Raw genomic sequence first — 62,078 nt, 5'->3', positions numbered from 1 at the left:
CTTTGAGTTCCATCTCTAAATTATAAGAAAACATACCTAGATGGGCCATATTGAAACTGGTCTATAAAACAGCAAATTCCCTATTTCTAAAAATTGTCCAAGCTGGTTTTCAGAACACAGGTGCAGAACCCTACAACTTGGCTTAAAATGACTTTGAGAACCTGGCCATACCCAAAGTCTTCATTGAGTGGAACACAAATAATCAGAACAGGACCTTACAGAGCAGAGCAGACCAGAACAAAGAGACTGGAAACTTCCCAGTTACAAAGTATCCACAATTTTCCCTGGTCCCTTTTACTGGGCACAATTCCTTACCCCAAGCTGCTTAAATTCCTTTGATACAGCTCAGAGAGGAGACAGATTTGAGAATGCTTTCTGTCTCCTTGACATGAAAACCCTTTCTTTTCACAAAAACGGGGTGCCGTGGTATTGGCTTCTATGTGCTTTGGGCAGCAAGCCTTTTCTCTGTATAAGTATTATCTGGGTTTCTAGAGAAATGACACCTTTAAATTATGATTGAATGCCATTGTTACATTGAGTTAAAGCAAAAGAAGCTTTAACTATTTAAAAATATTTATGGATCTTCTATCAAGCAATAGTACATTGTTTATTAAGTTACTCATATAAGAATACATACTAAACTTTCCTAGGCTAAGAAGCCAGAAAAACGCAAATACTGCCCTTTATTGGAACATATATTATCTTTTGTTCTGATTTCTAGAAAGTTCAGAATCAAATTATACCTCCACTCTGGAATCTTGAATTTAAGTATTCAGCAAACCCACCCAAGTTTCCTTTAAGTCAGTTCAATAACATCTTTCCCCATCAGTGATTCTTAAGAGGAGGGAGCTTTTTGGACTACATCCCCCTCCACCTGGGAGTCACTAATAAGGAGAAATGTATTGATGGAAACTAGTTGTAGATGTGGTCAGTGTCCTTTCAACCGTTTTATTTGGTATGTATTTGACATCACTGTAGTTCGGTGTAAATGCTCTCTCATTGTTTCTGCTTTTGTTTTGGAGAGGAAAAACAGTGCTATAGGTGCTGCTTGGTTTAAGGCAGCTCCTTTTCTATTCTGTTAATTAGTCACTCTCTGGAACTAAAGTCTGATTTCACTGCCGCAGTCCGGCTGCGGCAAAATAAAGGGGTGGGGGTGGGGGGTGTGATGAACAACTAATGTACATTGATACAGCAGGAGTGGGAGCCATTTATTGTAGGACAGGAGTGGTATATATACATTCCACACAGCTTATCTTAATTAACATAAACTAGATACAGCAGTCAACCAATAAGAAATCTCCACACTTAATGGCTCACTGGGGCCACCTCACAAACCACTCCCCCTGGCAAAATACCAGGAGCCATCCTGACTTGTTTAGAGACTCTAACATTTCACACTTATTGTTTCCTTGGAAGAGTATTCCTTCCTTCCTCAGTAGTAGCATCCTCACCCACTTTGCTTTCCCTTACCTTCTTAATTCTAAATACTATAAGGGAGAGATAGGAAAAGGCACATGAGGACTGGAACTGGATTCACTCTTGCTTTAGAATTTCAAGCTGCCTCTTAACTTTGTTGGGAGTACATAGTATAAATGAATACAGCGCTCCCTATAATCATCATGTTTCACCTGGAGAAAGGATATTTCAAGGGATACTCTAAAACATATAGGCAAGCAAGGTCGAGCACAATTTCATGAGATGGAGAGCTGGTTTGTTAGGAATTCGCCCAGTAGGGTAGAACAAGGGAGGAAGGACTCCGATGTTTATTGTTTTAAAAAGCTAATTAGCGGGGGTAAGGAAGATGGCGGCGAGGGGAGTGCATTGCCCCCATGTGCTGCTTCACTGTGTGGGAGTATGACAAGTCAGGACGGCTAAAGGATATCTTGTTAGGAATTTCCAGCAATAGTGGGGTGCTACGGAACCTGGAGGAAGGATTTCCATCGCACGAGGATCGGCTACGGGGACTCAAACGCGAGAGGTTTGTCGCACGGAGGGTAACACTGCTTATTCAGCAAATCGCCCCGCGGCTAGAGTCTGCAGCGCACGCTGGGAAACGAGGAGATAGCGACGCAGGGATACAGCGCTGCAGTTTCTGCCAGCCGTGCAAGCACCGTACTCAGGGCTGAATTCTGGGTTTGAGACGGGGGAAGGAAGCAGTCCATCTCGGTTCTCCACACCGGTCAGACCACAGAGGAGGCCAGCAGCCACCATGTTGGAAAGCTGACGTCACCATCCCTGTTTTCGACTGACCGCAGCTCATTCAGCCATAGAACAGGTAATTTCAGGCTGCAATTCGCCTGCAGCTTGCAGACAGATTGCTAGGGTTCAGTGCCTGGGTGCTTCTTAGAACCTGATCTTATCGGAGCGAACACCAAGCGCGGGGCGGCCGAGTTCCGGCTCCCGGAACCGTCCCAGAACTGCCCTGGCCCAGGGCTGCAGAGCCTGCGGAGGCTGCTTCTTGGACCCTGCTCCTATCAGAGCATACACCAAGCACTATGCGGCCGAATTCCGGCTCCCGGAACTGAGCCCGCGGGGACTGCTTCTTGGAGCCTACACTTATAGGAGCTTACACCGAGCACGGAGCGGCCGAGTTCCGGCTCCCGGAACTTCCCTGGCCCAGGGCTAGGAGCCCGGAAACTGCTTCTCTGTCCGGGTCCTGCTGAGGGCCGGTCAGGACTCACCCGTTGCTTTGGTTGCCCGACAAGGGGAACGAAATGCTGCCATTCGCATAGGATACCAACATGGCAGAGATCTGATGTCATCAGAAAGCGGCGGAGGAGAGAACTTCATCAATACCAGCGGCAACATAAACAGTTGGTCTCCTGGTAGGGGGGGTGAGGCACAGACACCCAAGTCTCCTCAATTTGTCGTCGAGCCAGAGGGGAGGAGACGGGCTGCCGCCAGCGCTCGGAGCAGGCCCAGCGGCTCGCCAGCGTGGTGACCACATGACCCCAATTGGAGAGGGGGCGGAGCGGAGCCGCCACCCGCACCCGCAAGGTGGGCAGACCCGCGACCCAGTGGTACATGGGCGTGGTAGGAGGGGCAGGGCAGAGCCTCCGTTCGCGCTTGCAAGGTAAACAGACCTGTGACAGCCTGGCGGGTCAGGCCCAGTGGCCTGCCAGTGTGGTACACACGTCACCCCAACTTGAGTAGGGGGAGAGCAGATCCTTCTCCCACGCCCGGATCAGGCCCTGCCGGTGTGGTGGTCACGTGACCCCAATTGGAGTGGGGGCGGAGCGGAACCGCCACCCGTGCCCGCAGGGTGAGCAGACCTGTGACCAACCTGCAGATCAGGCCCAGGGGTCCGCAGGCGTGGCAGGAGGGGCAGGGCAGATCCGCCGCCCGTGCCTCCAAGGTAGGCAGACCTGCGACAGACCGGCGGATCAGGCCCAGGAGCCTGCCAGAGTGGTACACACACCACCCTAATTGGAGTAGGGGCAGAGCAGAGTCGCCGCCCGTGCCAGGAACAGGCCCAGCGTCCTGCAGGCGGGGTAGTCACGACACCCCAATTGGAGTAGGGGCAGAGCAGAGCCTCCACCCGTGCCCGAAAGGTGGGCAGATCTGCAACCGACCAGCAGGACAGGCCCAGTGGCCTGCCGGTACGACAGACACGTCACCCCATTTGGAGTAGGGGGCAGAGTAGAGCAGCCGCCCGCGCCTGCAGGGTAGGCAAACCTGCAACCAACCGGCGGATCAGGCCCGGTGGCCTGCCGGCATGGTACACTTGTCACCCCAATTGGAGTAGCGGCAGAACACAGCCGCCGCCAGCACCCAGAACAGGCCCGGTGACCTGCCGGCGTGGTAGCCACGACACCCCAATTGGAATAAGGAGAGAGCACAGCCGCCGCCCGCACCTGCAGGAAAGATACGCAAGCAGTATGAAAAGACAAGGAAAGAAAGGACCACAAGCAATGCAGGTCAAGGCAACTTTAGAAGAGGTAACAGCTGCAGCAGATGGAATGTCAGATAAAGAATTCAGGATATACATGCTTCAGATGATCTGGAGTATCAAGGAAGACATTAAACAGCAAAATCAGACAATGAAAGATCACTTCGACAATGCATTACGCAAACAAATCCAGGAAGCAAAGGATCAACTATACAGGGAGATAGAGGTTATAAAAAACAAACAAACAGAAATCCTAGAAATGCAGGAAGCAATAAACCAACTTAAAAACTCAATGGAGAATACTACCAGCAGAGTAGAACACTTAGAAGATAGAACATCAGACAATGAAGACAAAGTATTTCAAGTGGAAAAGAACATATACAGCTCAGCAAGACTGTTAAGAAACCATGAGCAGAACATCCAAGAAATATGGGATAACATTAAGAGACCAAACTTAAGAGTCATTGGGATACAGGAAGGTACAGAGCTCCAAACCAAAGGAATGAGCAGTCTATTCAATGAAATAATACGAGAAAACTTCCCAGACTTGAAGAATGAGACAGAATCCCAAATCCTAGAAGCCTACAGGACGCCAAATGTGCAAAATCATAAGAGATCCACACCTAGACACATTATAATGAAGATGCCCAACATACAGAATAAGGAGAGAATTTTAAAAGCTACAAGAGAAAGGAAGCAGATTACATTTAGGGGTAAGCCAATCAGGATGACAGCTGATCTTTCAACACAGACTCTGAAAGCTAGAAGATCCTGGAATAACATATTTCAAACACTGAAAGAAAATGGGTTCCAACCAAGAATTGTGTATCCAGCAAAATTAAGCTTCAGGATGGAAGATGAAATTAAAACCTTCCACGATAAACAAAAGTTTAAAGAATTCGCAGCTAGAAAACCATCTCTTCAAAACATCCTCGCCAAAACATTACAGGAAGAGGAAATGGAAAATAACAATGAAAACCAACAGTGGGAGGTAGGACAGTAAAGGGGGGGGAAATAATCAAAGAGGAAAACAAACCACGTTTAGTAACAGAAATAAACAAATATGGCTGGAAGAACAACCCATATCTCAATAATAACCCTAAATGTTAATGGCTTAAACTCACCAATTAAGAGACACAGGCTACTAGAATGGATCACAAAACAAGACCCAACAATATGCTGCCTACAGGAGGCGCATTTGATAGGAAAATATATACATAGGCTGAAGGTGAAAGGTTGGGAAAAATCATATCACTCATATGGACTTCGGAAACAAGCAGGAGTGTCCATACTCATATCAAATAAAATAGATTTCAAGCCAAAGTTAATCAAAAGGGATAAAGAGGGACACTACATACTGCTTAAGGGAACCATACACCAACAAGACATAACAATCATAAATATTTATGCCCCAAACAATGGTGCAGCTATGTTCGTCAAACAAACTCTTCTCAAGTTCAAGAGTCTAATAGACCACCATACCATTATCATGGGAGACTTCAACACACCTCTCTCGCCACTGGACAGATCTTCCAAACAAAAGTTGAATAAGGAAACTATAGAACTCAATAACACTATTAATAACCTAGACCTAATTGACATATATAGAGTATACCACCCAACATCAAGCAGTTACACTTTTTTCTCAGCAGCACATGGATCCTTCTCAAAAATAGATCATATATTATGTCACAGGGCAACTCTTAGACAATATAAAGGAGTAGAGATAATACCATGCATCTTATCTGATCATAATGGAATGAAACTGAAAATCAACGATAAAAGAAGGAAGGAAAAAGCATACATCACTTGGAGAATGAACAATAGGTTACTGAATGATCAATGGGTTATAGAAGACATCAAGGAGGAAATTAAAAAATTCTTAGAGATAAATGAAAACACAGACACAACATATGGGAATCTATGGGACACATTGAAAGCAGTTCTAAGAGGAAAATTCATTGCTTGGAGTTCATTCCTTAAAAAAAGAAAAAACCAACAAATAAATGATCTCATACTTCATCTCAAAATCCTTGAAAAAGAAGAGCAAAACAACAGCAAAAGAAGTAGAAGGCAAGAAATAATTAAAATCAGAGCTGAAATTAATGAAATCGAAACAAAAGAAACAATTGAAAAAATTGACAAAACTAAAAGTTGGTTCTTTGAAAAAATAAACAAAATCGACAGACCCTTAGCGATGCTAGCGAAGAGAAGAAGAGAGAGAACTCAAATTACTAGCATACGGGATGAAAAAGGCAATATCACAACAGACACTTCAGAAATACAGAAGATAATCAAAAACTATTTTGAATCCTTATACTCCAATAAATTAGAAGATAGTGAAGGCATAGATAAATTTCTTAAGTCATATGATCTGCCCAGATTGAGTCAGGAGGATATAGAAAACCTAAACAGACCAATATCAATTGAGGAAATAGAAGAAACCATAAAAAGACTACCAACTAAGAAAAGCCCAGGACCGGATGGGTATACAGCAGAATTTTACAAAACCTTTAAAGAAGAACTAATACCAATACTTTTCAAGCTACTTCAGGAAATAGAAAAGGAGGGAGAACTTCCAAATTCATTCTACGAGGCCAACATCACCCTGATACCTAAACCAGACAAAGACACTTCAAAGAAAGAAAACTACAGACCAATATCTCTAATGAACCTAGATGCAAAAATCCTCAATAAAATTCTGGCGAATCGGATACAAAAACATATCAAAAAAATTGTACACCATGATCAAGTAGGATTCATCCCTGGGATGCAAGGCTGGTTCAATATACGGAAATCAATAAATGTTATTCACCACATCAATAGACTTAAAAATAAGAACCATATGATCATCTCGATAGATGCGGAAAAAGCATTCGACAAAGTACAGCATCCCTTTATGTTCAAAACTCTAGAAAAACTAGGGATAACAGGAACATACCTCAATATTGTAAAAGCAATCTATGCTAAGCCTCAGGCTAGCATCATTCTGAATGGAGAAAAACTGAAGGCATTCCCTCTAAAATCTGGAACAAGACAGGGATGCCCTCTCTCTCCACTTCTGTTCAACATAGTTCTCGAAACACTGGCCAGAGCAATTAGACAGACGAAAGAAATTAAAGGCATAAAAATAGGAAAAGAAGAACTTAAATCATCACTATTTGCAGATGATATGATTCTATACCTAGCAGACCCAAAGGCTCTACAAAGAAACTATTAGAGCTAATAAATGAATTCAGCAAAGTGGCAGGATATAAAATCAACACACATAAATCAAAGGCATTCCTGTATATCAGCGACAAATCCTCTGAAATGGAAGTGAGGACAACCACTCCATTCAAAATATCTTCAAAAAAAATAAAATACTTGGGAATCAACCTAACAAAAGAGGTGAAAGACTTATACAATGAAAACTACAGAACCCTAAAGAGAGAAATAGAAGAAGATCTTAGAAGATGGAAAAATATACCCTGTTCATGGATAGGCAGAACTAACATCATCAAAATGGCGATATTACCAAAAGTTCTCTATAGGTTTAATGCAATGCCAATCAAAATCCCAACGGCATTTCTTGTAGAAATAGAGAAAGCAATCATGAAATTCATATGGAAAAATAAAAGACCCAGAATAGCAAAAACAATGCTAAGCAGGAAGTGTGAATCAGGCGGTATAGCGATACCAGACTTCAAACTATACTGCAGAGCAATAGTAACAAAAACAGCATGGTACTGGTACCAAAACAGGCGGGTGGACCAATGGTACAGAATAGAGGACACAGAAACCAATCCACAAAACTACAACTATCTTATATTTGATAAAGGGGCTAAAAGCATGCAATGGAGGAAGGATAGCATCTTCAACAAATGGTGCTGGGAAAACTGGAAATCCATATGCAACAAAATGAAACTGAATCCCTTTCTCTCGCCATGCACAAAAGTGAATTCAAAATGGATCAAGGAGCTTGCTATCAAATCAGAGACGTGCCGTCTGATAGAAGAAAAAGTTGGCTACGATCTACATACTGTGGGGTCGGGCTCCAAATTCCTCAATAGGACACCCATAGCACAAAAGTTAATAACTAGAATCAACAAATGGGACTTACTCAAACTAAAAAGTTTTTTCTCAGCAAAAGATACAATAAGAGAGGTAAATAGGGAGCCTACACCCTGGGAACAAATCTTTACTCCTCACACTTCAGATAAAGCCCTAATATCCAGAGTATACAAAGAACTCCAAAATTAAACAATAAGAGAACAAACAATCCAATCAACAAATGGGCCAAGGACCTGAACAGACACTTCTCAGAGGAGGACATACAGTCAATGAACAAGTACATGAAAAAATGCTCACCATCTCTAGCTGTCAGAGAAATGCAAATCAAAACCACCCTAAGATACCATCTCACTCCAGTAAGATTGGCAGCCATTATGAAGTCAAACAACAACAAGTGCTGGCGAGGATGTGGGGAAAAGGGTACACTTGTTCATTGCTGGTGGGACTGCAAATTGGTGCAGCCAATTTGGAAAGCAGTATGGAGATTTCTTGGAAAGCTGGGAATGGAGCCACCATTTGACCCAGCTATTCCCCTTCTTGGTCTATTCCCTAAAGACCTAAAAAGAGCATGCTACAGGGACACTGCCACATCGATGTTCATAGCAGCACAGTTCACAATAGCAAGACTGTGGAACCAACCTAGATGCCCTTCAATAGACGAATGGATAAAAAAAATGTGGCATTTATACACAATGGAGTATTACTCTGCATTAAAAAATGACAAAATCATAGAATTTGCAGGGAAATGGATGGCATTAGAGCAGATTATGCTAAGTGAAGCTAGCCAATCCCTAAAAAACAAATGCCAAATGTCTTCTTTGATATAAGGAGAGTAACTAAGAACAGAGTAGGGACGAAGAGCATGAGAAGAAGATTAACATTAAACAGGGATGAGAGGTGGGAGGGAAAGGGAGAGAGAAGGGAAAATGCATGGAAATGGAAGGAGACCCTCAGAGTTATACAAAAGTACATACAAGAGGAAGTGAGGGGAAGGGGAAAAATAATATAAGGGGGACAAACGAATGTCAGTAGAGGGAGCAGAGAGAGAAGAGGGGAGGGGAGGTGAGGGGAGGGGAGGGGGGGATAGTAGAGGATAGGAAAGGCAGCAGAATACAACAGACACTAGTATGGCAATATGTAAATCAATGGATGTGTAACTGATGTGATTCTGCAATCTGTATATGGGGTAAAAATGGGAGCTCATAACCCACTTGAATCAAATTGTGAAATATGATATATCAAGAACTATGTAATGTTTTGAACAGCCAACAATAAAAAATTAAAAAAAAAAAATAAGTGGCCTGTTTTCACCTTTCGCATTTTCCTCCACTTTCTCACCCGCAAGGAGTCTCAAATAGTTCCACAGTCCTCTACAAGTCCCCTCCATCTCCTTCGCTTCGGTCTATGGCAACTCTCAAACAGAAGATCTTGTCCTTTTCCTACCTTGTTTCCCTCCTACACTCAAAAAAGCCCCACATCCTGACCGTAGTAGTACTTTGTAATATCACTGGGTTCTGTCCCCTCTTGCCGCCTTCGGTGAAACCAGAGCGGTAAGACTCCCACCTTAGCCAGTCTCTCTTGGGTTGCTGGAGCTGCCTGTGACTAGGTTTCCCGTCTAGGTCCAGTCAAATCCATCCTCCATCATCAGCGTCTTGCGATCTGAGGGCTCTGGGGGTCCCTGTCCCTTAACAGTTGATGCTCCAGCTCCATCACAGTTGTGCTCCTTGGAAGATGCGACTGCTTCTCAACTGCTTGAACTGATCCGGGTACACCCAAAGTACCTGCGCCTCTGCAACACACACTAAGCAGTTGTGCCCTCTGACAGGTTACCTCTTGACTAGTTTGGTTGTCACCTCCTCCAGAAAGTCCTCCTGGATGGTCCCGCCCCTCCACAAAACCCTTTATGTTCCCATACCGCCACGTCCTTAACGCGTGCTGGTGCTACCATCAGTTTCCAGAGCTTGGCATCCGCAGACCTGTGCACCCTTTGCGGGTGACGGCTGTGTCATAATCGTCTCTCTAGCCCCAGCCCCTAGCCCTATATCCACCCAAATCCCGGGAACTCCTCCCTGCAAAGGAGCCGGGGAGCCCTCCTTCAGTGTGCCTTTCAGCCCCGGCGGGGTAGCCGAGGAGCCTCAGAATCTGCTTCTCCGCGTGCCCAGCACGGCCTCAAGGCCCACGCGCGCGGAGCAAGGAGCGCGCAACACGCTGGATCCGGCGCTTGGGGTCTGCGCCGTGGCTCCGCCCTATTCTTTCCCTGAGGCACCGCCCCTGGGCGGGCAATGGCGCGGCGCGGCTCGGCGAGCAGTTGCCAAGGCAATATCGCCGCCGCAGCGTTTAGAAGAGCACAGGATGTCGAGTAGCCTGCAGGAGAACGTCGCCCAGGCGGTGGAGGCCGATGATACCCCAACTCCTACTCTCACCCCTAACCCCAACCCAGACTCGGCCTCCGCGAGCGAGAACGGTAAGAAGGAGGGTGCCGTTGTGCTCCCACCTGGCCCGGACGCAACGCGCGAGGGGCGGCGGTGTCGCACCGGCTGATTCCTCGAGCAAGCTGCCTGCCCAAAGCGGCGCTGCTGGAGGATGCCCTTGGGCAACCCAACTCTGGACCAGACTTTGCGGAGTCTCCAAACGCGGGCAGGAGAGAAGCCCAGACCGCCCGCGGTGTGCCCTGTGCGCTCCAGTCGCGTAGCTGCTTTCCGGGGTCTGAAGGAAGGTGTGTTTGGGAGCTCGTCGCCGCATTGGTTAGACACCAGTGGAGCAAGAGAAATCTGGAGACCATTCTGACTTTGCACTTTTGGACTGCCTTAGTTTAACGAAAAAAGCTTAGCCTGAATGACACCTGTCCCCTATTTCAAATTTGGATTCTGATTTATTTATTTATTTGAAACTAGAGACTGAACCCAGGGATGCTTTACCTACATCTCCAGCCCCTTTTATTTTTTATTCTGAGACAGGGTTTCAATAAGTTGCAGAGGTCTGGCCTCAAACTCAAGATCTTCCTGCCTCGGCCTCTCCAGTCACTAGGCTTGTTTTAAAGTGTGTGTTGATAGATGTGAAACGAGGTGGATAAAGAACCTTAATCCTCATTGCACCGGAACAAAGCATTATTATGCTCTGCCTTTAGCATAAAAGGAAATTTAAGCCCTGAGAATTTAATTTGCTTAAAGTTACGTACCACAGAGTATGGATAGGGCGACAAAATCTGATTCCAACTCTTGGATTTTCCAGTATGTGGCTGTTCCGCCATAAAAGATCATCTGGAGGGAGCTGCCTCCAAAATAAGTAGGCCCGTTCTCTAGAAATTTTTAAATGTCTGCCAGAGGTGTAGATAAAAAACGAAATTTGGGTTAGATTCTTGACATTTTCCCGTGTAGCTATTGTTTCCTAGTTTTGCCTTTCAATTTGCTTTACAATTTGAAGACTGATTTAATATTTTTATGCTAATAAGAATATAGTATAGAAAGCCAATTATTGGCACCATAAAATCTCCATATATAAAACACAGGTGAATTTTAAATCAAAAGAGTAACAGGGAAATATAGCAAAGCTTTAAAATATGGCTAGCTAATTAAATAAAAATATTCTTGCAACTTTCTTAAACTAATGTTTAGGCTCTAATCAAAGATTCCTTTATGCCCTCACAAAAACCACTCCTAAATCTGATACATTTCTGGTATCCTGGTCCATGGTGCAGCCAACACACACACACACACACACACACACACACACACACATACATACACACTTGTGAAATCTGTTGTACTTGCTTCATTTATATTTACAGTTCATATGGCACAATGGGAAGAGTCTGAAATCGGTTTGATTTTGCACATTCCATTATTATTACATGACTTTACATAAAATATTTCTCTGGACAGCATTTTCCTCAGCTACCAAAGGAAAGAGGTTAGTTCTCCCTTTATGTCATTTCCACTGTCATCAGCCAGTGTCTGCCCAGCCTTGGTGGGTGCATCAATGGCCCTCATAGAAATTATTCTTTATAAGGAAAATCAGCATTTTTATTCGGTCTCCCATTGCTTTTATTTCTCTTCTCTTTTATCCTTAGTTCTCTCTCCTTTTCTTTTACACATTCTCTCCCTCTCCCTCTCCCTCTCTCTCTCTCTCTCTCTCTCTCTCTCTCACACACACACACACACACACACACTTTTGAAGGACGTATATTGAGAAAAAAACTTTTAGAATAATTTGTGATGATAGATGCATTTATTTTTCCAAAAGTTCCAGAATCTATTGCTGGGCTCCAGGAATATTATTGTAATCTGTGTTTGGAAAACTCCAAGAAAATAAATCCTTATATATTGCATGTACTCCAAGAAGTGGATGAAGATATTAAAAAGGGGTAAGAAAAATAAGTATTTGACTACATTAGTAGTTTTACTAATTCTTAGATGTGTGAAAGTCCTGGGCTACTCACTGATTTTATAGCCATGAAAAAGCTGGGTAAAAATGGATGAATGTTTTGATTCAGATGAATAAGTAGATGAGTGACACTGTTGGTAGATCTTAGAGATGGTATAGGATACTGGGAAGAGCACTAGACCAAGAGCCCTCAAGTCAGGGCTCCAGATTCCTTTTAGCTCTTGTGAGCTGACAAATTTAGGCAAATCATCAATATTGTCTATGTTGTTAATATAAAGAGGGAATACTTTGCGTATGTGTGTGTAAGAGAGAAATTAATTCATACAGAATACACTAAAGCGCTTTGCAAAGTCTATAGAATGTCCAGTAGTTTTTAGTTACCTGGTAAAAATCTACTATATACTTGTAAGTCATTCTACTACATGGTTCCAGTATCTGTCATCTTTGTATTTCAGAATCTTTTCTCCATTTTTTTCTTTCTTTCTTTCTTTTTTTTTTTTTTTTGTATTTTAACAGATTGGAAAAAAGAATCACCTTAAACATCGCGGGTAACAATAGATTAATCCCAGTAGAAAGAGTAACAGATGAAGATTTTGGGATTCTTTCCCAAATTTTAGAGACTTGCCCATATATTAATGGTATGTTTGATTAAGAATAAGTACCTCCTGCTCTTCAGTGTTCTATTTTATAAGGAATGTAAAGTTTCATCTGTGTTTTTCAGGTTTGGATGTGAGATATAACGTTCTAAGTGATGCTGGTGCATACTATGCTGCAAACCTGCTTGAGGTATTATTTGACTACAGAATATTCTTAGTTCTGTTTACAGTGAAACTACTTAGTCTAATGGCACGTACACAAACACTACTTATGCAAAATGTCAAGGTCCTGACTCTGTGCTATATTTATAATACTTGAAATACATGGAAATTCATATTTGGTCTCAGTAGAGCTGATACCCAGATTTCCTGAGTTATCTTTTGCAAACTTGTATATCATTGTTAAATACATAAAGTATGTCCACACTTTTTAATAATTTTAAATATTTTAAAATTTGTTCTAATTAGTTATTCATGAAAGTAGAATGCCTTTTGACACATCATACATAATTGGAGTATAACTTCGCATTTGTTTGGTTGTACATGATGTAGAGTTACCCAGGTCATATAATCATATATGCACATAGGGTAATAATGTCCAATTTATTCTACAATCATTTCTACACCCATGCCCTGTGGGAAGCCATTCTCGCCCGTGATTTGAGTCACCTCCCTGGCTGGGTGAGAGGAGCTTTGACAACTGTGTCAGAGCCTTCCCCACCCTGTCCCAGGGGCGAGGGCTTGTCCGTGTGGAGGTGTGCCTGACCACTGACCTGAAGACCAGTCACTGACCCTGACCTTGGAATGCTGCCCTCCTCGACCTTCATTGGATGGGATTTTCCCTTGAATTTTTTGTTCCCCAATAAAAGCTCACTCCCTGGCGTGCTCTCCCTCTCTTGCTCACCGCATTAGGTGGCTGGAGGCGGGAGCTAGGAGAAGCCATCTCCGGAGCTGGGCATTAAAGGTAACGAGAGTATGTCTCTTTAATTTTAAAACTCACTAGTTAATTTCTATGCTTCGAACCTCTTTTATGAAGCTCACGCGCTGGTTGCGCGGCAGAATGCCCCCTCCTTCACTCCTCTCTCTAGTCCAAAATACCTCTATTCTTCCCCCACCATTATGAATTACCATAGCATGTCCACACTTTTTGAGTTGTTGGTAAAAGTGAATACAGTAATTTTCTTTCACTTATATTGAAAATTCATTATTTTTCCTTAATGGTAGTTGCTTTTGCTGGAATTCAGTTTTTCTGGATCATAAAAATTTTCTTTGATCAGTGTTTTTAATTAAATAAATGTGTATATGATTGATTTCCATAATACATGCATAATTGCTTCTTTTTTATCTCTCATAGACACAGAGGTATCTCATTTACTTAAATCTTATGTTTAATGATATTGGACCTGAAGGTGGAGAATTGATTGCTAAAGCACTTCATGTAAGCATTTATGTACTTCAAACTAACATATTACTTGGGAATTTTAAGTTTTGATTGCTTGGTAACAACATAATTAAATGTTAATGTAAAATTATACTATTTCTTTATTTCACTTTTAGTCTATTAAAGTATGGACATTACATGAGCACTTTTGAATTCATTTAAAAATAGTTTTATCAAGATTATAATACATAATAAATTTATCCTTTTAAAGTCTTTAATTCAGTGAGAGTTTTTAATAAAAAGTATATTTAGAGAGCTGTGCAGCCATCACCACTATCAATATTTTTAGAACATTTTCATCACCCCCATCCTATAGAAACTCCAAACCTATAGCAATCCCCCCTCCATTATTCCCTCCCAGTACTCTCCAGTCTTTGGAGGTTACTAATCTACTTACTATATGTACACTTACCTATTTCTGAACATTTCATATAGATGAATCCTATGATACAAGGCCTTTTGTTTGCTGCCTTAATGTGTAAAGTTTCATCCATATTGTAACACGTTCCATCTATTTTTATTAGCAAGTAATATTCCACTGTATGGATATATCATATTGTGTTCATCTATCTGTTGATGGACATTTGGGTTTCTACTTTTTGGCTATTATGAATAATGCTACTATGGATAGTCACATGTTTTTTATGGACTTGTTTTCAGTTTGTAGGATACATACCTAGGAGTGGAGTTGCTGGGTCATGTGATGTCTATTTAACATTTTGAAGAACTGACAATTGTTTTCCACAGTGGCTGCAGCTACCAACAATTCTACCAGCAATGTTTGAGTGTTCCAATTTCTCCACATGCTCACCAGCACTTGTTATTGCCTAATTTTAACCTTCTTAGGGAGTGTGAAACAGTTTGTAGTTTTTTGATTTACTTTTCTCTAATGAATAATGAGGTAGAGAATCTTTTCATGCGCTTATGGTTCATCTGTATATATCCTTTGGAGAAATCTCTGTTCAAATCTTTTGCCCTTTGGAGATTGGGTTTTATTTTGAGACAAGGTCTTATCATATTATTCAGGTTGGTCATTTTATTTTTTCTCCTTCTTTGAAGCACTGAGGATTGAACCCAGAGTTTACATATGTAAATGCTAGGCAACTGCTCTAACCCTGAGCTCTATCTCCAGCCCCTCAGATTGGTCTTGAACTTTTGGGCTAAAGAGATCCTCCTGCCTCCGCCTCCTGAGTGGCTGGGACTACAGGGGTATGCCCTGCAACTGGTGGGTTGTCCTTTTGGGTTGTAAGAATTCTTTATATATTCTATATATAAGTTTCTTATCAAATATGTGATCTGCAAGTCATTTTCTCTCATTCTGTACGTTGTGTTTTCACTTCTTTGATGTTCTTTGAAGTATAAAACCTTTTAGATTTGATCAACCCAATTTTTAATTTTGTTGCTTTTCTTTTGATGTTAAATATCTAGAGCGCTTTGCCCAACCCAAGGTCACAAAGATTTACATGTATATTTTCTAAGAGTTTTGTAGTTTTAGCTCTTTTCATTTAGTTCTTTCATCCATTTTGAATTAATTTTTATATATGGTATGAGGTAGGCATCAAACTTCATTCTTAACTTCATTCTTTTATATAATGGCTATCCACTTGTCCCTACCACATTTGTTAAGAAAACTGTTCTTTACCTCCATTCCATTGAATTACCTTGACCCCTTTGTCCAAAAAAAAAAAAAAGCTGATGTAAATGTGAGGGTTTATTTCTGCAGTACTCTGAATTCCATTAATCCATTTTCTGTCCTTATGCCAGTACTATACTATCTTGATTTTTATAGTTTTGTAGTAAGTTTTGAAATTAATAAGTGTGAGTCTTCAAACTTTACTAATTTTTCAAGATTATATTGGATCTTCTGGGTCCCTTTATTTCCATACACATTTTAGGAGTTTATCAATTTCTATAAGAAAAAGCAGCCAAGGAGTTTGATAGGAATTTTGTTAAATCTATAGATAAATTTGTAGAGTATTGCCATTTTAACAATATTAAGTCTTCCAAACGAAGAACATGGAATGTGTTCCATGTAATTTCTTTCAACTGTGTTTTGTAGGTTGCAATGTGCAGGTCTGCTATTCTTTTGTTAAATTTATTAATATTTTATTTTTTTCTGATGGTACTGAAAGTGAAATTGTTTTTATAACTTCATTTTTAGGTTGTTCATTGCTAGAGTATAGAAATACAATTGATTTTTGTATTTTGATACTGTATCCTATGCTGAATTTGTTTATTAGTTCTAACAGCATTTCTTTAGTGGATTCCTTAGGGGTTTTCATATTCAGTACAAGATCATGTCATATCCAAGCATTTTTTCTAATTTGGATTTTTTTTTCTTTTTCTTGCCAAATTTCCCTAGCTCTAACTTTCCATACAGTGTTACATAGAAGTGACCAGAACAGACACACTTCTCTTCTTCCTGATCTTAAAGGAGTTTGAATTCATTTTAAACAGATAATTATTTACATTATTATATATCCTAACATGTATTCATTAGAATAATGAAATATCTATAATTTTGTTATTTAATCAAGAGTGGAATAAGAAATGGAATTAAATCTTGCAAGTGTCTGAGAAATTATATTGCTTTAAAATGGGAGTTAGGAATTTAACACTGCAACAACAAAAAAGTGATGGCATAATGGAAAATGACTGCTGAATGGGTACAGGACTACTTTTAGGAATAATGAAAATGTTTTGGAACTAGCTACAAATGATAGCTACACAACATTGGGAATGTAGTAAATGCCACTGAGCTGTATACTTTAAAATGGTTAATTTTACATTATGTGGATTTCACCTCTATAAAAAAAGTGGTATAATTTCTTAGAAAATAAATTTATATTTTCAATGAAAGGAAAGTTTATTAAAATGTGTTTTATTTACTGGTTATTGACTGGACTTCTGTTTCTTGGTCATTCGTTTTACTAAACTAGTAGATTTTTATCTATTGTTGGAAATTGAGTATTACCTTTAAGGAATATCCTAGTCTATCTCCTTGAAGATTACATGTGTTTATAAATGGTAATATTCCCTCTCCTAACTCATTTAGAGAATTCCATGGATTAAAAAGTTAAATAACAGCTGGGCGCAGCAGTGCACACATGTAATCCCAGTGTCTCGGGAGACTGAGGCAGGAGGATCGTGAGTTCAAAGCCAGCCTCAGAAAAAGCAAGGCACTAAGCAACTCAGTGAGACCCTGTCTCTAAATAAAAAAGAAAATAGGGCTGGGAATATGGCTCAGTGATTGAGTGCCCCTGGGTTCAATGCCCGGTACCCCCCAAAAAGAGTTAAATAAGTTTTGATTCTTTTCTTTTTTAGAAGAATACAACTTTGAAATATCTGCAAATGACTGGAAATAAGATTGAAAATAAAGGTGGAATGTTTTTTGCTTCAATGCTGCAAATTAATTCATCCTTAGAGAAATTAGATCTGGGTGACTGTGACCTGGTGAGTAAATTGTTTATGAAAAAAATCACCAAGATAATGTGTTATTCTCCCGGGAAATCAGCATAGAGAACCATCCAAGAAACCAGTCAAATGGCAGTCTTATGAATTGTTAATCTTGTCCCTAATGTCTAAAATAAGAGAAAAAGTGGGATTTTTTTCCTTGATATAATAGTACAGACTGTTAATAAAATCAGATTATAGTAAATATCATAGAAAAATATACAGTATAATAAAAATATTCCTAAACTTTTGTCCATACTCATCTTAACCTGTAAGGGATTTTTGAAGAAAACAATCATGTTCATTTTAATTAAACAAATACTAGTTCTCTAGTATAATACAAATTCCTTTACTTTGAAAATACTTTGTAATATTTACATTATGCCATAAAAATTTAAAATAATGCTAAAAAAAAAAAGAAAAATACTAGGATGGTAAAAGCTACTCTGAGCCTGATAATGAAAAATGTGGTTTTTGCTTGACTTCATGTGCTATATGAACATAAAAGAATGCCTGTGCAAAGTCATATATTGCATAAGAAGTATGAGCCCTAGCTGGGGTCCACATCTTGAGGACCCCACACAGAACCTTGAGGGCCAAGAAGCAAGACTACAGTCAGACACCCAAGAAATGAATACTGAAATGTTAAGAAACTCCTTGTGCATGTTGCAAACAGGTTTTAGGCCAGGGAAAGAAGACTATAATAACAATTGATTTCTGAATTCAATCAACCTACAATTCAAAGAGCAATCTTTTTAAAAACAAAGTTTGATTTATTAGAATTCAGATAAATGATCTTGAAAGATTTATGTAGAGAGATTAATTTATACAGTATCAGTTTCCTTAATGAATTTTCCTGTTTATTTTTTAGGGAATGCAAAATGTGATAGCATTTGCAACAGTACTAACTCAAAACCAAGCAATTAAAGGAATAAACCTAAACCGACCTATACTGTACGGGGAACAGGTATGTTTTCAAAGTGATAGTAGCTAGTATAACAGCATGTGAATAAAACTAAGTTCTTAGTGAAGTTTATAGTGTATGAATACATTGTATTTTTGGAATTATCCTTATATCTTTGTAAACTACTACTTACAAATAGAAATTTTTAAAAGGAAAATTATTATATTCTTGATAAGACTTTTAAAATTGAATATGCTTTTAGATATTGCTTATTTAAGCATCAAATGTCTTTTTTTCTTGAAACTCAAACTCTGAATGAGTAGACCTATAGGGTTAAAACATTCAAGACAAAAATAATATATGGTAAAAGTTTTATTAAAGGCCAGGATGTAAGAGCCCAGTGTCAACTGTCTTTATTTGTTGAAATGTGATGAAGCATTGTATTTTTGAAACATGGTAACAAATAACAGCAAAATGTGTCTGAACAGCAGTTTGGCAAGTTTGAACTTGAACCTATGTGTAGTTAAGGTGCATGTTGGAGATAGAAAAAACATGGTTGCTTCTTTCAGGCTTCTTTTTCCTTAACAAATATCCTTTAAGCCACTTTAGAGTGGCTTAAACTTACTTAAATAGTGTTGAGAGAGAGAGAATATGACCTATTAGAACAAATTTAAAAATATTTTAAATTTTAAAAAAGTTAAAAAAGGAATAAGAACCCCTTTTTTATTGGTCTAAATAAAAAGAGATATATCTGCTAAAAGGAAAAGTAAATATCCAAAGCACTTTTTTTTTTTCTTCTTCTTTTAAGTACTGAGAATTGAACCCAGGGATGGTTAATCCCTGAGCTATGACCCCAGTCCTTTTTCTTTTTTATTTTGAGACAGGATATCAGGAAGATGCTGAGGGTCTCACTAAATGCTAAGGTTGGCCTCAAACTTGTGATTCTTTTGCCTTAGCCTCCCAAGTTGCTGGGATTATATGCATGCACCACCAAAAGCACTTTATATAGTCCAAAAAATAAACTTTATCAAAGTTCAATGTGCAAATGTTTAATGTTTTAAGTTCAATATTTAAGTGAGTTTTGAACTTACAAATGAAATTTAACAAAGTTCAAAGCTCTTTTAATAACTTAAAATTAACTACCTGATAGTTACACCTTAGTATGAGTAATTCAGAACCATATTTTAAGTACTATTTTTCACATTCAGAAGTGTATCTTTGCCTATGTAGATCTCTCCCTTTGAATTACCTCTGTACTTTTCTTTACTAACATTTTTTGAGTTTTATATCATATTGTTTCATAAACAGAAATTTAATCTGTTCAACAAGACACCCAGAATCCTCAAATAATAGAAACATACTTTTAAAAATGCTTTAAATACCAGCAAAATACCTGGCTCAAAGTAGGCACACAGTGAATTGCTTCATTTACGAATCATAAATATTTGAATGCAACCCTAAACCAGACAAAATGCAGGGTGACAGAGATAAAAGATCAAATCATATGACCCTGTCTTCAGGAGTTTTCAGTCTGTGTAGAGGGAAATCAACCAGTCTAGAGAATGATGTGCTTGAAGTCACTGAAATCAAAGCAGGGAGAGGTGAGGCAGCAGGGAAGGATCTCAGATTGAGGACCTGACAAGTTTGACAGTTAAATTAAAAATTTTTTGGACTATATCTGTTAGGAAATAAGTATGTTTAAATATATGAAATCACATTAGATGCAATCCCTCTTCTAAATTTGTTGAGTGGTGTCATTAATCACAAATCTGTCTGAGAACAAATATTAAAAGCCCAGGGCTCCTATATGGGGCCATGTTCTTGCCTAGCCTGATACTTTAGGCCTCTTCTCTTTTCTAAGGTAGACATCACTGTATGTATCCTAGAGGGCATTAGTCCACTCTTTAGTATTTGTAGAGTAAAAACCTTCTTTCCTATACTGTGTTGTTCCCAAATAAAAGCCTGTAAACCTACTGCATTTAAGGTTTAATGTTCATTACCATAGAAAAATCAGGATGATAAGATAAAAAGTTGTAAATGTTGACCTAACCTTTGATGCTCATTGATATTATCTGGGAAGCTTAGATAAATAGTGATGCCAGGTGCAACTAAATTAAGTCACAAACTCAGCAAATGGGGACAATATCCTTTACTATTTCTGATAGTAGTTCTCTCCTTTAATAAAGATGGTTCCTTTTTCAAGCTTCTTAGTTTAAAAATGCAGTCAAGGTACAAACACAAAAATGTATTATGTCCTCTTGTCAGCAGGAAGCAGAGCAATAGTGGACCTGTAAGTGGTCAGTTTGCATTTTTTAAGATTCCAGACTACACAGCATTTCTTTAGTTATATCTTTTCAGTAATTTCAACAAATCAGATACAGAATTTTGGAAAACTGAACAATAATAAATGATTTACAGTTTACTATAGAATACTTATTTTATGGCAGGTGCTTATTTGTTGACTTATTTAATTCTGTGAGGGAAGCATAATTTCACCTATTTTACAGAAAAGTAAATTGAGACTGGGCTAGATGAAATTTGCTGAAATTCATATAGCCCAGGAAAAAGGTAAAGCTAACATCTGGACAGTTTTGATTATTATAAAACTTATGTACATTTTGCTATTACTATGTTGTTTCCTTTAACTTTTAGTTTATCTCAATGTATTTATACATAATAAGAACATGTAGTTGTCCATGTTCATCATCAATATTTCCAGTGACTGTAAAACTACTTATGTTACAGAGCATTCTTAAGATTTCTTACCACAAAATACCTGGGCTCATTCATTTTAAGATATGCTTCGATTTTTCTAAAAACTTAAAATGCTTAGTATTCAAACCTTAGTTGGGACTATGTATATAATTTTTCTTAGAAGTAGCTAGACTATGAAATTTAAAATATGAAAAAAAAAGTCTTCTGGTGATCAGAAAACAAGAATAGAACACATTCTTGGCATGCATATAAAAGGAAAGTAATCAAATATATCACAGGGTTAATGAGTATATTTTAAAAGTAAAATCAAGATTGGAAATGTCTTTGTATTTTGTCTTAAAACCATCAAGAGTGGAGATCAGGACTGGGCCTAGTAGTGCATACCCATAAGTCTGAGAACAGCCTGGGCAATTTAGCAAGACCTTGTCTCAAAATGAAACATACAAAAAAAAGGGGGGGGGGGGCTTCATGTATAGCTTAGTATTAGAGCACTGGGTTCAATCCCCAACACTATAAGTAAAAAGAGAGTAGAAATCAGGGGCAAAGTTCAGGAACATATAGAGAATATAAGAAAGTTTCAGAGACTCTTGAGGGTCCAGCCAGCAGTAGGGGAATTTACGTGTTTAATGTAGGATGAACCAATTATTTTTATTTTTTCCCTCATGAAATGACTGATTATTGTTTTTGTAAATCAAACTCTCCATCTTCTTCTACATCCTTACTGCATCTTACAAGTACCTGATACCTATTTCTAAGAGGGTACAAGCCAGGAACTGTGACACAAACTGTAATACCAGCTATTTAGAAGGCTGAGGCAGGGGGATTACAAATTTGAGGCTAGCAAGACCCTTGGCAATTTAGTAAGACCCTATCTCAAAATAAAAATTTTAAAAAGGGAGGGGGATGTATGTAACACAGTGATAGAATGCCCCTGGGTTCAACCCCTAGTATTGCATGCATAAATAAACAAACAAACAAACAAATAAATATATGATTTGAGGCAAAGATGATTTTTTTTCTTAAGGCCAAATACAACTTTGAGTAGACTAATAGTCTTAAACAGTATAACCTTTCTTGTGCTCGCTTCGGCAGCACATATACTAAAATTGGGACAATACAGAGAAGATTAGCATGGCCCCTGCGCAAGGATGACACGCAAATTCGTGAAGCGTTCCATATTTTTTTCTACTGTCATGTATGACTAAAAAATAAATAAATAAAAATTTTTTAAAAAAACAGTATAACCTTTCTCATGTCTGGCATCATTGTACATGTCAAATTATCCTAACTATGGTGGCTGAAGCAGGAGGATAACAAGTTCAGGGCCTGCCTGAGCCACTTAGCAAGAAAGTCTCAAACTTTTGGGCTGGGATATTAGTTTGGTGGTAGAGCACTTGTATGGTGTGCATAAGGCCCTGGGTTCAATCTCCACTATACTCCAAAACAAATATATATATATATATATATTTCTAAAAAGCTAATTTAAATAGTAGCATATGTTTGGAATAAACACGCATTGCTTCAAATTTGTATTTTTTTAAAATGGATCTTTCATTTTATTTATTTTTTATATGTGGTGAGGATCAAACCCAGAGCCTCACACATGCCAGGCAAGTGCTCTACCACTGAGCTACAACTCCTGCCCCTCAAATTTGTATTTTAAAAACAAGATTTTATCTATTTTCAGGAAGAGTCCACTGTCCATCTAGGCCACATGTTGAAAGAAAACCACTGGCTTGTTGAACTACACATATGTAAGCATGGTATAAAAAACTGTGGTATGCAGAAGTTATGCGATGCACTGTATCTGAACAGAAGCCTGCGTTACCTTGATATCAGCTGGTAAGTGATAATTTACTTGTTACTAAATCAAAAGTTGTACATGAGATATTTTGTTACACACTATTTCCAGTGATTAGGTAAGGCAACCATTGTCAACTTTTCATCCTAAGCCTTAATATTTATTAATTTAGATAATATTGTTATTATGTCTCTTATAATCTCATCTTTTTTTTGCTTTTTTAAATTTTTTATTCTAATGTATTATGTATGACAGCAGAATGCATTACAATTCATATTACACATATAGAGCACAATTTTTCATATCTCTGGTGGTATACAAAGTATATTCACATCATTCGTGTCTTCACACATGTACTTAAGGTAATGATGTCCATCTCATTCTTCCGACTTTCCTACCCCCATGCCCCCTCCCTTACCCTTCCACCCCTTTGCCCTATCTAGAGTTTGTCTATTCCTCCCATGCTCCCCTCCCAATCCCACTATGAATCAGCTTCCTTATATTAGAGAAAACATTCAGCATTTGTTTTTTGGGGATTGGTTAACTTCACTTAGCCTTATCTTCTCTAACTTCATCCATTTACCTGCAAATGCCATGATTTTATTCTTTTATTCCTGAGTAATATTCCATTGTGTACGTATACCACATTTTCTTTATCCATTCATCTATTGAAGGGCATCTAGGTTAGTTCCAGTTTAGCTATTTTGAATTGTGCTGCAATAAACATTGATGTGGCTGTGTCCTGTAATATGCTGCTCTTTTAAGTCCTTTGGGTATACATGGAAGAGTGGGATAGCTGGGTCAAAAGGTGGTTCCATTCAGAGTTTTCCAAGGAATCTCCATACTGTTTTCCATATTGGCTGCACCATTTTGCAGTTTCACCCGCAGTGTATGAGTGTGCCTTCTTTCCCACATCCTCGCCAACATTTATTGTTGTCTGTATTCTTAATAGCTGCCATTCTGACTGAAGTAAGATGAAATCTTTTTTTTTTTTTTTTTTATATTTATTTTTTTTTTAGTTTTCGGCAGACACAACATCTTTGTTGGTATGTGGTGCTGAGGATCGAACCCGGGCCGCACGCATGCCAGGCGAGCGCACTACCACTTGAGCCACATCCCCAGCCCAAGATGAAATCTTAAGAGTAGTCTTGATTTGCATTTCTCTAATTGCTAGAGATGTTGAACATTTTTTCATATATTTGTTGATTGATTATATATTATCTTCTGAAGTGTCTGTTCAGTTCCTTAGCCCATTTATTGATTGGTTTATTTGTTTTTTGGTGTTTAGCTTTTTGAGTTCTTTATATACCCTAGAGATTAGTGCTCTATCTGATGTGCAAGTGATAAAAATTTGTTCCCAAGCTATAGACTCTCTATTCACCCCACTGATTATTTCTTTGCCGAGAAGAAGCTTTTTAGTTTTGAGTCCATCCCATTTATTAATTCTTGATTTTAATTTTTGTGCTATAGGAGTCTTATTAAGGAAGTAGGGGCCTAATCTGATATGATGAAGATCTGGGCCTACTTTTTCTTCTATGAGACACAGGGTCTCTGGTTTAATTCCTAGGTCCCTGATAATCTCATATCTTGAATGAATAATTTAGTTATGTTAATCAGATATGGAACAATATTATAAATTCATTAACTTTTTTGGAAATTGAGTGAGCTAAAATAGAAAGTACTATTTATTATGTTTTCAAGCATCTTACTACTGTAAATAACAAAGCAGTACTTTGTATTTTCAAATATTACCAAATATTTTTCCTTTCACAGCAATAAAATAACTCGTGACGGAATGGAGTATTTGGCTGATGTTCTGAAAAGCAATACCACCCTGGAAGTTTTAGATCTTTCTTTTAACAGAATAGAAAATGCAGGAGCAAACTGTCTCAGTGAAACTCTTACTTTACACAACAGAAGTCTTAAAGTGTTAGTATGGTTTTATATTTAATCACATTAACAGAAAAACATGTTTTTTTTTACAATACTAATCTCAAACTCCTTAAATCTTAAATTATGATAAAATGTGAAGATTCAGTTTCTAAATCTTTCCCTACTAAGTTACAGTAAATATTTAATTTCTATTTTTCAAAAGTAATGCCTTTTAAATATTAGATGTTTAGCCCTTGAGAGGTGCTGGGGATATAGCTCAGTTGGTAGAGTGCTTGCCTAGCATGCACAAGGCCCTGGGTTCAAACCCCAGCACCACAGGAAAAAAGAAAGAAAAATTCATGAGAAAATTCTTGTTGGTTATATTATGTACCTTGAATTATATTGAAAAATCAGAAACATTCAATATGATACAGACTTATATCTACAATTTACCCAAACATTTACTGAATAATATAAAGCAGACTACTTTTAAAAGCTAGGCAGCTTTCCTAATTAAATGAAGCATATGATAAGAAAACTTAAGTTTCTTGAACTTTAGAAATTATATGGCCAATATTTTGTTCACATTAAAACATTAAAGAGTAATGCTGAGATTTTATGTGTGAAAATGGCTGTAATAAATGTTATTGCTAACTTACACATTTTTTTCTTTGTTGAACTACTGGTTTCTAGCATTATTACCTTTTGTTTTTCTACAGATTATCAGTAGTCAGCAACAATATAGAGGGAGAAGGACTTGTTGCACTTTCACAGTCAGTGAAAACAAATCCCACATTATCTAATATCTACATTTGGGGAAACAAATTTGATGAGGCCACATGTGTGGTAAGTTTTTCGTCAATGAAGGCTTTTTCTGGAACTTCTCTAAAACAGACATTATTTACATGTGCCTCAGAAATGGTTACAAGATATAAGGAGATGTATACTAAATATACCTGTATTTAATGTTTTGTCTTAAGAGAATACACACGTGTGCACGCACATACACACAAACACATGTATATTGCACTCAAATTTGTTTTAATTGCCATGCAGATTTGAACAGAACAGAATCTATTCATGCAAAATATAAGAAATGAAAACCTTATTTAGAATATTTGTTAGCTGGAGTTTCTTGGCAACATGATATTATACATTGTGTATGTGGATGTACAGCCACATACATATATATATATATGAACATGTGTGTGTGTATTTTTATTTATTTATTTTGGTACCAGGGATTGAACTCAGGGGCACTCGACCACTGAACCACATTCCTAGCTCTATTTTTTTTGTATCTTATTTAGAGATAGGGTTTCACTGAGTTGCTTAATGTCTCACTTTTGCTGAGGCTGGCTTTGAACTTGTGATCCTCCTGCCTCAATCTCCCCAACCAATGTGATTATAGGCGTGTGCTACCGGGCCTGGCCCACATACAAATATTTTAAAATTTGTTGATTTAGATATTTTAGCCTCTCAATAGACTTAGATTACTTAATTTGAGACTCCATTGTTAAAAATCATGGAGCCAGGTGCAGTGGCACACCCCTGTAATCCCAGCAGTTTAGGAGGCTGAGGCAGGAGGATCACAAATTCAAAGCCAGCCTCAACAACTTAGCAAGGCCCTAGGCAACTTAGTGAGACCCTGTCTCAAAATAAAATATAAAAAGGGTTTGGGATGGCTAAGTGGTTAAGTGCCCCTGGGTGTTCAATCACTAGTAACTCACACCCCTCAAAAAAAAAAATTGTGGAGAATTGAAAGAATTGACTTTTTTTTTTTTTTTTCCAAGAAGGTGAGAGGGATAGAGTATAGCATGCTTCTGAAAATTTCATTAGTTTATTCTTACGGGGAATACCAAGAAAATGTGTATTTGGCTATTGCTAAGTATGATATATACCATTTTATATTTATTTTATATTTATATTTCCAAGTGGAGAATAAATAATAAGGAATTACTGGGGGAAAAAAAGAAGATAAAATTCTCAAAATTTGCAAAAGGACTAACCAAAACTCCACTACTTATAGGGTACTAAAATACATACTACTGTCTAATAAACACTCATAAATTTTGAAAAACATCAATGTCCTTTAGTAGTTCTATAAACTAGAAGGTATGTAAGTTGATTTTGGAACCACTGATAATGACAAGCTAAATATGGAAAGCAAAACAAAGCTTTAAATCTTTTTTCTTAATTTTGATGATGCTGGTGATCAAACCCACATCCTGGGCATGCTAGGCAGGTACTCTACCACTGAACTGAACAACATCCTTAACACTTTTTTTCTTTTCTTTTTTTTGGGGGGTGGGGGAAGTACTATGAACCCAAGGGGCACTTTATCACAGAGCTATATCCTCAGTCCTTTTTATGTTTTTGAGAATGTTTTTGAGGAATGGGTCCCCAGCTATCATCAGATTTTTCAGAGCAACCAAAACAACCCTCTACTCAGTGCACCATCACCTTGTAAGACTTAAATTTGACTGTGAAACCTTTGGTCCACTTAGTATAAGGAATTGAAGAGTTACAAAATGACAAAACATGCCTAATACATTAAAAACTTAAAAAAATTTTTTTGCAATATTACAATTTCATTGTAATTAAATGAATAAAAAATACCTGGAAAATATTAAAATTCAACCATGTTAAGAGTGAGTATTTTAAACTACAAAATAGCATGGCTAAATCAAATGTTTATATTTGTTTCAGCATTGTAAGTTGAATAAATTATATTCCTAATGATAATTTTTCCTAAAAATCCTAGGCATATTCAGATTTAATTCAAATGGGCCATCTAAAACCAAACAATACAGATGTGGAGCCATATGTGGTGGATGGACACGTGTATCTTGCAGAAGTCTCCAACGGCCTTAAAAAGCATTATTACTGGACACCAACTCATAGAGATGCTAATAGCCCCTCATCTAGTGCAGATTTTGCTGTGTTGTTTCAGTAGGTCCATATTTCTGAAAAGCAAGCTCTAAAATAGTTTTCATGTAATTACTTCTGTTGGATTTATGTCCTATTCTCTTTCATAAATTAGGTTACTTTTATGAAATATGTAAAACTTTATATAGCTGTCATTGTGAAAAACTGGGTAATTTAAAAAAAAATTTACAATATGAAGATTAAAATTTTAGGGCCGGGGACATAGCTCAGTTGGTAGAGTGCTTGCTTCACATGCATAAGGCCCTGGGTTCAATCCCCAGCACCACCAAAAAAAAAAAAAAAAAAAAAGACTAAAATTTTAATCCTGAAGAAACCAGAACTGTACTAATTATTTTTATAATGAAAATATAACCAAGTAGCGAAACAGGATACAAATAAAGGTCACTACAGATACCTTAACTGAAAGTTGTTTACAAAATGGTAGAAAGGGTTTCAGGTGACAAATTCCCAGTGAATTTAAAGGGTTTTCAAAGTTCAGAAGTTGAAAAAATATTCTATGTATGTATCCTATTTAGGTACAGATAGATGTTAATAACTATTTCATAAATACAGGCATATAAATATATACCCTTTCCAAGGAAGTGAGTGCTGCTAGCTCCTCCAACCCTCCTCTCATAGACAACTACTATACTGACTTTTAATACTACAGAGTCTTTCTGCCGATTTTTTATCTTTATGTAAATGGAATCATATAATCTTTTTGTGTCTGGCTTCTTTTATTCAACATTATATACATGCAATTCATGTTGCTGAACGTACAGTAGTCCATTTTTAATTGTTTTGAAGTATTCTATCATATGCTTGGAAGTAGAATAGTCTAAAGGATTATGAAAAGATATGGCCTTTCAGGCTAAGACACAGCCATGTTAAAAGAAGTCTTTAGCAATATAGTTTGCTTTCTTAGGCTACTGTCTATTCCTGTATGGTATGGAATGGACCCACAAGTTCCTATATTTTTGGAGAGGGAGATTTATAAGATAACTAAAGGGGAAGCAACGGGGCTCTCCTGAGCCTACTGTGGAATGGCATATGTAATAAACCTGCAGCCTGACCTACATTAGACTGCTTGAGACAGTACTGCAGGTGGCAGAGCCTCAGAGATTTCTCCACACCCAAGAGAACGGAGGTGAGGCCAGTTCAGCCAAGAACCACCAGGCTCTGACCGAGTTAGGAAAGACTTGATCATATATTTTTAAAAGCCACTGCTTAACTATATCAGAGGCCAGTAGGATGCCCAAAGAATGGAAGAGCTCAAGATCCCTCACACTAATGCCATTATGTCATGTAAGCCCTCTCCATACATCTGGACACAATTTGAGAGACAAAAAAGGCAGATTAAGGATTACTTTAGATACCTTAAGTTATTATATTTTATATCTCCTTTATATCAGAGTATATGGTAAGTTTTCAACTGGCTAAGATCAGAAGTTAATTTTCTATGGACTTACCAATAGGTAGGGTTTAAGAAGGATATATCAGTTCTGTAAGAAAACTCCATTTCCTCTGCACATCTTAATTATAATGAGTAAATCTGCAACCATATTGTATAACTTTCTCCCATTTTCCTCTTAGCAATTATCCTTTTTTTTTTTTTGGGGGGGGGGGACGGTGACTGGGAATTTAACTCTTGGCTCCCCAAACTTCATTTCTTCCTTTACAGATTGCCTTTCTCTGCTTACTCATAATTTCCTTTAGACTTTAACTTAGCTACATCCCTGGTCCTTTTTTATCTTGATACAGGATCTTGCTAAGTTGCTTAAGATCTCACTAAATTGCTGAGATCTACCTTGAACTTGGATCCTCTTGCCTTAGCCTCCAGCATCCCTGGGATTACAGGCATGCACCACCAAGCTTGGCAGCTATCAGACTCAGCTTAGCTAAGCATAGTGGTACACACCTGTAATCCCAATGACTCAGCAGTTTAGTCTGTCTCAAAATAAAAATATAAAATTAAAAATAAATTTAAAAAGTGTTGGGAGATGTAGCTCATTGGTGGAGCGCTCTTGGTTTAATTCCTGTTACTACAAAAAGATCCAGCTTAAATATAGCTTATTACATAGTCACAGATCATATTATACTCCTCCTTTCAGATTTGAAAGCAAAATGGAATAAAGTAGTATACATTTTCAAATAATGTTCTTTACTCTACACATTGTCACTTTCAAATTTCTCCAGTACTATTCATTCATTATGTCTTAATATCTACTTCTCAAATAGTATCCATCTGGCTCCTACTGTATTACACTGCAGCTGCCTTCTCAAATGATAATCATGCTTCAATTCCCTAACCCAATTATGTCTCTGATTTGCATTCTACCTTGTGATCACTGTAAAGTCCCATTTGAGAAACTTGCACAACTCTGGATATCTTCCTGTTTTTCTGTTATTTTCACCTCCTTTTCTGTCTTTGCACGTACTTTATATATATTTCCCTCAATTTTTGGTCCTCATCTTTTATTCTCGCATATCATCTCCCAGGCTGCCTTCATCATTTCAATAAATTATTGTTGGCCTCATATAGAGCTGCAAGATCTACATTTCTAGATTTAACAATTCCTAGGCTTGATTTCTAACTATTGCCAGACATTTTCACATGCCTATCCCAGTACCAATCAAATATATATCCAAGATCACCTTCCAGACCTACTCCTTATGTTTCTTTCACGGTTGATGGTATCACCATCTTCTCAATCACCAAGTATTCAAAATCAAGAGTCCAACTTAGGGTTGTCTGACTCCAAGGAACAGATACTCTAAAGCCCATTTGAGAAAAAGGGGATTTAATGCAAGGACACAACTGTCAAAATCACTGGCATCCAGTGGAGGAAATGAAGCACTGTTGTGACCCCTCCTCAGGCATGGGACTGCAAAGCCCAAAACCAGGGCCACTCCTTCCTCTCTGGAGCAGTCTCTTGGCTCCCCAAACATATATTATTTCTTGACAGTCTGAATTTTATGGCTCAAATTCTTGAGAAAGAGTCTGTCCAGGTGTCCGGTCCAGGAACTGTTTCTTAAGGTGTCCAGTAGATGGGGGTCACAAGTATAGAATCGTGTTACAAATGCAGCTCCAGAAGTCAACTGGGGTTGCTGGGTGAGATCATGGGTTATAAAGCTGGCTATCTGCCTCTGCTTTAGCAGACATTGGTAGAGGACTATTTCAGGTAAATCAGTGTGGGTACAATGCTGGACATTTCTCTCACTCCTGTATCTATTCATTTAATACTTCTCCATTCTTCCTAGTTCACTCCTCAGTCAGCTTCGTGCTACTTCCTCCCTTCAGCCATTTCCTGTTTGTCTATCCAGGTGGGCAAAGGCCCTTTCTCTATTTAACACCCACTTACTGCTTAACATTTCCTTTCTTGCCTTCTGTTACCATAACACTCAACATTCTGGCTTATTTTACTGCTAGTTATAGTAAGGCTGGCTTTTTCCATGATTATACTTAAGGGTAGAGTTTATCTTATTTTTTATCTTCACACATTTTGTATTTGTTCCAACATTTGAAATACTAGCCAGATATTTTATCCAAATCAGAGGATGTTCACCTCCAGTGTTTACTATCCCCTTCTCAAAATTAAATACGCTAGTTCCAAAAGTTACTATGTTTACACTGTAATTACCTGCTTTCTTAAATACATCAAACTTTACTTGAATGAATGGGGGCAGGGGTTGCAGAGGACAGAAGAGTAGACTATATCATGGTGTCAAGAAATTACTGCTCCAATAACTAAATTTCAATTATTATTCAAAAACAGTGGGTGAAAATTTAGAATTTAAATTTCTTTTTTTTAAAAAATATTTTTTGTAGTTGGACACAGTATCTTTATTTTATTTTTATGTGGTGCTGAGGATCGAACCCAGGGCCTTGCACATGCTAGGCAAGTGCTCTACCACTGAGCAACAAACCCAGCCCTAGAATTTAAATTTCTTATTTTACTATGACTCCTTTTTACATGATGGTGTTTCTAGCTAAGAAATGGCAACTCAAAGTCCCCTAAAAGATGGAAAATTATATTCAAGAGCTTCTTTTAACTGCTTTCCAAAGGTAGAAAACCAAGAAATGTTTAGGATAGTTCCCAGTGTTTGGTATATATCACTTGTGGAGCTTTTCCAGTATGTATATATTTCCTGGAGATTGTCTGATTTATTAAGTCTAAGGTGAAGTGGGCCTGGATATTGCTCTTTCTTAAACTCATTTCTGATTATGAATTAAAATGTTACAGGCGCAGGGAGCATGCCTGTAATCCCAGTGGCTCAGCAGGCTGAGACAGGAGAATCAAAAGCCAGCCTCAGCAATGGCAAGGTGCTAAGTAACTCAGTGAGACCCTGTATCTAAATAAAATACAAAATAGGGTTGGGGATGTGGCTCAGTGGTCCAGTACCCTTGAGTTCAATCCCTAGTATCAAAAAAACAAAACAAAACAAAACAAAACCTGTCTATTTTAACCACTTTCATGTGCACAATTTCTATAGGATTAGAATATAGAGAAAAGATGAATAAATATAGAGAAAAGATGATAAATACTACTACAATGGAAGTGATAGACGCTCTGACTTTGGGGAAAAAAAAAGTTTTCTAAAGTGTTTCTACCAAAATTATCCTGTGAAATTAAACATAAAACAAATACCATTTAAAAATAGCAAAAAAATCATTTATAAATGATCTATGATTTCCTTTTATAAAGTTTAAAACCTAGCAATACAGTAGGAATCTAGTATAAAATTAACTCATTTAGAAAATAGTTTCTCAGAAAGATATTCAACATTCTAAAGACAGACTTTCAAAAAATTCTGTAATACTTGACTAATTAAATCTTTCCTGCATTGCTTAACAAATATATTTAAAGGGGTTAATTAAATGATTCATGTGTTATCATGATTACCAGACAAACTAAAATACAAGCATATTATGATAAATAGTAAAATTATAAGGGATACTGTCTTCAAGCTCTCTTGGTCTATAATTAGTGAAAAGGAGAGGATAACAATGACTCAAGCAATATTAAAGTAAAATTATTTTAGCTAAGCAGATGTGATTTTAAAAAAGCACAACCCCAGCCACTCCAATTTTACTAAATAATACTAAATAACTTTGTAGGCTAATTTATGCAAAGGCAAAATACTAATTATCATTATATTTGAAGAAATTTGACCATTCTTGCCCTCACAGAATTATGCCATGGCCATAGTCATTTTTTAAAAAGAAATTTTATCCATTAGAAGTTTGGATTAATGAAGATATAGATTAAACTAATCTTTCCATTTTGGCAAACCTCTTAAAGAGGCTTGAGTGTTTTAATTTTTTAAAATTTCTTCACATTCAAATTTCCTACTGAATTTAAGCTAAAACAAATTGGCTTAACATTAAACTTTATAGATTTTATTTAAACCCAGTACATTAACTTAATACACATGCATAATTAGATTTTTTTTAACTAAATGACCAAACATTAAATTTGCATTATACAAATGTAGCATTTTATACTCTATTTAATTAAGTCATTTCCACTGGTGGCAATTTATTGTGAAAATAAATTGTGTGTGCTGGGAAATGGTGAAAATCTCTCAGTCTACAAAATTCAATGTTTTTATTACATTCTTCAATAAGTTCCTATGACTTGGATCCCAAATAAAGAAAATTATGATTAAAGAAATCAAGATGAATGAACACATTAACTTTATTATATGTGTAGTTTAAAACTCAAAAACAAATAAGCCACAATTAATGCATGGAAGAAATGAGAAATTATGTCACCATGATGTTCTATCAGCATTATGGGAAATGACTTTGTGAAACAATAATAATTTAATGTTCAAAGATCAAGGGTGAAATAAATTAATATGTGGGAAAAGTGAGATGGAAAAGAGTGGTAGCAAATATGAGGATAAATACTGATTTTTCTCTTGGAAGATAAAGAACCAATATAAAACCATGACAACAACCCAAAATTGTGATTCAACTTAGAAAATTTAAGAACACAAAGCTTATATAAAATGTTTGATAAACTGAACTTTTGATAACCCAAAATGTTAACTGTAATTTTCCTTTTATGAAGTGCTGTGGACAGCCAGTGCCTCAAGTTTGCTAGGCGAATTTCTTGAATCTTTATGCAATATAATGTATCAAATTTAGAAGCAAAGTGATTTCTAGTTTACGCTATTTGTGTCCAGAAAATTCTTTTTAGAATATTTGTTTTAAAAAGTGTATAATAGTCATGAGAGGCTTATCAAAAATTTTCAAAACTCAGTATATATTCCTCATTTCCAATCCAAAAACTCAATAAGATATAAACTGAATCAAATTCCAAAACTGTCTTTTGACTAGATTAAAAACACCAAATGTCTATTTAAAATACATTTTGAAAATATAGTCTCCAATAAATCAAAAACACCGACTCAACTGACCATTGGTTTAGAACCCAGAATATTGAGTTCTAAATGACAAAAATTTTTATAGTTTCCTAGTTTTTAAGAAAAACAATGCTTTTGGTTTCATTAGAGAAGTTACCTCTAATGGAACATATAATTATAAAAACAGCACAGCTCTTACTCAGTAACTAAATTTTCATAGGTGGAAATATGAAAAATTTTTCCACCATAGTTTATGGTTTGATCTATGGAGCTTACAACACTTTAGGACTGATACTAGCATGGATTTTGTTTAAATTTTGAGCGGGAATGGGGCAGGGGAAGATTAGAAAATCCCACAGGTCAAAACAGAAGCACTACAAACTGACAGATTCTACTTCAATAAATGAAGGCAACTCTAAAATTCAAATAAAAATGGAATTAAGGAGGCTCTAACTTAAAAGAGAATAAAACTAATCCACCCACCCAAGATAGTGCTACCATAGAATTAATTCATTCCTTAAAAAGCTGTGTATATAGTCTAGACATAAAAGCCCCCAAACAAAACAAGCACTGCAGTTATGAATGCAGCATCAGGTGCTTTTACTTCGGTGAATGAAAAGAATGGTCACAATTCAAATGAATGAGAATTTAATATGAATATATGCACCTTACCAGAGATGTTTATGCTTACTACCACAGATGTCTTAGCAATTCCACATTCCTCACAAAGTCAGTACAATTGTTGTAAAAAAATCAACTGTGGTTCTGAATATCCATTCACAGTTGACCTCAACAATGTATCTGATGTAGGAGACTGATTATCTGTGACAGGCAGAAGCATGTGGTGGTCCTCAGTCCCAAGGGGAAGACTTAATGGTAGAGTCATATCAGAAGGCTTCACATCCATAGTTTCTGACAAAGGACTTTTTTGTATTGAATCTTGTTCACTCAAAGTATGATCCTCCATATTGGGATCCAGAGTTTTATCTGTACCTGAAATGGAAGGGGAAAAAATTCACACAATCTTTTTAAAAAAACCCCAAATGCCTGAACTACACAAATCTACTTACTGGTCCCAGAACTGCACTAAACCTTCGCAGCTTTGTGTTAGCATTTTCTCTTTTACTGATATACCTGCCTTATTTATACATACTCCATCTGGGTCTCAAGGCAAAGTTTAAGCACCAACTCCATTATAAAAATGGAACTAGTTATTCTAGATAAGAACAAACTTTTTTTTTTATTTACTTCATTATACATTTGTAAAGTTTCATATACTGCCTTGTGGCATCTCTCTCTCACTGCTATATAATAGTCTACCTAGGTATGCCTTGAATCTTCAACTAGGCTGTAAATTCCTCAAATTTTACTCCAGTACCTTCTAAATACTGGAAAATAAAAAATTTAAGTGTTTTATTATTCTGTGAACTAAAGTTCAGACAATGGCACTTTCATTTATATTAAGAAGTCAGAAATTCTGCTTTACTCAGGGGGAAAACTTTCTACTACCTTTTTTTTTTTTTTTTTACTTGTTTTGTATTGTTTATTTCTTTAGCGATACTGGGGGTTTGAACCTAGGGAAGTTCTACCACAGTCACATACACCCCCAACGCTTTTTATTTTGAAATGGATCTCACTAGGCTGCTGAGGCTGGCCTAGAAAGAACCCTCCCCTACCCATGTCCATTCTTTGAACTCTCTTCATTCCTAAAATTCCTAAAATTAGAACTTTCCTAATACCCCAGAAAAACTATTTCACTTCTGTATCTATTATGTCCTACATTTTCCATTTATTTATTAGATTTCTGGTTTTAGTTTTTAAGAACTGATATCTAATTTAAGCTGTTAAAATGTACACTCAACATTTTAACGAAACGCAGCAATGGGAGAACAATTTTTTTAAATATACCAGTACTTACCAGAATGGACTTTTGTTTTGTGCTTCTTTAAATTTTTAATATCTGTGTAAGAATTTCCACATAATTCACAGATAAATGGTCTTTCTCCTAAAAAGCAAGTTAAAACTTTAATATTCACAAAGCTGTTGAGACAAAAATATCAATGTTTATGAATATAAGACAAAAATCATTATACTTTTTAAATTTGGTTTTAATCTACCATTTTAATCGCTCGGTTATAATATACTGAAATGAGAAATTCTATACACGTAGGCATTCCTGTACTTCATAGTATATCCCTATTTCAAAAAAATTTGAGTATTTTTTTTCATTCTCTGAAATTTGTTTACAAACCAGAAAGTAACCTACTCTTTTACTTCTATCATTTAGGTACTTATTGAGTGTCAATTTATGCCAGACCCGGCTAAAAGAGCTAGAGAAAACAATGTAATTATGGGTTTCTGCTCTCAGATAGCTTATAAATTAGAAAATTCTTAAATAATGACAATAGGGTACACTATTACAATTCTCTTTTTTCCCTTTTTTGTGGTGCTGGGGATAGAATCCAGGGCCTTGCACACATTAAGCAAGTACTCTATCCCTGAGCCACATCCCCAGCTCTGTAATTCTTTTGAAATAAGAGCGATTCAGTGCTTCACACCATAAACCAAGAAACATGAGAATACAGAAGTTGCCAATAAATTTATTAAATCTCTACTAGATATTCACACTAATCTACTTAGGAATTATGAGGAAGAATTCTTTAAAATAGTATACTTTAAAAGTGGTATTTCCCTTGTTTTAAATATTTTCTTTATATGCTTTTGTACTACTTTTTACAATAAAAATTTCAATGTTTAAATTTATTCCTAAATCTTGCATACAGAAACAGTTTAATAAGAAAATCTGATATTTTCTTGATATTATTGATTCCTTTTTGTTTCTTGGTACATTTGTGTGATTTAATTCAAATCCTATTGATTTCTGGCATATTTCTTGGAAAATCTTTAAAATTCCTGACCAAATTTACTTCATATTTTAAACAAAAAAAGGCAATTAAAATGTTGATATTCATACATTAAAATAGTTATAGGTAAATTATGACTAGATACCATATAGTTCATAATGGTTTAAAAGCCAAGGTTTACATTAAAAGAAATTAAGAGAGAACAAAAAATAATACGTTCTCCCTAAACACAGACCTGTATGGGATCGAAAGTGTTTGTTGAGCTCTCCTGAGGAAATAAAACTTTTCCCACAAATACCACATATGTATGGTTTTTCACCTAGATGGAAAATAAAAGATAGCGAAGTGGTGTACTATAACCAACATAATATTTGTCAATTACAAATAACCTAAAGTAAGCTTTCTAAAATATTTAAATTAAAACTTATGTTGTATTTTAGAGGTATTTTCAGTGATCCAACTTATATGAATTATTAATAATCATTTTATACTGTTCTTATAACCTGATACTTTTCATATACTGAAACTTTATTCCTACAAATGTCCCTTCTGGTAGAGATGAACTGGGCAAGTAGATTTTTAGGTGATTAAGATTATGTAAATTCATGAATCCATATTTCAGATCTTGCATCTATTATATTATTCAAGGAGAATAAAGCACTTAAGGACGATTCTCTTTTAAAACATACCTTACCAAAAAATGAGACTCAAATCAGTAGTATGCTTCAAGACTGATAATATGCTGCATTATCTGTTTAAGTTACAAACCTCAGAATATCTGTATAGGAAAAGTCTTAAGAAGTTTAAATTCTGTACCACCTAAACCTATTCCTATCTCTTAACTTCCCTCCACAATTTACCCAAAGGAAATAAATTCTCAAGAGGCTTAGGATGTTTTCTAAAGTTATAAAACATGTCTTAATTCAAGTTTATGTAAGTATCAAAATTACCTCACTGATTTTAATGTGTGTTACATGATAAAAAATTTCATCCACCTCTATTATTCTAGAAAATGTGTCAGATTTTTATCTAATATTTAGGTGAAAATCACAATAGCTTCAAGAAGTATGAACAGATATCTAACTATAAAATCTATAATCTTCCTTCTATAAAGGGCCAATTCCCCTTTTTCTTTTATGTACAACTTTCCTTATTTTAGGCAATCTCTGTGTTAAACTCTTACCTGTATGTTTTCGAGAATGAGTGATAAGAGAACTAGAGACAGCAAATGCCTTCCCACAGGTGTCACACACATATGGCTTTTCTCCAGTATGCCTACGGACATGATAGGTCAGGGTGCTGGCCTGGGCAAATCTCTGTCCACATCTATCACAAACATATGGCTTCTCTCCACTATGCTTCCTGTTGGTAAATAAATATACAATTGTATTCTGTTAAGTAGAACAATTTAGAGGTAAAACTATGCAGCAGTCATTTTGCAAATAATATTTCACAGAGTATTTTATTTCAAATTAAAATCAATAGTTGTTTCAATGTAAAACACTGCCAAAATTAAATGTTAAATAAAATTATTAAAACATTAGTTCTGAGAGCCAGGAAGTTTTGCTATCATCTTTACATGGTTGCCAGTGAGTTCCTAATACTGCAATTATTTTTATTGGTCCGTTCACTCATTTGTCAAAATTACTTCCTCAAATCACCAGCACATCCTCATCCATCCTTGCTCCCAGCGGACATCTTGCCTCCTATATCGTTTCGTTTTCCTTCTGGAAACAAATATGAGGATGACAGTTCATCTGACTCCAGAGAGACTATTTGTACAGTACTTGAGATCCTACTCAACGGCATCACTCCTATACCCCATCCTATACCATCCATCCCTGCCACTGGATCACAGCATACAAACAGTATGTCTTCCCTCTTAAAACAAACCTGACCCAGCTTATTCCTCCATTTATCTGTTCCTTTTTACCAAAAATTTGAGTCTCTAAAACTTTTATTTCCATTTCTTCTCTACTCACTTCCTTCTCTACTAACCTCTGCTAACAAGGCTTTTGTTATGAGAATTGCTTACCTCCCATTTCACTAAATTCAAGTAAATTCTTAAGTCTTCATCTCCCTATCACCAGAATTTAGGAGGTGATTATGCCCTTCTGGAATAATTGTCTTCATTTGGATACCAGGGCAGCCCATTTTCCTGGTTTTCCTCTTACACTGGCCTTTCTTTTCTAGTGACTACCTCTGCTGGTTTTTGCACATATCCCAGATCTAAGAGCTCCCTAGAGTACTTCAGGATTTAGTCTTCCCACCTTTTTCTATCCACATTCATTCTCTTGGTGACCACAGACTGATGACTACCAAATTTGTCTCCTAAGCTCCAGACTTAGATAACTAATTGTCTATGGCACATCTCTTGTCAGATGTGTAGTAGTCATTTCAAATTTAAAATGTTCAGAACTGTACTTCTAGACTCTTGAACTCCTTAAACAGCTCTCTCTATAACCCTCCTCCACTAATGTCAGCTCCATCCTTTCAGATCCTCAGGCCCCAAACCTTGAAATCATCTTTGACTCTTCTTACAGATCCTGTATCCAAGCTGTCAACAAATTCTGTTAGTTCTATTTCTAAAATGTCTGGTACCCATCCCCTTGCCTATTACGACCCTGCCCTAAGTCATAATCCCTTCACTTGAATTTTATGAACAGATTCCTAACTGGTCACCCTGCTTCCACTCTTGCAATCCTACAGTCTTTTCCTACTAGAGCAGCCCGAATGATCCTCTTAAAATGCAAGTCATATCACTTGTTTCTCAATCTCAGGAGGTAAAGCTCTGCAATGGCTTATGGGGTTGGGGGGAACTATACCATCCAATCACCATATCACCCTGACCTTATTTCCTAGTTTTTACCCCTTCTTATTACCCTTCAACTACCACATTTCCTGGACTGTGCTAAGAATACTGAAGGCTGGAACCACTACTGTCCTGAATTTTAATATAGCAGTATATTCATAAGATTATGGTAATTAACAAACTTAAACAAGTCATTTTTTGTTTGTATTACCTTGCATGAATCTTGAGATTGCTAGAAGTTGCAAATTGTAAATTGCACGCATCACATTTATAGGGTTTTTCCTCACCATGATGCATGCGACTATGGAAGACTAGCTGGCATTTCTGAGCAAATCCTTTATCACATAATTCACATTTGTATGGCCTCTCACCTGAAGGAGCAAGTAAATATGTTAAGAAGGAAAAATTCTGTTTTAGTTGCTAAAGTCATTTAAGTTTTCAAAAGTGTTCATCAACAGTACTAGTTTTGGTATTTAGAAAATGTTAACTGCTGGGCTGGGGATGTGGCTCAAGCGGTAGCGCGCTCGCCTGGCATGCGTGCGGCCCAGGTTCGATCCTCAGCACCACATACAAAACAAAGATGTTGTGTCCGCCGAAAACTAAAAAATAAATATTAAAATTCTCTCTTTCTCTCTCAAAAAAAAAAAAAAAAAAAGTAAAGAGGACCTCTTTCCAGACTATTGAAAATATTGGTAGAATAAAAGAAATTAATGTTTCTCATTATAATTCATAATAGTGAAAGTTGATTAATAAGAGAAATATATATTGTATATAAAAAAGCATAAATGTAAGTGTACCAATGGTGCTCATACTTTGCCACCAGAAAGAGAACAAGCAAAATAAGGTAAAGGTAGAAACTGAGGAAAGAGTGTATATATAATTCTTTTTTTTTTTTTCCTTCTGTACCCGGGATTGAACTCAGGGGTACTCAAACCACTGAGCCACATACCCAGCCCTATTTTGCTATTTTGTATTTTATTTAGGGACAGGGTCTCACTGAGTTGCTAAGTGCCTCGCCATTGCTGAGGCTGGCTTTGAACTTTTGATCCTCATGTCTCAGCCTTCCAAGCAGCAGGGATTATAGACATGCACCACTGTGCCCATCTAAGAATGTATATATGACTCTTTTTTTTTTTTTTTTCAGTTGTAGTTGGATACAATATCTTTAATTAATTAATTGATTTTTTTATGTGGTGCTGAGGATTGAACCCAGGGCCTCGCACATGCTAGGCAAGTGCTCTACCGCTGAGCCACAACCCCAGCCCCTGTATATATGATTCTAATAAACATGTTCAGAAGTCAACAAAGGAGCACATAATAAGAGTGGTTGGTAATATGTGAAAATTGGCTTAAGTTGTGATTATATTTTCTCTTACCAGCTGTAATCCTGTCTCTGTTGAATACTCAGCAAGCTAGAACCACGTTTATGCTTATTTTGAGAAAAAAAGGGAATAAGGAACTAGCACCTTAGGATTTAAAATGTCAATTACAATAAAACAAACAACCATTAAATACTTGCTTATAATTACAAATATCTTTCCAACAGTTTAACATTGCTAATTACTTCTATGAATAAAAGAACATGGCAAATTTTGATCATAAGTGGAAAATACTGTATGCTAATATGCTGCCTATAAAAATACTATTTTAGGTCAGGGTATAGATATTTCAGTGGTAGGCTGTATCCTTAGAATGTTAAAGGTTCTGGGTTCATTGTCCAGCATCCCCCACCCAAATCCTTGTAGCTATAGTATTTAAAAAAAACAAAAAGTCATCCTGGTGCAGTAGCACACTATACAGTGACTAGGAGGCTGAGGCAAGAGGATCACAAGTTTAAGGCCAATCTCATGAACTTAGCAAAACCCTGTCATAAACAATGAAAAAGGACTGGGGATGTAGCTCAATGGTAAAGCACCTATGATTTCAATTCCCAGTACCAAAACAAAAACAAAAAACCACACACACAAACACACACACACACACACAAAACAATCCAACAACAACAAAAAAAAAAACAAAGAGTTGAATATTCCCACAGTCAACCAGTCTTACCTGTATGAGTTCTTACATGCGTTTTCAGCTGATTACACTGGGTAAATGCCTTTCCACACAAGTGGCAAACATAAGGTTTCACTCCTTTATGTATTCTCATGTGCCTTCTCAAGCTGCTGGCTTCAGAAAACACTTTCCCACATGTGTTACATGTTGGCTTGGCCTTGGAATACCTCTGATCCAGCTCTTCCCCAGAGTTCTCCAGCTCATAAGGACTCTTGATACTAGCTATATTAGACATAGAGTGTTCTTTCAGAGCACAATTTGGCTGTGATTTTCCACGCTTCCGTTTCACTCTAACAGTTTGTACAATATCTTGTGCAGGAAAAGTATTCTCCACAACTGATGTCAACTCGAGTTCTGAACTGTTTGTCTGTGCAACTTGTTCGACTACAGGTGTGGACAACTTATTTGCATCTAGAAATAATTCAACAGATGTATTCTCTAAAATGTCACTGGGATATTGCACTGTTTTATTCTGCCCTGTTTTCTGGGAGTTGAAAGTTTTTTTCTTCTTTTTAGTTTGAGAAGACTTCTTTGCTAAAGCTCCTCGTTTAGAATTTGCCTGAACTAAATCTGTAGATACTTCTGACTTTTCCCGATTGTTATAATCTCGAAGAGTAAGAAGACAAGTCTGTTGATTCAATTCAATGTTTCCAGTGATACTAGATATCTCCGTAGAAGAGGGATTAGCAATAAAAGCAAAATCTTCCATCTTTATTTTACATTTAGTTACTACCTCTTCCACTTTGAGATAGTCAGCAGCCTGATGAATTTCTTTAACATTCCAACTGTAAGGAAACAAGGCTAAATGACAATATTCTGATTGAAGAAAAACTGTTTTTGAAACAGAGCTACACATATTTTAAAGACCAAATGAAACAGAATACTGAAAAAGGTATAACTTAACAACAAATTTACACAATTTAATTCATTCAAAATAATGTTTAGGCAAAGATCTTCAATTTTACAAAATATGAAAAGATGGAAAATAATGGCTACAGCTGCAGGTGGACCACTATAGGAAAACAATGTTTAATTATCTGGTTGCTTTTAAAAAACCATGGAAACAAAAATAGTTGTTGGCAACTCCCTGCTTCCTCTCATTCACTATGAAGTCTCTTCAGATAGCAATCCAACTTTTCTTAATTGGCAACAGGAAGAGTCTAATGAAACTTGTCTTCAACTATTCTGCCCTGCTCCTCTGGGAGTCTTTTAATTGCTTCTAAAACTTCACTGTGTATGTGACTCACCCAGGAATTGTGTTAAATAAAGGTTCAAATTCAGGAAGTCTTTACAGAGCCTGACATTCTACATTTCTAATATATTCCCTGGTGATGTCAATGCTTCAGGTCCATGGATCATAGCCGAGAAGAACAATGTTTTAGAATGCATTAAGCTCCCTCTAGCAACTTTCCCACATTTTTGGTGATATTCAGAATCTAAGTTGGCTTTACAATTTGTCATGTTAGAGTTATATAGAAAGACAAGTCACTCTGTTCAGCATTCTAGTTAATATATACTGAGCATCTAACATGAGTGATACTGAGAGAGATATTAAGAAATATCAAATAGTCCCTGCCTACCACAAGTTTACAATATAGAGAAAAATCACTAGATTTGGCTGGTAGTACTAACAAATTAATTTGGGTGAGTCCACCTTTGGAAACTCCAATTTTCTAGCTATAAAATTAAGAAAGTTTGTGTTATCAATACTAAAAATATGACCAAAGGGTCATACTGAGTATAGATACAAACAGACCACCTTCAAATAACTTTCCTTACTTGTCATTTCTCTCCTAAATTATTTGGTCCTCTAAGATGATCTCTTCTAATTTTAATTGTAGCTAATAATACTAATATAGTGCTGGTAATATTATTACTTTTAGGACTAAAATTTGAATTTTAATTAAAAATAATAACATCGTGAACCTCTAGGATATCTACAAGCATTCTACAGTACCTACAAATCTCTACCTATTTCTCATCATCTTCCAATTAAACCTGCCTTGTTTTCTCTTATTCAATCTAGCATTACAAAGTCTTTTAAAAATTTGTATTTTATTGCAAACAATCATTTTTCAGTTCATTACAGATTAAGTAGATTTGTAGGCTAATTTGTAAACCTAACTTCCAGCTTAGAATATTTTATTCTCAGAAAATCCATCCCACATTCTTAAACAGATTACAAATAAATTTTTGGTATAGTCTCAGTCTTTCCCCTAGATACGAAAATATTACCTAAGATATTCTTTTCTTATTGGCTTTATTGCTATAATTTTAAAATATATAATGACTCTTTGTAATCATGTTAATTCTCTACTTGCAAAATAGCACAAATGCCCCAAATATAATTATATTCACTTTTTATCCAATTTTTTTCTTATGGGTATACAGCATTATCAGTATCTAAAAACATCTTTCAGCATTTTTATTGACTTTATAATGTGTTACTAAAAGTACAATTAATGAGAGACACTACTAGGATAAAAATCAAACTTCCTGTACCACTTATTATACTTAACTAAAACAGATCTTGTGGTCTTAAATTAATATGCTCTGTGTTGCATAAAATGAACCAAACAACCAGGTCAGGTAGCCTTAAAGGCCTATAAAACTAGCATTAAGACACATTAACTGTTCAATACTGAAACAGTGATTTATACAAACTATTTGTTTATTTCATAGTCTATAATCTCAGCAACAGTTAAGAGAGCCAGTCAGAATTTGTTTATTTCAATAACTAATCTTTTGCTTTTGTTTACAAACACAAAAGTTACAACATCCAGACTTCTATCATTTTTTAATCATTGAAGGTCATCTAATTACTTATTGCCAGCTATATGGCTAAATACTTTACAGAATTGGTTCACTTAATCCTCAGAAGGTGCCTATGAAATCTTTTATAATTCTCATTGTACATACAAATGAAAAATCAGGGGCTAGGGTATAGGTTAGCAGTAGAGCGCTTGTCTAACATGCATGATTCACTGGGTTCAATCCCCAGCACTAGTGAAAGAAAGGAAAGAAAGGAAAAGAAAAGTCAGAGTTCCAAAGAAACTATGTAACTTGTCCAAGATTACAGAGTGTTAGAACTAAGATTCCAAGATTTGACCAAGACAATTTGGCTCCTGAGCCCACTTGATTTTCTATTACTCTGTTTAGGTTTTGTTTGTTTCTGGTACTAGGGATTGAACCCAGGGACAATCTTCCACTAAACCATATGTCCCAGCCCTTTTTTTGTTTGAGTCAGGATATCAAACTTGGATCCTGATGCCTCAGCCTTGAAATCTGAGATTACAGGTACTACGTACCACCATGTCTTTTTTCTTAATAATGGTATAAATCTTCTCTTACACTCGTGGCTGGGCTCAAACAATTAGTTCCCCAGCTCACCAGGAAAGATATGCATCGAAAAAAGACTGAACAAAACACCTGGCTCTTCTTCACATTGCTTCTTTGCATGAAGGCGCAAAGAAAAATGCTCTGCAGTGAGTTCAAATCAAGTTAAGATCTTTTCCTGCATAGTTAACCAAGAAAAAGAAACCATTAAATTAAAGGTCAACCAAAAATCACTAGTATGTGGTTATTTTCTATCAAGTATTCTAAAATCTTAGATCAGAGGTACCTGCACAATCAACTATTTAGCAAATTTAAGTAATTTATTTTGTGAGATTAATCTATGACACTGTTTTGTTCCTTTAATCAAACAGAATTGATTCACTTAAAAATTTCATTTTACCAAAATTTAAAAATAATTCCTTTTCAAAAATGAAGCAGTATCTTGATTCTTACTTTTTAAAAAAGTATAGTTCCATAATAAACTGCAATAAAAAAGGGAAGAATTTTACTTAATGTGTACATGTAAATATCTATACAGATCTTCAGGAAAAGAATAAATATATATTAAAAAGTTATAGTGGTTATTAGTGGGTGGCAAAATTTCAGGTATTTCCTTTTTTCTTTCTAATTTTTCTCTGAAAAATGTGGAATCAGAATGTGGGTGGGGAGTATAGAAGAAAAAAGAAATTAATGTTATTCGTTATTAGAAGGACTAAACTAATGTTTATTGGGGCTTCAAGTAAATTCTCATGTGATCTTCACAACAATATCAAAGTAGTTATTTCTCATTTTTACAGAGGGGAAATTGAAGCCCAGGGAAGTTACAACTTGGTCAAGGAGACACTGATTGGCTGGCAAGATCTCATTCTAAAGCCCATAAATCTATGTCAGAAGATTATGAATAGTCTTAACTAAGCCTGGGGATGTGGCTCAGTGGTAGAGTTCTTGCCTAGCATGTTTTAGGCCCTGGGTTCAATCCCCAGGATTACCAAGAGGTTGGGGGGGAAACTGAGAATAGTCTACTTATATTCTTCTACCACTTTCACAAGTGGTAGCAGTAGGAAAACAGCAATAATACCATCAGTTTCTCTTTGCTTTATCCTCTACCCCTTTTCTCCTACTACTACTAATAAATAAATAAATAAAATCAATATTTTATTTGATTTTAATTATCTGGTTCATTATGTAGAGAAGACACACAGTGCCTATGTTGTCAGGTCCCTCAGAACCTATTGGTATATGCAGTGACAGCAGTAAGCATTTTAGAGAAGCATGCTAGCACCAACCTGATGTAAGCATTAATACGGTGGGTTAATGTTAAGAGAGAACAGAGTTACTGCCATCTAGGCTCCAGCAAAGCAATTTTCCCGAATCAGGATCAGGAAGATATCCTGCACACTGCTATTTATGGTTGGCAATGGAAGCACTACTGTATGAGCCCAGAAGTTCTTCCTTCTTCCCCCATCTATACTCCAGATACCTTAAGAAGTAGGAGATGGAAGAAGGGAGAAAGAACAACAGAGGGATATAAAGATCAAAAAGCAAAAGGAAACTGGAATTTATTGTTTAAATTTTGCATTTACAAAGCTGAAATCACAGGCTTTGTTGTGGTTGACAAATGTGCTAAATTTTTGTTTTTTGTGCTTATCAAATACTTGTTAATCCCAAGTCAGTGACACTGACTTCTTTATTAAAAGAAAAACATTGTGTGCATAAATATTTGAAGAACGAATGAAGAGACCGAATAGAAAAAATACAAATGACTTGAGCTCTAAAGACTACTGAGCAGCTTTTATAACTGAAAATAAAATGTGTACTTTACCTGTCAAGATTTAAAGTTCCTGTGTATATAAACTCCAACAATTTCTGAAATCCATCAGCTTTCACCTGACTCTGATCAAGAAAAACATTGTTTTCAGAAGTGCTTCTGTAGATTGCACCAAAATACTCACTAAAGGAAGCAAGCACATTCCTATGGGCTTTAAACTGGAATTCCCCAATCACTATGGTGCAGTCACAAAGAAAACCTGCTTCCCGTTGTTTGTTCAGTCTCTCTAAAAGGTGCTCACAGTGGTGTGAATACTGCATTTTGATATCAGAATGGGATTTTACCCTTGATCTAAAAGACAAAGGAAAAAAGTAATCAATAACCACAAATTTTCATCAAAGGTTCACTCATTTGAGGGGAGAAGGGACAGAGGACAAAATTTAAAGAAAAAAAGCTCTTATTTTATCTCCTCTGAAAAGACTTTATCAAACCTGTCCAGGTAAAAATGCTGAGAGGCAGTTAGAGGACAGCTAGGGCAACTTAATGAGACCCAAACTAAAAAATTAAAAAGGACTGGGGATGTTAGCCAGTGGTAAAACGACCCGGATTCAATCCCAGCAACAAAAAGGAAAAAAAAAAACAAAAAAAAACTGATAAATGATTTTGTTTTGCCTTGGACACTAACACAATCCTTGCACATAACAACAAATGACTGTGATGAACGTGAATGAAAATACTGCACAAACTGCAAAAAAATAAAAATAAAACCCCGCACAATTTCAAGGTTTTACATCAGTTGAACCCTCAAACTTTCACTCAGTAAATGGTTAACGGGAAAAAAATAACAAAGTATCAAGAAACAACTCCTTGGGACAGATGGGAAGAAAATTACTTTTTAAAAAAATTCCCCTCAAATCACCAAAACCTGTTAGCTTACAAGGTGCAGTTTCTCCAAAGCGCGAGGCGCGTGCCCAAGGGGCGGGGAATGCATAGGGCCAAGGGTTGTCAAAGGTTCTGTCACTCGCCCCAGGAGGCCACACCCCTCCCCTCCTACTCTCTCCCGCCTGGCGGCTTCTGAGAGTGACAACCAAAGCCGGTTCTTCCTCGGCCTCCACTGCCCTGCCCTCCGCCCGGTTCCCACTCCCGCGAAATCCCACAGCTGAGACAGGCCAAGGCTACCACGGGGGCTGCTTCGCACAGCATTCCACCTTCGCCCCGACCAGCGCTAGAACTCCAAGAAGCCTGCCCTCCCATGGCCCAGGGTCTGGAGAGAGAGCAGTGACGGGGATCTAGGGTGAAGTGGGCACTCACCGACGGCCACCCAGGGGGAACAGTTTCTTCACTGTCTCTCCGCCATCTTGGGAGGACGTCACCGCGCCACGCTCCGCCTCTCCCTTCTTCCTCCACGGTAGCGTCACATCCGGCTTCGTAGTCCCGTGGTAACTCCGGAGGCTCTAGTGCCGTGGAGGTCCCACACAGGCCAAGGCCGACAAGCTGGCCCGTAGAACCCTGACTCCCCAGCATGCCAGGCGTCCCCGAAACAGCAGGCACCGGGGATGCGAGACTTAAAGGCTGGTGTACAGTGCCGCACCCTTCTTCCTCATGCTGAGCTCTCTGGCCGACAGTCAGCCTGTATCGGTCAGCCCGACTCTGGACCGAGGCCGGGCAGCCTGCACCGCCAGTCTCTCGGGAGACCACGCTGCGCACTGCATGCTGGGGCTTGTAGTTGCTTGTCTTCTCCCGTCATCCTCCCTCCCGGCCCAGCCAGTGGAAACTGCTGCTTTATGTACTCTGGCTCTCCGCCGTGGGGGCTGTTAACGCAGAGGGCGAGCACCCCCTTCCCTTTTACATACCCGAAGTCTCTTGGGACCCCCTAGGTTTTGTTTGTGCCAGCCAACTATAGCTCTGTTTCCAAGACGCCTTACCTGGTGAAAGAAGTCTGATACGCACGAAAGCAAACCAAAGCAGTAGAACACACTGGGCATGCGCAGCATCAGAGGAAGGTGGGCTTTATACCGGAAAAGGTTTTCCAATGTCTAGACCCGAGTAATTTTAATACAATTATTTACTTCGAGTTTGGGGTTAGTACAGTTAGGGAAAAGGCTATCAATTATGTCTACAATATACAAAAGTATCAAACAATAAAATGAGCCTTACTGATGTGTTGGGGTGGATTCTTTCCTATTAACTGTGGACATCATGAATCTCAAAACTACAACTTAAATATTTATTTTATTTTGTGGTACAGTGCTTGCCTCGCATGTGTGAGGCACTGGGTTCAATCTCAGCACCATGTGTAATCAAATAAATAAAGGTCCATCAATAACTAATAAAGTATTTTTTTAAAAAAAATCTGTGTCAGCCCTCGCTGTTATGCATGCCTGTAATCGCAGCGGCTTGGGAGGCTAAGGCAGGAGGATCTGAGGTCAAAGCCAGCCTCAGCAACTTAGCGAGGCCCTTAGCAACTAGGTGAGACCCTGTCTCAAAATTTTTAAAAAGGGTTGGGGATGTGGCTCGGTGGCTAAGCATCCCTGGATTCAGTCCCCAATACCCCCACCAATAAAAAGACTTTAAGGAATTTAACCTATGACTTTATTTTGAAGGTTAATCTCAACTTGAATTATTACCTTTTCTTTCCGTGAGATTTTTTCTACTAGCTTCTTCCTGCTCTGTGGATTTCCTCTTGTATGAATCAAGTTTTTTCACAGCCTGAAAAAATCTAATGTCTTAATTATATATTTTTCTTGATTCCATTAGGAAGGGGTCAGAACCATTTTCCATAATTTATTGAGAAATACTTATAAACTTAATGTGACACTATATATAATACAAATTCAATTTTTTAGAATCTGGGTCAGTTCTTTCACGTAGCAAATCTCCTACTAAAACATTTGGTGAATGAATCAAATAACGCCAAATTGAATAGCTCAGATTCTCAAAAGTTCTGCAGAGTTGTTATAAAAATCACATCCATGGAAAGAAAAAATGGATACTTCATTTTCATCTTCGGTTTGCTACTGATTTTTTTAAAAGTCAACTTGATTTTGCTATTGTTTCCGCCCGGTTTCGAACCGGGGACCTTTCGCGTGTTAGGCGAACGTGATAACCACTACACTACGGAAACCGAGCTGCTGACTGCCCTCCTCAAAGTCCCTGATGTCTATGTGGCAACATGCAGTTTGACCTAAAGGAAACGGAATTGTTTTAATATTTAATGGACAACAATATGTATATATAAAATAACAATCACCCAAAAAATAAAACCACATGTTCAATTGAACAGTACTCAAAGTATTTCGAAAGTTCGAATTTGAGTTGATTTTCTTGCAGAGCTCCCGGTACCGCTGTAAAACCCAGGCACCTGCTAATTGCCAGTTCTTTGGGCACACTTAAAAACCCATCCCCACCCTTCCAGAGCATCAAGCTGTTCAGAATCCCGGGCACGTCCTGGGGCTTTGCTTTTGGGAATGCGATCCCTGAGCGGATACCCACGTTCCAAAGCCGGCGACGGGTCGCTCCTCCGACCCGCAATGCTCTTAGCCAGCGACAAAGCAAACCTTTCGGCCTCATGGAAGAACGTGTAAATAACGTTTTAATTTCCTTTTAGCGCTCCTGAAGACCAACCAGAATTTCTAATTTGTGTACTTGTCTTAAAATTCCCTAAAGGGTGTACCAAGTACTTTGTTTTTGAATACGCAATGTACTTTTTTTCTCCATATGACCTGCGTGTGAACCTCACAAACTACAAAGAGGCAGACACATGCTTATGCCTAAAAATCAAGCTAAAGACTAAGCTTCCAAAAACCGAGGGATATAATGTGAAGACATTGCTATTTAAACCAAACCAAAAGAAAAAGGAGGAGGTGTTTTGTTGTTTGGTTTTTGGAGGGGAACACTGTAGAGATTGGACCCACGGGCGCTCTGTCACTGAACTACACCCCCAGCCCTTTTTATTGAGACAGGGCCTTGCTAATTTGCCCAGGCTGGTTTCGAACTTCTGCGATCCTCCTCCCTCAGGCTCCGAAATGGAACTTCAGGCGACCGCGTCCGCAACCCGCTTGATAATTTGTTTTCACTGGGTACATCTTTAGAAATCCCAGGCAAGAAATTCAAGGGAGCATTGCCCAGTGCACAGAAACAATAAAGTGTCTAAAACTCGGCAATTTTCTTTTCCTAAAAGTTGAGCCTTTCAGATACAGAACGGTGCCTCCCATGCCGCGACAACTTTCCCAGTTTCCAGGGCGCCTTCCAGAGCTTCCCGCGGACTCTAAAACGCACACGCGTTAAGTAGAATTCTAGGACTTTGGGGAACAGTGTGTTTCCGTGGTTTTTCAGAGTGTTGAGAAATGCACCTGTGAAGGAGTAGATTTGCTATCTTTGGGGGGTTTTCCTAGTATTGGTATTCCGCGATTCCACGAAGCGGAGGAGTGGCAGTCGCAGGCTGCACCGCGGGGCTCACCGCGGGAACCCGTCCGTGGGCCTGGCGCGCTCCGGACCCGCGGCCCGCAGCCACGGGGCTCCGACAGGACTGCGCGGTGCAGGGCCTCTGTGACGCGGCGTTCCAGGCCGCTGGCCTGGCAGAATCCAAAGAAGGCGCGGCCGGGGACAGCGGGCGGCGACGGCGCCGGCGGCATGAACTGCTACCAGCTACCAGTGGTGATCGACAACGGCTCGGGAGTGATCAAGGCCGGCCTGGCCGGGAACCGGGAGCCGGACTTTGTCTACCCGAACATTGTCGGCCGCGACAAAAGTCAGAACTTGGCGGCCGACGGCGCGCTGCAGCTGTGGCCGGGCGACCAGGTGCAGGAAAGGAGACATTCGCTGTCGATCAGGTACTCCCTCCTCCCCGCGGTCAGGGCGGGCCGCGAGCCTAGCAAGAGGGGGCGGGCTACGGTGAGAGAGAGAAGAGAACACAAACGTGTAAATAAAGCTCTAGCTCACAATATATAAGTTCCTTTAATGGTGTTACATAATTTATGGTGCTGTTTGTCATTTGGAGTTTTATCTTCAAATAACTAAATAGTATAACTACTTAAGTTATACCACAATTTGGGAATTTTCCAGTTTTTTAAAATTACAGTCGTATAACTGCAACAGCGGCTTCTGCTGACAGTTACCTCCTCTGAGAGGCTGTAGCAATTACTGCCTAGAAAGGGATACCGATAATACAGGGACATGTGAAGTCTGAAGAAAGCAGAAACTGGGAAAATTAAAACCTGCCATTTATCTTATTGCTCTCCCTACAGCTATCCTGTGGAGCGTGGTGTCATTACTTCCTGGGGGGACATGGAGATTATGTGGAAGCATATCTATGACTCTAACCTGAAACTAAAGCCCTGTGATGGCCCAGTCTTGATTACAGAGTCAGCACTGAATCCACTGGCCAACAGGCAAAAAACCACTGAAGTATTTTTTGAACATCTGGGTGTTCCTGCCTTCTATATGTCCATCCAGGCTGTGCTGGCTCTCTTTGCCGCTGGCTTCACTACTGGCTTGGTGCTGAATTCAGGTGCTGGGGTTACTCAATGTGTACCCATCTTTGAGGGTTACTGTCTGCCTCATGGTGTAAAACAGCTAGATCTGGCAGGCTTTGACCTTACCAACTACCTCATGATGCTACTGAAGGACCATGGCATCATGCTGCTTAGTACTACAGACAAAAAGACTGTTGAAAGCATTAAGGAAACCTCTTGTTATGTGGCAACAGACTATGAAGAGGAAAGGGCCAAGAAACCTGAGTGCATAGAGAAAGTTTACCAACTACCTGATGGGAAGATCCTCAAGCTCCATGACCAGCTCTTTCGTTGTCCAGAGGCCCTCTTCTCTCCGTGTCTCATGAACCTCCATGCCCCTGGAATTGACAAGATGTGCTTCAGCAGTATAATGAAATGTGATGTGGATCTGAGGAATTCCTTCTTCTCCAATATTATCCTTGCTGGGGGATCAACCTCTTTCCCTGGTTTAGACAAGCGGCTAATTAAGGATATAGCAAAGGTGGCACCTCCTAACACCTCAGTGCAGGTTACAGTTCCCCCAGAAAGGAAAATATCAGTGTGGATGGGAGGGTCTATTCTTGCATCCCTGTCTGCTTTTCAGGACATGTGGATCACTGCTGCAGAATTTAAAGAAGTTGGACACAATATAGTACACCAAAGATGCTTCTAAAATACAGATAAAATGGTCAGAAGAAAATGTTTTGAGTATTTGTGGCAGAAAACTTTGGATATTATGTTTCTGGGAGAACAGAAAATATTTCAATTATTGGGATGTCCATGTCTGTTGAATTTCTATAATGGGGGAAATAATAATGGTAATAAGGATGGAAAAATTGATACTTATTGAGTAGAACCAAGATAAATGCTACAGGAAAAACTATTCTTGACCTTGGGGAGCCTATGTTTCCCTTGGCATGAGACCAATAGGTGGTACAATGTGCTATGTGTCAGGTCAGATGAGTGATAAGATTTAAGTTTTGCTGAAGTTTAGGGAAAGAAGGTTGCTCTGGTGAGGAAAGTCTTCATAACAGAGGTATAACATCATGGATGGGGTGGTATTAGATAGGTGTTACAGCGGTGAGTGGGCAGATACCCAGGTGAGCATCCTGGATATGAACAAAGCATATTCAAGGCACGTATAATAGACAGGTTTCATTAAAATGAAGAGCTCATAGGGATCAGAGTGAGAGCTATGACTAGGAAAGTAAATTAAGGCAAAGACTTAAAGGTTTTAAGTGTTAAATGACTTTTAGGCAAAGATTTAAAAGTAGTAGACATAAGGGAATTATGTTAACGTGAATGTGGGAGTAGTTTGGAGAATAAATTAGACTGGGAAGGCCCTGGAGATTCAGTGATCTCATTTGGTAAGTTATATAAAGTAGTCATCCCTTTCACTCAAGATTAAGAGCAATAGGAATTAAAAAGAATAAAATTATGAAAAAGTGACAAGACTGGGCATCAAGTTAGATATGAAGGGGAAAAGAAGTTCTGAAATGACCTGGGTATCTGAGAGAATGGTGATAGTATTGACATAAAATTCAAAGTTTTTGATTTGTGAAAGGTACTGTGCCAAGTGTAATAAGTGCTAAATCAGGAATCAGATTCTGTGTTGAAGATGATGAGACTGAGTACAGTGGCATGAACTAAATAGTCCTAGGTTCTCAGGAGGCTGAGGCAGGAGGATTGCTTGAGCCCAGGAGTCAAGAGCCAGCCTGGGCAACACAGTGAGACCTCATCCCCCCACTTTTAAAAAATATGTGTATTAATTGTTGATGAACTTTTTTATTTTATTTTATTTATTTGTATATGATGCTGAGAATTGAAGCCAGTGCCTCACACGTGCTAGGCAAGCATTCTACCACTGAGCCACAATCCCAGCTCTAAGACCTCATCTCTTAAACAACAAACTCTGGCAACCTCGTAGAACAGACAGAATTCATTTATACCTAAATTATAACAATACATGGTAAAAAGTGATTTAGTGTCCCATGAGAAGTATAAAATGCTCTAAGGATCCAATATTAGTTGAGAGCTCAAGGAAGACTTTCCAATAGATTTGATTTGGGACTAGGCTTGAAAGACAATGAGAATTTATACCAATGAGAATTTATGCCTTTCCATATGAATTTAGGGGCAAAATGTGCGGGTTTAGGTGCAGACTCTGCCAGCTACCAACTGCATGACTTAAAGCAAGCTGTTTAAACTTTATTTTTATTTATTTATTTATTTGTTTGTTTTTGGTACCAGGGATTGAACTCAGGGTCACTCAGCCACTGAGCCACATCCCCAGCCCTATTTTTGTGTTTTATTTAGAGACAGGGTCTCACTTCATTGCTTAGCGCCTCACCATTGCTGAGGCTGGCTTTGAGCTTGTGATCCTCCTGTCTCAGCCTCCTGAGCCACTGGTTAAACTTTATTTTTTTTCAATACTGGGGTGCTGTACCACTGAGGTACATCTTCAGCACTCCTCGGCCCCTTTTGAGACAGGGTCTCAATAAGTTGTGTTATGCTCATATTTGGGACCCCCAAAAGACCACCAGAGACCAAGATCCATGTAAGCAGCAAAGAGGTGTTTATTGCAAGCTAGCTTGGTCTTCCATGTGTACACAGCAACTGGTGACACTGAGAGGCCCCGATCCCAGGGTTTGCAGCAGTTTTATACACTCTTTCGGGGAGGTAGGGACTTCACTACATCATAGCATCTCTTAGCAAATCATCACACACCGCAGGAAAATCATAAAACAACTCTAAAACATGATTAGCACATTCACTGGTGGGAACAAGTTGGGTAAGGGTGATTGGTTAGTACAAGAGGAGGATTCCTTTGAATTGATTGGTTTAAGCCACGAGGGGTGTACGTGCTGAACTACACGGTTTCCCAACACGTTATCAACCACCATAAACTACTGGGAAGGTCATCTAGCATCCCAGGTATTTTCCCCGTCTCATGCTGATTGGTGGTTGCTAGGGGGTTGCTATGGGTCCTCACCTAGCCTGACTGAGTCAGGGACACCTGGCTCCGAAGATCTCTCTTGTTATTTGTAGATAAGCAACTCAGCAGGGTGGGTATGTGCCTAGGAGTGCTCTGTGGGTCTTTCCAAGGACAGGGTCTTTCCCCCTTCCTTGGACAGGCTTTGCTCTGAGGTAGAGGCTGGTTTTTCAGTTGCTTTGCCTGGCCTTGAACTTGCTATCTTCCTTCCTCAGCCTCCCAAATTGCTGTAATTATAGTGTGCAACACTGGAATCCAGCTGTTTAAACATTTTGAAGATAAATGTCCTCATCCATAAAATGGGGTTGCTGATTCCTATCTGTCTCACAGGGTCATTGTGAAGTTCAATAAAATAATGTACTTAAAGGCATTTTTTAAACATAACTTTTTTTTTTTTTTGCTTATAAAATTAAGAGAATTTACAGGTACAGTTCAGATATTACTCCCTCCATGGCATCAAAATGATTCCTTCATGTTTTCTAGTACATTCTATTACTTGTACTTCAGCTGACCTCTTAATTTATGAAATAATATCTTCTGGTTTGCTTGCCTCTCTCCCTCACTAGATAAGCTCTTAGATTTTCCTTTTCATCTCTGTCCTTTTCTCTGATGCCTACTATGGTACACTCCTGGTAGGTATATAGATATACAAAACTTGAAAGGAAAGTGTGGAACCAGGAGACAGGCATGCAAGAAATGAAAGATGGAAACCAGGCAGAGATACACACGAGAGTTTGTCAGAGCTGACAAGTAAAGCCATCTCTCCATAGACAGAGGCAAAACAGGCTTGGGGTTCAGGACTTTTATGGGGCAGGCTGAGATTAGAAACAGGTGGGTCCAAATGTGGGTGGTTAAGGGTGGGGTTGGTATGAGGGAGTGGTGAGTCTTTGGAAGAAATGCCCTTGGGTGGGAGAGGGAAATTTTTCTTAAAATTGTGGCTGTCTGGATGCTAAGCAAGGTTCTTACAAAACTGGCCATATAGCTACTTTTCCCCCAAAGAGAACTAACTGTAAGGCAAAATTTCTGGGCTGTAAAAAAAAAAAAAAAGAGCAGGAAATAACTCTGTTTGGCTTGAGTCAAGCATTTGTGAAGAGGTGCATTTTACTGATTGTCTGGATTGGGTAAGGTGTAAAAAATGATTACTTGAGGGCAGTTTTAACAGTTGATGCTCACATTCAACTAGATTCACAAGCACTGAAGACAGAATGATCCCAAGTCCCTTTTTTTTTTTTGGCATTCCAGTAGGCTTTTATTGAGATAAATTAACAAAAATCAAAATTTTACCAATCATCTTTTCTGAACCTTATAAACTCAGTTGAGACTCTGGTCTGTATACAGGTACATACAACATAAACATCCCATAAAAAATAGAGTCCCACTGGAACACTTGCCAATTAACAGAAAGCCAATTTTCCTTTTCCCCAAATGTTTTCAAATTTGAGTTTCTACTATTCATTTCTCAGAGGAACTGGTCCCTTGTGGCTAGGAACATTGGTGGGAATTCTCCCATTTTTACCAAACAAAAATTATTTTTTCAAGTTTATTTTGTTTCAAAAAAATGGGAAGTGACTTTGTTTTGTCCAGATACCACTCCTCGGCAATCATCTGTTAAAATACCCAGCCCTATCCCCTCACTCACCCTGCCCAGCATTGTCTAGTACTAGAGAATTTAAATACACTTCTGTAGGAATCTTGTAAGCTGTGGAAGGGCAGAGTTCAGGTGCCAGGCTAACTCTCTCTGACCTCATGAACAGTTAAAACCTTTGGACACTTAACTCTTTACCCCAAAGATGAGTTTTTAGATTAGAGAATAGCTTTTTTTTGGAAGTTAAAACAAAATCCTATCTTTATGAATATAAAGCAGAACTACACAAGCTCACCAAAGTCCACATTAAGTTCACCAAAAATCTGACTTCAGCTCCCACAAGACCAATTACTTTCCAACTCTTCATTTTATAATTTGTAAAGCACTTTAAAAAAGAAAGTAGGACTAATTATACATTATCTAATTTATTAAACTTCAACAACTTCAAGAGATAAGTCTTATTTCCATTTCACAAGTTAAGAAATCTATATTTAAAGAGGTTGAGATTTCAGTTTAAAGTGATCCCAAAGTAGCTTGCATGGCTAGTCCAGGCACACAGTCCTTAATCTTGGTCTCTTAAGAACAACCAGCCTAGGGCTGGGGATGTGGCTCAAGTGGTAGCGCGCTCGCCTGGCATGTGTGCGGCCCAGGTTCAATCCTCAGCACCACATACAAACAAAGATGTTGTGTCCGCCGAGAACTGAAAAATAAACATTAAAAAAAAAAAAAAACAACCAGCCTAGAATATTCTGTAGACTCTAGCCTCTATGAGTCCTAGGTATTCCTTTTCAGGTGAAATCTAGGGAACAAAATATGAAATTTCAGTTTTAGTTATATTTTCTCTGTCGTTAACAATCATCATAAACCAAAATCTTATTGTTGCCGAAAGCTTGATCCTTGTTCGTGATCCTATCCATTGAGGACGTGGTTTTGAGAAAAAGGAAAAAGAATGTTTATTGCTTTGCTAGCAAAGGAGAAACACAGGTGGTGACTCCTGTCCCAAAGGTTGTGATACTGCCCATCAGCAGGAACACAAACGTTTTTTATAGAGGTGTTTCAGAGAAAATGAGATTAGGGAAATGAAGATCAGGGAGGGGTAGTTTAGGGAAAAGAAGATTGGGGGGAAAAATGCAATTTTCAAACCCACAAGGGTCAAAACATCAAGTGAACCCCTGTTACATTATCATTTCACTTTTAGAAGGAGGGCCAATAGTGTCAACTCCCCTGAGTTTTCCCAACTGAGCACAAGTAAAATTTAAGATCAGCTGCCCAGTTATACACCAAACTACATCATACTAGCCATTGTAAAAACCTATCATTTGCGGTGAACTGATCCTATTTATCACAATACAACCTTACTTTCAAGTGCTGTCAAGGACTGAAAGCCTTTCTTTCCTAAAAAGGAGAGGTGGAGGTGTTCTTTATTTTTTCTTTTCAGGTACTGGGGTAGAACCCAGGGCCTCATGCACACACTCTACCTCTGAACTATATCCCCAATCCAGAGAGTTGGTTCTTAAGTGTGAAGTAGGGCTGGGGATGTAGCTCAGTAGTTCAGCACTTACCTAAGCGTGCACAGAGCCCTGGGTTCCATCCCCAGTATTGCCAACAACAAAACCAGTTGTACTTACACTTAATAAAACCCATCTTCAGCACAAGCTGAAAAAGTTCTTCCAGGTATAAGTGGGCAGGGCAGGAATTCGGACGCTGCCCAGGAATCTGTTTTCATAGAGGTCTCAAACAAATGTGGGAATTGGAACTAGAAATCACTGTTGGGTTCTCGGCCCTATTTATTTATTTATTTATTTACTTTGCTGTTAACTCCATCTTGAAGTGAAGGAACACAGCATCTGGTCCGTTTGGAGACAGAAAAAGGCACTCCGCCTACTGGCTCTAGAGGAAAGAAAGCAAGCCTGCTCCACTCTTCCTGGTACACTCTGCAAGCCCTAGAGACAGACCTGGCCATTTTCCCCCTAACAGTGGCTTCCCCACTACCCTCGAACGGGGGTGTGTGGGTGTGTGGGGGGGTGGAGGAACGATATGTGAAAAGGTTCAATAAATAAGACCAGAGCAGTGTCCTGGCCGCCCCACACCATCATATATATATATAGTAATCAGAAGAATCTTAAAGACATTTAAAAGAAGAAAAAGGCGTTCAGAAGCACAATTGGTTTCATCTTTAAAGTACAGTAAAAGACCACACCGCGGGTTCCACAGAGGGGGAGGGGCGGTGCTTGCCCTCATGGCCGGAAATGCAATCTCAAGAATTCTCCCCCATTCTGAGGCCAACTCTCGCGAGATCTGTGACAATTACTTAGCCAATCCGCGCGGCGCCGTCCCCTTCCTTTATAAGGTGCTGCTGCACGCTTCGCGGCCGGTTGCGGAGGGTGGGCCCGGGAGGGGTGGCGGTCACCCTTTTTCTAACCCTAACTGAGACTGGCGTAGGCGCCGTGCTTTTGGTCCCCGCGCGCTGTTTTTCTGGCTGACTTTCAGCGGGCGGAAAAGCCTCGGCCTACCGCCAACCACCGTTTAGTCTTAAGCAAACAAAAAATGTCAGCCACTGACCCGTCGCCCCTCCCGGGGACCTGCGGGGGCTCGCCCGCCCTGTTCCCGCGCCCCGCCTAAAGGCCGCGGTCGGCCCGGGGCTTCTCCGGAGGCACCCATTGCCGCCGTGAAGAGTTCGTCTCTGTCAGCCGCGGGTGTCTCGGTTGCGAAGGGCGAGGCTTAGGCCGTCTGGTCGCAGGAAGAGGAACGGAACTGGTCCCCGTGCGCGGTGCGCTTCCTTGAGCTGTGGGAAGTGGACCCGGGACTTGGTTCATACATACATCCCCTATGGAATGGCTGACGCCGGTTGTGCTGTCCATCGTCCCTCGCTGTCAGTGGTGGGCTTATTGACGCCCCGGACCTAGAAAATTGGACTAGAGTGCTTGTAAATTTGGCAGGAAACGTGGAGCAACCTCCAGAGTTGGCCCAAATTAATGGGCAGTGACCTAAGGTTGCCAACTAGACGTTCCCGCTTAGAGGTTTATTTTGTTCCCCTACACTTTTTGTTGCCCTTATTCTTGCTTTATCATTTAGTTCCTGAGTCCGAAGTGTGTTGGGGTTTTGTCCTTTTCAAGAGCAGAGCAGTCCCTTAGGCGTGGAAGAACAGTGTGTATGTGCGCGCGCCTGTGTAATCTTAATTTTTTTTTTTTAGTTGTTGATGGATCTTTCTTTATATGCGGTGCTGAGAATCGAACTCAGTGTCTCACACATGATAGGCAAGTGCTCTACCACCGAGCCACAACCCCAGCCCCAGATTAAAGTTTTTAAAATATTTTAGTTGTAGGTGAACACGGTACCTCTATTATTATTATTATTTTATTTTTTTTTTTTGATGTGGTGTTGAGGATTGAACGCAGTGCCTCACTTAAGCTAGGCAAGCACTCTACTGCTGAGCTACAACCCCAGCACGAGATTTTAAGTTTTTAACTAAAAGTTCTGGCTCTTTTCTAAGGGGAATCTTTGTTCCTTAATGGTTTTTACATTTCATTTTTAACTATGCCTTTGGATGTAAGATATTAAATGGAGAAAGAAGGAAAATTTACAAAGGAATGTTTACCTTTTCTCTAGTCCATCTCCATTCATACTCCCTCCCAAGGTATTGGGTCTGATTTTCTTTCAGTAAAGGAAATGAACTGATGGCCCGTCAAGTTAAAAAAAAAAAAAGGCTATTTCTTCCCACTCATCCTGGAAAACTCTAAACTTTATGTGTGATTCATCATCCTAATTTAGTGCCTTTACTTCCTTAGAATTACGTTTCTAGGTTACCCTGTCCAGGAAAGCCAGGAGCCTGCATTATGAGGGCAAATCAAAGAGCTCTAATCTTGATGCTTTTGAGGGTTAGCAGATGGCAAGTTTGAGGCCAGCTTGAGCAAGAATTTAAGGAGATGCTGTTTCAAAACTTGTTAATTTAAAAGAGGGCTGGGGGTATAGCTCAGTTGATAGAGTGCTTGCCTTGCAAGCAGAAGGCCCTGTGTTCAATCACCAGCACCACAAAATAAATAAAACAGGGCTGGTGATGTAGGTCAGTTTGAGTCCCTGGTGGGTTCAATGAAGTATATGTTTGTAGCATCTCAGCCTATTACCTGAAATAGATCCCTCAGAGTTGTTTAACAGAAGTATTTCTTAGCATCACATTGTTAAGAAATGTGAAAAAGTGAAATCCATAGTTGCTAGTAGGTAATTTTCTTATTTTATTTCCCTGGTACCAGGGGTTTTTCTTTATTTTCCCCTGGTACCAGGGCTTGAACCCAGGTGAGCTTTATCACTGAGCTAGTTCTCTTTTTTAAATTTGAGACAGGTTCTCCCCAAGTCAATGAGGCTGGCCTGGTACTTGTGATTTTCCTTGCCTAGGCTCCAAAGCTGCTGGAGTTGTAGGTATGCACCATTTTCCTGGCTTTGGGAGGTAATGTTCTCTAAGAAGGAAAAGTATTTTTTTTCCTGGTCCGTGTGGTTTTGTGGAGAAGAACACAAAATAAGGAATGAAGTTATAGTACCAATTTTGCCAGTAATCTTTCTGGAATTAAATTAAAGTGGTCTACTTTATGCTTTGAATATAGTCCTAGCTGCTTGGCCATTGCAATTTATTTATTTATTTTAATGAAGAAACATTCCTTTATTCATGAATAGGATAGGAAGATTCAATATTGTTTAAATATCAGTTCTTCCCAACAATCTGTAAATTCCACGCAACCTCAATCAAATTCAAATCGATAACTCAATGTT

At 38.4% G+C, this 62,078-nt stretch overlaps 3 protein-coding genes and 2 non-coding genes across 6 annotated transcripts; 3 read left to right on the top strand and 2 right to left on the bottom strand.

Annotated features, from left to right (window-relative positions):
* Window positions 1–10,238: 10,238 nt before the first annotated feature.
* On the top strand, window positions 10,239–35,304 carry Lrrc34 (leucine rich repeat containing 34). The gene is made up of 11 exons (XM_046422968.2): window positions 10,239–10,658; window positions 12,185–12,305; window positions 12,842–12,963; window positions 13,047–13,111; window positions 14,276–14,359; window positions 17,687–17,815; window positions 18,687–18,782; window positions 23,122–23,276; window positions 25,009–25,164; window positions 25,827–25,953; window positions 27,872–35,304. The coding sequence occupies exons 1-11, from the start codon at window positions 10,526–10,528 to the stop codon at window positions 28,061–28,063; spliced, it is 1,380 nt and encodes a 459-aa protein (XP_046278924.1). The 5' UTR covers window positions 10,239–10,525; the 3' UTR covers window positions 28,064–35,304.
* Window positions 22,511–22,617, top strand: LOC124078243 (U6 spliceosomal RNA). The gene has a single exon (XR_006846855.1). It is a non-coding gene; the product is annotated as a U6 spliceosomal RNA (small nuclear RNA).
* On the bottom strand, window positions 33,717–49,203 carry Mynn (myoneurin). Of its 2 annotated transcripts, XM_046422943.2 has the most exons (8): window positions 48,557–49,203; window positions 47,300–47,596; window positions 42,136–42,926; window positions 40,295–40,454; window positions 38,455–38,633; window positions 37,507–37,590; window positions 36,326–36,412; window positions 33,717–35,400 (listed from the first exon to the last, which is right to left on the bottom strand). In XM_046422943.2, the coding sequence occupies exons 2-8, from the start codon at window positions 47,563–47,565 to the stop codon at window positions 35,138–35,140; spliced, it is 1,830 nt and encodes a 609-aa protein (XP_046278899.1). In that variant the 5' UTR covers window positions 47,566–47,596; window positions 48,557–49,203; the 3' UTR covers window positions 33,717–35,137. The 2 variants fall into 2 exon arrangements, with proteins under 2 accessions (XP_046278899.1, XP_046278898.1); XM_046422942.2 differs by lacking the exon at window positions 37,507–37,590.
* Window positions 49,204–50,296: 1,093 nt separating this feature from the next.
* On the bottom strand, window positions 50,297–50,369 carry Trnav-aac (transfer RNA valine (anticodon AAC)). Its single transcript has one exon. It is a non-coding gene; the product is annotated as a tRNA-Val (tRNA).
* Window positions 50,370–51,716: 1,347 nt separating this feature from the next.
* Window positions 51,717–53,508, top strand: Actrt3 (actin related protein T3). Its single transcript, XM_046422951.2, has 2 exons — window positions 51,717–52,077; window positions 52,492–53,508. Exons 1-2 carry the CDS (start codon window positions 51,878–51,880, stop codon window positions 53,408–53,410), a joined length of 1,119 nt encoding a protein of 372 aa, XP_046278907.1. The 5' UTR covers window positions 51,717–51,877; the 3' UTR covers window positions 53,411–53,508.
* Window positions 53,509–62,078: the final 8,570 nt, after the last annotated feature.

This window comes from Marmota monax, unplaced genomic scaffold (assembly GCF_021218885.2).
Source record: "Marmota monax isolate L192 unplaced genomic scaffold, Marmota_monax_Labrador192_F-V1.1 WCK01_AAM20220418_F8-fsc00110, whole genome shotgun sequence".
Lineage (NCBI taxonomy): Eukaryota > Metazoa > Chordata > Mammalia > Rodentia > Sciuridae > Marmota > Marmota monax.
Note: the sequence above shows the minus strand (reverse complement) of the source record. Positions and strands in the feature narration are given on the sequence as shown.

Bases quoted from the DNA above. Each gene is read 5' to 3' on its own strand.
- Lrrc34 (XM_046422968.2), top strand. From the start codon at position 10,526: ATGCCCTTGGGCAACCCAACTCTGGACCAGACTTTGCGGAGTCTCCAA. The intron at 23,277-25,008 runs GTAAGTGATAAT...TTCCTTTCACAG, and splicing joins CGTTACCTTGATATCAGCTG to CAATAAAATAACTCGTGACG. The intron at 25,954-27,871 runs GTAAGTTTTTCG...TAAAAATCCTAG, and splicing joins TTGATGAGGCCACATGTGTG to GCATATTCAGATTTAATTCA.
- Mynn (XM_046422943.2), bottom strand. From the start codon at position 47,565: ATGCAGTATTCACACCACTGTGAGCACCTTTTAGAGAGACTGAACAAA. The intron at 37,591-38,454 runs GTAAGAGTTTAA...TTTTCCATCTAG, and splicing joins TCATTCTCGAAAACATACAG to GTGAAAAACCATACATATGT. The intron at 35,401-36,325 runs GTAAGTACTGGT...CTTCCATTTCAG, and splicing joins CAAAACAAAAGTCCATTCTG to GTACAGATAAAACTCTGGAT.
- Actrt3 (XM_046422951.2), top strand. From the start codon at position 51,878: ATGAACTGCTACCAGCTACCAGTGGTGATCGACAACGGCTCGGGAGTG. The intron at 52,078-52,491 runs GTACTCCCTCCT...CTCTCCCTACAG, and splicing joins AGACATTCGCTGTCGATCAG to CTATCCTGTGGAGCGTGGTG.